Source organism: Pisolithus orientalis, assembly GCF_024613125.1.
Source record: "Pisolithus orientalis strain OTSU chromosome Unknown F5J12scaffold_38, whole genome shotgun sequence".
Lineage (NCBI taxonomy): Eukaryota > Fungi > Basidiomycota > Agaricomycetes > Boletales > Pisolithaceae > Pisolithus > Pisolithus orientalis.
Genome location: NW_026260819.1, coordinates 77461 through 148851, shown reverse-complemented (window position 1 = coordinate 148851; position 71391 = coordinate 77461). Strand labels below are relative to the sequence as shown.

General features: G+C 47.7%; 1 protein-coding gene and 5 non-coding genes across 6 annotated transcripts; 1 reads left to right on the top strand and 5 right to left on the bottom strand.

Annotated features, from left to right (window-relative positions):
• Positions 1 to 1898: 1898 nt before the first annotated feature.
• On the bottom strand, positions 1899 to 4571 carry F5J12DRAFT_907101 (uncharacterized protein; the record flags this gene model as incomplete). Its single annotated transcript, XM_051748876.1, has 13 exons — positions 1899 to 1996; positions 2062 to 2341; positions 2397 to 2483; positions 2508 to 2537; positions 2562 to 2726; positions 2776 to 2970; positions 3021 to 3200; positions 3252 to 3348; positions 3396 to 3516; positions 3703 to 3812; positions 3941 to 4068; positions 4132 to 4311; positions 4359 to 4571. 13 exons carry the CDS (start codon positions 4569 to 4571, stop codon positions 1899 to 1901), a joined length of 1884 nt encoding a protein of 627 aa, XP_051596470.1.
• A 25988-nt stretch (positions 4572 to 30559) lies between these two features.
• Positions 30560 to 30632, top strand: F5J12DRAFT_t174. Its single transcript has one exon. It is a non-coding gene; the product is annotated as a tRNA-Phe (tRNA).
• A 20432-nt stretch (positions 30633 to 51064) lies between these two features.
• Positions 51065 to 51137, bottom strand: F5J12DRAFT_t172. The gene has a single exon. It is a non-coding gene; the product is annotated as a tRNA-Phe (tRNA).
• Positions 51138 to 51530: 393 nt separating this feature from the next.
• Positions 51531 to 51603, bottom strand: F5J12DRAFT_t171. Its single transcript has one exon. It is a non-coding gene; the product is annotated as a tRNA-Phe (tRNA).
• Positions 51604 to 68798: 17195 nt separating this feature from the next.
• On the bottom strand, positions 68799 to 68871 carry F5J12DRAFT_t170. Its single transcript has one exon. It is a non-coding gene; the product is annotated as a tRNA-Phe (tRNA).
• A 393-nt stretch (positions 68872 to 69264) lies between these two features.
• Positions 69265 to 69337, bottom strand: F5J12DRAFT_t169. Its single transcript has one exon. It is a non-coding gene; the product is annotated as a tRNA-Phe (tRNA).
• Between the last annotated feature and the right edge of the window lie 2054 nt (positions 69338 to 71391).

Genomic DNA, 71391 nt, shown 5'->3' with positions numbered 1-71391 from the left:
ATCTAAGTCAGCAAGTGCAGACAGAGAGTGCCCACTGAGATTCATAATGGATGCACTCAGAACATGTAGACAGAGTGTAAGGGGGACTGGGCAGTGGGGTTGTCAATCAGTTTCTTGATGACCTTTTGAATGTGGGAGTGGTGCATACACTACTGACCCTGACCAAAAAAATAGTGCACCATGATGCAGCCATGATGCCTCTTACCAAAGGGCTGGTGCATAATATCAGGTCAGATGAACCTCATGGCAAGAGAAAGTCACCATAGATCCATGGCTATGCCATCCTTACTGGGGAAAGGTGTATTGAATTCGGCAGAGGATTGCAGGGGCTAGGAATGGACAGAACATAAAATAGTAGGCTGCTGCAGAATTGGGGCACAGGGAAGTGGCATGATGGAGGCCACTAGTGAGCACAGGATGGTGATGCAAATGATGGTGCATGTGGAGTCAATGAGGTACTGCTTAAACTGGTTAGAACCCAGGGTTAGCATGATGACCTAGATAACTTAGCTTGCCAGTCATGGATCAATTTGATTTCCTGGTTGAACACCTTCTTGGGATCGTACCCATGGAACAATTCAGGGAATCTACATTTTGAATTCAACAATAGATCACAGGGAAAGGAGAGATATGCACTGATTAGATGGACACCAGCATGACTGAGAATCTCCTTCTCATACTGGCTTCTAATGTCCTTGTCATCCACAGGCTCTCCTGTCTTGGCATCTACCCAACCAACATGTAGAGTACCATTTTTGAGATGGCTGTCAAAGTGCTTAATAGAGCCCATGATCTGTGCCATGTTGATGCAACCTTCAATAGTGAATTCTCCATGAGCTTCCATCTCCCACTGAGTCCATGAACTATGCCATGGGCCAACTTCAGCAAACCCAGTTATGACAATGACTTTTTCTGAGTTGATGATATCATGCAATTTGCTGAGTTCCTCAAAGGCAGAAGCAGGTTTGAGAGTAGGGAGATTGAACTTGAAGTTAGCATGAGGTACAACATTGACATTCTGGAGCACATGTTCTGCAAGCTGAAGATGTTGAATGCCATCTTTTTTGTGGAGAAGGTGTGCACACCGTAAGCTTTGACTTCCTGAGCGACTATATTGGTGGCATCCATCAAACCTGTACAGCAGGTCCATCTAAGATGGGAGTTAGTTGTAGGTGCCAAGCTGGGTTTAATGAGTTATGCACCCAATCACAGCACCAGCCAGGCATAGATATTCACCCCAGCTTTCGGAGTTCCAGCAGTTGAACAAGGTTTCAAGCAAGATCTTGGACTCTGAGTGCAGGTCATCATTGCCAAAGGGACCGTGGTTTGGTGACAATGGCAAAATAACCTGGGTAGGCCGAGTAACAAGCTGACCAGACACTTTTTTGGTCTTGATGGCACCCAAATCTGCAGCAAGTTGATGAGCATAATAATACAGTGAGCAAGCTCCAATTTGTTGTCCAAGCCATCAATCTCATGCCCATTCTCTGGAACAGCAGAAAATGGAAGGATGTAGTTGAGATCCATGCCAAGAGTAGCATAGATATTGTCGATGAGTGCCTTGACATCCTGCTTGGACCCCTGATTGAAGGGCATGACAGTGAGTGCTGAACAACATTCACATGAACAACCTTGGAGTAGTGCATACTCACAAATCTCTGTGGTTCAAAGATGAAAAGATATTATTAGCAGTAAGGTAATAAATGAACCAAAGCAAGGAGGTGACTATGGTCAAGGAAAAATAACCTTGTATGCCATATGGATCTATGAAGTAATGAAAATGTTGTTGTTTCGTGGGCTAGACAGCTTGTCAATCCTCAATACACTGATGATCAGAAGGGGGACTTGTCAGTTTCAAATGAAAGGGTTTCAGAAGGACAATGTATGAATAGACTGTTTCAGAGGTGCCCTGCCACTTTGTGCATCATTTGCACATGAAGGAACATGTCAGTGTTGATTGTGTCAACAACAAGATACTCCCCTGGTCTTGTATGATCTGGATATAAATGTGAATGATTGAGTGGAGTGAAATAATTTCAGATGATCTGCATGGTTGCGCACATACCCTCCAGAAGTTGAGGTGGTTGTCCTTCCGGAGCCATTGCCCAATCAGCTGGGCATCATATGGGTGTAGAAAGGCCAAAGGGAAGGTTTCTTCACTGATGACACAATTGAACAAAAGTATGAGTTGCCCAAATATGTCTTTCTCCTGAGTCTTGACAAGCACACAGTCATAACGAGGACATCCATGGAAGTTAGGATGGCAATGTAGATAATGCATGTACTGACACCAGTCAACGGTGGACTCGAAGTTCACTTTGACAAAGCGATATTCCATGATCTTTGGTGAATATTACAGATACTGGAAACTGAACAAAAATGACATTTCATCTTACCTTGTCATTCCTTTGGAATTGAATGGGCTTCCTGCTGGGAAGTGGCTTCCTTATAATGTTGAAGTGTTTATTGAGGAACTCACTGAGCTTTCCATGGAATCAATTGGACACATTGTCAGTAACACTCTTCTTCTCAATGTCCTCGAACACTCATGGTTCTTTCACTTTGCTACCAAACTTGACATGGAAAAACTCCTCTTCAGGTTCATCAGTAATGGCTTTGAGGTTATCCAGATTTGTTGGTTTTCCAGTCAACCTGTAAGTGTCATATTCTGTAATCCTGCCATGAATGTGTTCAAGAACCAGTCCAAGATGATTGACATTGAGAATCTACAGAAGTTTAGGCACACTGAATACTAACAAACAATTTAGGACTTACTTGCTGAGCAATGTCCTTGAAGTTTGTTTGTTTTTGATAAGCTTCCTTCAAGGGGCCATGCATTTTCTCATTTGGCTTTGTGTTGAAATTGTGGGTGACACCCTTGGCTTTGATATCATCAAACACATGCATATGGGTATGGTTCTTTGGAAAGTTCCAGTTTTTTGCTGTATGTTGCATCTTCTCTGCATATTTCTGGTCAGGAAAGAGTGAGGGAGAGCTACAACATTGAAAGCAGTGCTGACCTGAATCAATGAATTGAAAGTAGTGAGCACCTCCCACCCAGTGGCAAGTGTGTGTGTCATATGTAATTTGAGTGCATTATACATATCAAACTTGATGTAAGTGCGCAAACAGCATAACAGGAGGTAACCATCTTTTTCCATCTCATGGGGGAAGATGTCATGACAGGTGAATATGATTATCTGTTCAGGAAATGTCAGCAAAATCAGAGCTTGGTAAGACACTTACAATACCTTGGATAGGTCCTCAAACTTTTGACCATCTGTGTATGAAACTGAAAGTGCTTCCTCAAAATGATTGAGACCATGCCAATGAGGCATCGCATTGAGACTAGTAAATTATCAGCACAACTGCTTCATGCAACAAGATAGATGCACTTCTGTTCAACTTTTCCCATCATCTGATGACCCATTGTCTCGAGAATCCTCAAAAGTTCTCCCCACAAATGGTTGCCAAATTTTCCCACACAGTTGGCATGGAGTCTATCCCAACACAATGCTCAATAAATGTCCATGTTCCAGACCTCCCAGAAGGCACTCTAGAGGCAATTAGAGCTAGAGCAAAGGTAACAGCATGAGCCACTTACATCTACATCACATAGTCCCTGTTTCACCAGAATTTGTTCCTTGCCATCTGCTCAGGTCTGTGAGTGTGCTTCCTGTAATGTCTTGAAAATGTTCTCACTGGTATGATGTTCACAGTCCTTGGGGAATTTTGATATCTTGTTGCAATGGATAAGGCAAACAGGGCAAGGGTGATTTGACATCACACCACATATGAGTGCCATGACTGCTCTGAGTGACAAAGATTGTCAGCATGCATTCATGATATTTTGGGCAGCATATCCACTTACTGCTCTTCATAATCAGCTGAAAGAATTAGTATGGTAGGAAAAAGTCAGTGTGCGACACCATCCCAACACCTTACCCAATAGCCAGTTTTCGAGTACTCTGATATTGTATCTAGTATCTTCTTGAATGATTCATGCCAAACATGATTCTTGAAGTTGGCAAACAATTTCTTTCCAGAGTACTTCTTGTCTTCCTTCACCTATTAGAAGCACAATACAGAAAATCAGCCAGTGTACTCAACGCTATCAATGAAGGCACTTACAATCATTAACCACCTGACTACATGGCCACCACCTAAACCTTCACCATTACAGATCCAAGTAGGTAGATTCACAATCTGCACAACAACTGGATACCCTTTTTGTCGACCAAATGACAACAACTTGGCTTTATCAGCATATAAAACAAACACTAGAACTTTGCCATCTGAAGGTAGATTACTCTGAAAAAAATTGTTGAAGTTGCATGCAAAGACTACTAATGACATACTTGCACATCCCAAAATTTGTTAGCCATCCATGGCTCATCGATGAAATGAACAAATGAAGTGCCATCGAACTTGGATAGGCACTGAGCATCAAATACAAAATATGGGCCCACACCTGAATCCTTCAAGAGATCACAGGCCCAATCCCACAATGAACGATAATACATCTTAAATTCCATCATCTCACCTCCAAATGGTGCACTTATTATCATCATCTGAAACTGGGCTAGGATGTAATTAGGGTTGACAATGACAATGAATAGATGCCAATTACTGCTGTCATGCAGTGCAAAGCAGCCCACTGAGTGCTCTCAAGATCATTGTAATTATTCAGAGTCCAGTCCTCAGTGCAAGAACGTTTCAAAAGCTTGAGGATACAATTCACTTTCTCCTTGTTGAGAGCAGCATCATGGATAAATTCTGAGAGGTTGAAGTCGAGACAGGTTCAGAATGGGTACCATGGAGTGGTGCATGGGTCCAGTTTGTATGTCTTGGGTGCATGACCTCAGGTGAACTCAGTGAATGGCACTTTCACAGTTGGCTTCCAGCATTCAGGTGGTATTCAACTCGGATATCATCAACAATGTTGATATCAACCTTGGGTTCAGCAACTGCATAACATATTGGCATGGAAAATATGTGATTGCATATTGACATGCACCATTCAGCTCATCATTCACACCCATGTCAGCACCAGCAGGTGGCCTGAGATCCATAACCATGGGCCAGAATGTAGCAGGCTCTGCTAACAATTGTGAGAGTCCAATTTGGAGAGTAGCAGGAAACTTACCTGGTGCTGGCTCTGTGTGCATCTCAACAGTGGGCCCTGTCACTGATCCACCAGTAAGAACACCTGTTCAAATCGATCCAGTGGTAAATCAGAAATAAAATTGACTGGTAAAATTCCTATGTACCTTCTCAATGAAGCAAGTCAAAGTGAGCACGATCTTCATTCGTTTTGCGAGCCTGCCTGATGCAAGATTTGTGATGAAATCCTATTCCAGTCAGCTTGAATGTTTTCCCACATGATTTGCAGGTAGTAGTGTGCTTTTCCAGAGGCATACTTCTGGTTGACAAAGGGAATGCATCCTGTGAGAGTAAAGACAGTAAATACAATAAAGAAAAATGAGTGGACAGCAAAGCAAGATGCAGACAGTAGCAGTTGCTGTTGCAAAGGGCATTGCAACAGCATTGCCAGTGTATTGCAACTCCACACTCTCACATGCAATCTATTGTGAACTGATTATCACCATGTAAAAATCTGACATCATTGCAATGGACCAAATAATTTTCCAACATACTGTATGAAAAGAAAAACACCACCTTCAAGCCTTCAGTTTGCCCTATCCACTCGCCCCATTCATAGTAGCGCCACTGTTTCATGTCATGTAGCTTCACAAGGACAGTCCTTTGGCTCTCCCCATAGGTTGTTGTCATCCATGGTATCATGGCTGCTTAAACATCGCTCGCACATCGTTTCATATGTCTATTTTTCCTAGAATAGAATAGTTGCAAGTAAGACATTATGGAATCAAAACAAAACCTTGGGCCATTGCGCCAAGAACCCATGCTCGTTGTGCCCCATTTCCATTGAATGGCATCTCCTTTCTTGTATGGCTGTTGATCTGCTCCAAGTAATGTCATCATTGTCGTTGTTGCTGTAGTGGTTGCCATGGTTATCACAGTTGCTCTTGTCTTACTTCTGGGTGAGCTTTGTTCATAGCTTGTCTTAGAATCTTGAATTGTGATTGCTTTTCGTCATAGATGATCGGCTTCCCTAGAATAATGAAGATGTAACTAATATATCCTAGAACTAAAACAAAACTCAGAGCATTCGAGCCCAGTAGTCTCCATTGCGCATCATTTCCTTTGGATGGTCATTCTTGTCTCATGCAGTCTTTGACCTGCATTAAGTGCTGCTGTCGTTGCCAGCAACCACTGTAACTTCTGTACAATATTCTGTAGAAGCCTGTACCCCTTAAAATGCAGTAGATGTAAGTAAAACATTCTAGAATTGAAACAAAACCCTGGGCCATCAAGCCCAGTACCCGCACTCATCATGCCTTGTCTCCATAGAATGGCTGTTCTAGCCTTGCATGGCCACCACTCTGCATCCAGCACTGTCTTCATTGTTTCTTGTATCTCAATCATCTGGGTGTTGGTCGCACTTCATCGCATGTACTGGCTTTCCCTAGTGTAGAATAGATGTAAGTAAAACATTTCGAAATAAAAACAAAACAAACCTGTGAGCCATTGGGCTCTCCATCTGTGCTCTTCGTGACCTGTTTCTGTCGAGTGGCACATCTGATCTTGCTTGGCCATCGATCCATGCTAAGTCTAGTTGTCATTGTCATCGTTGCTATCATGCTACTTGCTGCTGTTGTCGCCCTTGTCCATGTTGCCATTGCTTGTAACCACAGTACCTTGCACACAGTATGTCAGTTGCCCCATTCTTCATATCCTGTGATCACAGTGATCTTGCATAGTCAGCCTGTAACACCAGAGTCATCCATCTATGCATTCAACTAGTTAGCTAGGGGAAGGAATGTACAGTGCTTGTGGGAGAGAATATAAGAGTATTTGGTGAAGTACTATATCACTAGGGGTGCTGCTTGAAAGGGACTGGGCGAAAACCATTAGGTTTTCTGGCCTGAAGCCAAGATCCAAATCATTGAGCTGAGCTGTGAAACCCAAAACATAAGGAGTCAGCAACATGTCCAGTGAAGCTTGAGGCCTGGGAAAAAGGAGCTGTGGACTCACTTCCTACCGTACTGGGGGGAGTATGTATCATTTGAGAACGTTGAGAAGCTCTGGTTTGGACTGTAGGAAAGGAGCGAGCACCAGAGTGTGGTGCCTAAGGTATAAGGTGAATGAATCCCCTGACCAGTGACCCATGGTCTTAACGACATTGAAACATCAGTAAACCACTTTGTGTGCTGGCAGTCCTAGGGAATCTGTCCAGTGCTGGACAGCTCTGGCCAGCAAAAGTGATTTACTGATGAAGGGACTTTGTTTAGTAGGTAAAAGAGTGTGCCTCTGATGTGGAGGCTGTGGCCCTTGATATTCAGCAGTCCTGGGTGAGATTTAGCTAGTTTTGCTATCATTCTCATTACTTCTGTCTTGGATAAGGGTCTAATGCCATGAATGGGGTGCTTCCAGGAAAAGAGGTGTGCATCATTGGTAGCTGGGTTTAGACAAATGTGGTTTTGTAGGGCTTGCATGGGGTCTGTGATGAGGTTGTCTTGGGGGGCACATTGAACCATTTCGCCCTTGATCAAGCACTTTGTGGCTGGGAGGTTGAAGACTATTACCAGGAGACCTTGCTGATTGCGTACAAGTCAGTAACTTGCTCTGGAGATGTGTTTTTTTGGGTTGAAACTTTGGATGGAGGGTATGGTGAATTCTCCTAGTCTGGCAATGTAGTAGAAAGTTACTACTATGCATGCATATATTGCTGCATCACATCGGTCATCTTTGTTTAACATGCTGTGGACAAGTTTGAGGGTGTCAGTGGTGAATGGAGCTCTGTGGGGACATTTAGAAGAAGCAGGGGCTAGTCTTGTGGCACCCTCCAGGATGGCTTTGTACTCTCTTTTGTTGATGTTCCAGCCACATCTGTGCACAATGTGCCACACTTGGATGCCTGCTGCATAGTTCATGAGAGTGGAACCCAAGTGGGCTCCAGCGCAGCTTGCTAGGAATGCTGAGAGTAAGTTGGATGAAATTGGGCACCTATCGCTGTCTGGGATGTTGTTCATGTTGCAGAAAATGTGGTAGACTAGTATGCTTGTCCCATAGAGTTCTTTGGTGGCCTCTGTCCAAGAGGCACCAATTACACTTGTTATTTGCTGGATGATCTCTGTTGAGAGTGGTGCAGAGGCTGTCACTTCTGGGGTTGAGGAGGCTGGGTGCCAGCAGAGAAGCCTATCTCTGGCATGACAATGTGGTCTGAGGGGTGAGGGGGCCAGGGTGAGGTGGGGGTGGTAGGGCTTTGGGGCTGATGTCTGTGTGGAGTCTGTGTTGTTCAGTGGTGTGTTGAACTTGTTGGCTTTGCTATTTGAGGTCAGCAATGGCTTTGTCGATGAGCTTGTCAACAAGCCATTGGTGGGAGGAGAGGTTCCTCTCTGCCTCGTGCTGTCTCACAATACAGTTGATGGCCTGGGCAGGTTGGAGTGCATAGTAGCCTTCTTGGCACACTTGTTGTTCTGCTGGTAGGATGGGGGTGTCAAAGTTAACAACAAACTGGAAAAGGTAGCTAGGGATGGGGAGAGGAGGGAGGACATTTCTGGGGTTACCATAGATGCCTCTCATTTGGATGCTAAGCAGGTTAGAGTTGGGATTGTGGATGAGATTGTGTATATGTTTGAAAGTTTCATTGACTTCTTGGTTCCAGTGTCTGCCTGTCCACCTGCCTTCCACAATGCCAGTGTTATCTCTGTGGACAGTGATGTGGGTAGGGGAGGATAGGATCATGTTGATTGTGTTGATGAGGAATTCAAAGCCAATGGCTTCTGCCCAGCTGATGTCATGTTTGGATCCCACTGACTTCCAGCCTGGGATGAGGCACCAGGCCCTCCATCCTTCGCTGACAATGATTCCAATGCCAAAGCCAGAGCTAGCATCTGAAAATGCTTGGAGGTCTACTTGAGTCAGAGGGGGGATCAGAGGGTGTCAGAGTTTCCCTTCCTGCAGTGCACTTGTCCGCCATTCAAAGTCTGTTTGGCAGTGTTTGTCCAGCCTGTGAGGTAAGAAAGGCTTTGGTGAGCATACTGTGATCATGTGCTCTAGGCTAGTTAGGTATGCACATCCTTGGGGGAACAAAGAGGAGGCATGCAAGAGCTTGCTGTACAATTCCTGTACATCTTGTAGCATGTGTACCTGTCATTTGCACCATTCATGAATGGCTTGTAGGTATTTGATGGTCTTGTTTTTGCTGAGGGTCACCACCTGGTGCTGGAGATCCCATAGGAAACTGATGTATATTGTGGAGTGGTTGAAACCCTGGTCTTTCTCTACCTCCCAGGGGATACCGAGCTCTCTAGAGATCATGTTGATGTTGTCGAAGTTGTAGGTGAAAGCTGCATCATGCTCCAATCTAGGGGTGTTGGCCAAGTGATCAAATAAGGGGTGGCAGCAATTTTTGTTGAACTCTTTGAAGGATCTGTCTTCATGTGTGATGCCTTTGAAGAGGACTCTGCTACCTGAATATTGGAGGCCAGCTGGGGCTATTTTCATGTTCCATTGTTGTCTGGAGGCATTGTATTCTCATAGGTACTGTTTTTGTATTCTGGCAAAGAAATGATCATCTACCCATTTGTTGAGTGGGCCAATGCCTCGGCTCCTAAAAATCTCCACTTCTGTGTCCACTAGCCTTCCATACATGCCTGCCAAGGGTGAGGCACCAAAGGCTAGGTACATGTCTATGCATGCCTGCATGTCAGAGATCCTTACTATGGCTGCTGGCCATTGGGATGGGTGTAGGGGGACAATATGCTTCCACTACATCATGTGTGGCTATTTCATATCCTGGTGGGAGTCTGGAGGCTAGTAGGAATACAATGGAGAATTTGTCCCATGTGCATGGGAAGTTTTCTGTGGATATGGAGGAGTTGATGGGGGAGGGGGGGGGGGTTAGGGTGGTGTGGCATCAGCGACAGGGGGAAAGAGAAATTCTGAATTAGTCAGAATTTGCCTGGTTTACCCAGCTTCAGGATCAGGGCTAGTGGTGATGATTGGAAAGGTCTGATCAAGGACTGTAGTTCATTAATTCTAAAAGGGCCAATGAATCTCCCTTTGGTTATTTCTTTATTAACAATTTCTTCGAACTTATCTTGGTATGTATTAATGGAAACTTTATTAGGGGGGGACTGGGTATGGGAGATTGGGGGGAAATCTATTAAAAAACTGTTTTGTAAGCCTTCTGGTATTGATGCGAAGCACTGTGGGCAATGCAAGCCTTGGAGGGCTCACTCCCAGGTGTCTGCTCTATATGGGGTGTGGGGATGGAGCCATCTGAGCTTGAGGGCATTTGCTAGTGCTGTGAGTCACAAGTCTGCAGCCAGAGCAGAGGTGCATGGAGTCATGTCACTCTGAGCAGCCTTCTTTGCATTACCATCTTGGGCAGAGGCAGAGGCCTTTCCTGGAGTAGAGGACCCTGTGTACCTGATCTGAGAAGGTATTGTGCTTGTTGTCCCACATTCAGGGGGCTTGGCATTTGACAACTGGGATGTTGTGGTGTTCTCTGCTGAGGCAGACTGCACAGACTGGTAGGGGGCCTGAATCTGGCTGGCTCATTGAGGTCCAAGAGGGTCTGCCTCTTGTTGAAGTCTCCTGGAGTGCTGGTGGGGGATTGCTTGTGCTTGGGCTGGGGGTATGCTCTGCATGCAGTTTGGTTGTTGAGACCAGCATTATACCTGCCAGTGATCTGTTTGTAAGAAAGAATGGGGGTGTGTAGCTGTGGGGGGGGTTGGGGGTTGGGGGTGAAGGCATGTAACCGTTGGAGTTCAATGTGTAATTGAAGGGCAGTGAAGGTGTGTAGCCCAAGAGAGATCTGATGTGTAATTGGGTTGGGTGGGGTGTGAGACATGCATTGGCTGTGTTCGGTGTCACAGCCTGGGGCCAATGCCATGTGGGGGGGGAAGGGATGCAGCCCATGAAGGAGGTAGTGTTAGAGGGGAGGAGAAACAGGGGGGGGGGGAGGGGGGTGAGGGGAAAGGAGCAGGTGATTGTCAGTGGTACTGCTCTTTGTGCTATGGTAGTGTGGGAGGGAGTCACACATATATCTATATGAAGTATACTCAGTCATGCTGTGAGTCAAAGTGTGGTTCAGCGGTGAAAACCAACCAAAACCAACACAAAAGACAATAAGAGTGAGTGGTGGTGTGCCTATGTGGTACCTAGATGGTAGAACCTTTGGTTTGGGAGGGTTTTTGTGAGCTACAACACTCAAAGGTGAGTGCTGAGGGTTGGGGGTGCTCCTGACAAAGAGAGAGCAAGAATGCAATAAAATGCAATGGGGTAGACTGCTGTCAGCCTACAGAAGGATGGATGACAACTTAATTTGATGCTCTGAGCTGCACTGAGCTCAGGGAGGACTTGGAGCAAAGTAGATTGATGATAGATGATGATAAGTGAAGTAGATGATAGTTAGACCCTTAATAAAGTCTCAACTATTGAAGCTGCTGAATGAATTACTGAGAGATGATAAATTGCAAGCAAGAGGGGCTCTCTGACATCTTTTTTTCCCAGCTATCTAAGTACAGTGATCTATATACAGTACAGGGGCATTGCCTATGGAAAACAAGGTGCAAACACTTGGTAAGTGATTGGTAAGTGATAAGTAAGGAATGTAAGCAGTGGGTAATCATCTTAGAAAGCATTGGTAAGGATAAATAAGCCAAAAAGCAAAGAATCAGTAAGCAAGGTCAAAAGATTGGTAATTATTGGCAATAGGTGAGTCAAAGACAGTCAAAATGTCAAGGTATGAGTCAAATAATGTCAGAAACTGGGAAAGTGCACTGGAATCACATTAGAGGGAGGTTGTGCATGTCACATCTTGAAGGGATCACTTCTGGGCCAAAGTGGGATGACAGGGAGGCAGCACTGATCTGATGCCAATATAGTACATCCAAAAGTGGACAGGGTGAGTCAGATGTCAACAGGGGTCAAGCTTTGCAGGTCTGTGGGGTGACAGGAGCATAGGGGATCCAACTTTCCCCCCCTAACCATCCTCTCAGTGAAGCAAATAAAAACTTCATGGAATGAGGCTCTGTTGGAAGAGAGGGTGAAGGGGGAGTGTCTTCTGCTGTATCTTGCAATAAGGAGGCAAGATGTGCATCATACTCATCATGGATGTGATCAGGGAGAGTGGAGAACAGTAGATTATACTGCAGCTGTCACAATTTTGGAAGAATGATGGATGAGAGTGGTATGAAGATGTTGCAGGGAGCAGGGAGGAAGGATCCATATGCTTCTTGGACTGGAGAGACTGAAATGACCACATAAGACCTCTCCAAGTGAATGACAGACCTGAGGTGACAAAAGAACATCCTCCTAGAGGTCATACTAACAAAAAGAACATGCTGTCCAAGCTGGATGGGCTGAGAGGGGGCAGACAAGGGTGGGATGTACCAGGACACTTTGGGACAGAAGCTAGTAGGAACTCCTGGTATATATACATAGCCATGGTCCCTAGCAAAGGGGACAAGTGAAATGATTGATGTGGAGCTGGCCATAACAGAAGAATTAGCAAGATGAGCATCTTTTAGAGGGAGTGCTGTAGAAATGTGTGGAGTGCACAAATCCTTTCCAATTTTGGAAGGTAGGATCATGTGGCTGAGCACTATAAGTGAGTGTGGGAATGGCATCAGTATCCACAGAATTGGTGGAGATGTGTCAAAAACCAGAATGCTGTACATGGGTGCTTAAGAACTTTTATCAGTGCTTAACTCACTTCCTTCCTTTTTCTTTGGCATTGATGACTTGTTCTTGTGCAAGGGATGACTGCCAACATTTCTGGCTGTCCTTCTTCACATGAGGGCTATGGTCTTCATCTCCATTCATCAGCTGTATCCATGTCCACCTCACCAAACACCTTTGGTGTGTGACAGCATGTGAGTAGTGACAATGTCTATCATATTCACCTATACAAAGTATACTAGATACAAGGATAAGTAAAGTAAGAAAAAAGGGCCAAGTATTCATGCTCACCTCAGTCATGCACAAGTAGCAACAATGTCTGAGGTGAACAAAGTATAGTCTGAAACTATATACCTCTAAGTGTAACAAGGCTGAAACACTTGGGTGTTGAACCTGGAGTTTACATGTCAAGGGTGATCTCATTATGAGATGCACTACATTGTTTGTAAGTAATAAGAAATGCACACAAAAGTGTGAGACACTATGAACACAATAAAAACAAGGGTGTGAAAGTTAATAGCATGGTCAATAGTGATGTAAAGTATGAAAGCCTTACAGCAGAAAGTAATTCTCATGTCTCAGAGCAGATGTATTTGGAAAGGACTATGTATAACTTGCCAAATCTAACAGGGAGGACTGACCTGTTTTAGGGACTCCAGTTCTGTGACTTGTGCTGAGTGTACTAGCTTGTCTCTAATCTGTGCTAGGAGCATTTCATTGATGTGTGCAACATTGAAGGATTGTTCGGTGTCTAGTGTTGTAACAACCAGTAGACTTTCCACTTCCATGTTTCCTACTTGCCTATATATATCTACCCTCTGGTTAGGGTTATGCTTTAGGGATGATTAGTCATCTTGGACTTTTCCTTTGCTTGCTTGTTCACACTTACACAATACTTAGTAAGGCCATGCCTTGCTGACACCATGTGTTTGCATTCATCCAATAGTGTAGTTCTCTCTTTTGTTTGCTTCCTTCTCAAACATTCTCTCATGGCAGTATGTACAAACAGTAAGGCAGTATATAAGTCCCATCATTTGTCATAGCCAGTTTCTCTAATCTAGTTCGTTTTGAGCTTGGTCCTCAATCAATGGGTTCCACTCCCACACTCTCTGGTTTGAAGTGATAGCTGAGAAGACTTTGTCTTTAATTGCTTCACTCAAACTAGATTACAACTTCTCCCCTATCCCTTCATACCTGGCACTGAGGGTCAATGGCAGTATGATACTTATAGTGGGCAGATCCACCCATAGTTTCTTCTTGCCTCCATCAGTGTGACCAAGAGCACCCGAGTGACATAGCCAGTTGGGCAAGCATCTTAGGGAGTTTTAGTTCTACATATATACACTGTCCCAAGGTTGAGCTTGGTGAATGAAGGGCAATGCTTGATCAAGAGGGCCCACAAGGTCCAGAGCAGCTGAGCCATATATAGTTGTAGTTCCTGCATGGCAGTGGAGGTAGACTGGTAGTTGACATTCCCACACCCACCATAGTTTGCATAGTGTGCCAGGCTGGTCCTTCCCTATTTCTGGGAAGTTGATCAGGTGTGCAACAGCAAACAAGACTATGTGTTTAGTGGTCTTGAACATCATTGGAAAGTAGTATGCCTGTGTACCCCTTACTTTTCCAACATTCCAGCTGTTAAGAAGGAAGAGGTTGAGCTTTGTCTCCCTCTTAGGTTTCTTCCCTACAAAAGAGAACTTTCTACCCCACACCTTTTGCACTCTCTTTCCCCACTCACCCTGCTTCCCCTTCCCCCTCTTGAGCTTTTCCATGAGATAACTCTGGGACTCATTTACCTGTCCCCATTGCCTTCTCCTGACCTGAATGAACTCCAGTTCATCTTCAATACTTTCAGAACTGTTGTTCCATCTGCTGCCCCCTTTGTTGACCACTCCTGCTAACAAGCAGAAATGGACCCCAACCAGCGACAATCCCCTCAAGTTGATTATGCAATGGTACAGGCAATGATGGCTGCTATAGCACAAGCTATGCAGCATGTGTACTGGCAGTGGTGGTGCCGCAACAAATGCATAACTTTGACCCCAACAAAAGGGGTGTCACCAAGCCCAGAACCTTTGATGGATCTGTGGCTAAATATGAAGAGTGGGTCATCAAGATGAGGGCCTCCTGCAAAGCAGCAGTCCACCACTATACAAGCCAGGACTGCATGACTTTCTGGACTTGCATGATGGGTCTGATCACCAGCAACTACACCCATGCCAAGTTGGACTTTCACCTCGCAAATGGAAACTGGCCAAGCATTGATGAGGTGGTGGCCAACCTCAACTCAAGATTTTGGCCCATGAACAATGGGGATTGAGCCTGGAAAAAGATGCAGAAAGTGAGGCAGGGACAGTCTTGAATGGATGCCTTTTTGGCAGAATTCAATAGTTGGAAGCTCATGGCAAGCACTTCTGACAACTTGGCTATCCTGTGCCTTGAACAGGCAATAAACCCTGAGGTGCTTCAGCTCATGCACCATTTGCAGAATAGAAAAGACATGTATAAAGATTACATGACTGAGCTCTGGTTGGTGGCTGATAATTTTGAAAACCACTGATATATGATGGCCTCCTCATTGAGGATATGTTAAGTATGGGTTTACCCTTGGGTGACTGGTGTAGGAATAGGTAATAGAAGATACCTAGAAATAGTAACTATCAGTAATGGGCAAGTATTTGTGCTTGACCCAAAAGGGAGGTCCTGTGTGGAGAAAGAAAGGTGTAGTAAGAAGGTAAAAATGCAAACTAAAATGAAGACTTAGCTCTGGGATGTCTTCCTACTGATCTACATGTCTTGCCAGTCCTCCTGGCCCTTTGTGTACTCCCCAAAGTAATAATTCTATCCTCAAAAACTCACCAAAATGTGAGATGAAATCACCCTAGTACTGAGGGCCTGTGACATGAACTTTTTTTTTTTGGTAAACTGAACTCATGCAAACACAGCACATGTGCTTAGTCAGCAATGTGGCTGCTCGCCACCAAGTCCAGTGGTACAAACACAAAAACAAAAGCAAGAAATAAAACACAAATCCCCCAACCCCTATTTTCTTCTGACCAGGATGACTTCTCCTAGGGAACTTGAACTCATTCCCTACACCAGGCTTCAAGGCCAGGTGATAGGGGCTAAGTCCAGGTGGCCAGAATCAAGGCTGGGAGACAGGGGCCAAGTCCAGTTGGACTGGAGTTAAGGCCAGAGGTCAGGGGCTAAGTCCAGAGGACCAGACTTAAGGCCAGGAGCATGGGAACAAGGCCAGTAGTGTGGGAAACTGACTGGTCTTGGAGTGCACACAGGGGGAAGCCAGTCTGGGGTTGGATCTACCTCCCTTGGTCTCAGCTTATGTACTGTACCCTTATGCAAGCTGGGGAGAGGTCCAGGACAGGGGCTGGGGATAGCTTAAGGCTTGGCCTTAGCTATAGAGTAGACTAGGAGTGTAGTGTGAAGTTGAGGGTGATACTAAATTGATATTCTGACTGAGGTGCTATGAAGTATGTACAAGGGTCAAATACACAATGCTAGTCTGGAGTAACAAACATGAAGCTGGACTTGTTGGTAAGCTATCAGGAAGATGATTAGCAAGGTGAGGATAGCCACAGTGGCTGTGCTGAGGCTAATAGCCAAAGTCTGGGTGACTGGCATAACTGGAGTTGGACACAGGATTTGTACAGTAAGCAGAGTCAGACAAAAGGACCAGACTAAATATAGTACAAACAAAGGAAAACAGACCGGAATTATGTCCAGGTGACCCAGACATGGACCTGGGAGGACTGGGGTGGAGCAGCACAAGGCTGGGAGGCTGGAATGGAGCAGAGATAGGGGTAAAACACTGGACTTGAGTTATTCAGGCCAGAGTTGGGTTATCTAGGGCTGGAGTTGGGTTTTCTAGGCTGGACTAGGACCAGACCCAACCAGAGTTAGGGGCTAGGGGTCTGGACTGGACTGGGATTGAGTCTGAGAGTCATGGATATGACAGGGTATGGCCTCAGAACCAACCCCATGGCTTCTCTGCCACAGGAACACAGCCTTGGGCTGGCACCCCCATGGACATAGGCACTGTCCTGCAGCAAGGAAAGGGGAGGGGACCCCCTAAGGACAAGTCCTATGTCACCTGTTTCAGATGTGGCCTGAAAGGCCATTATCACAGTGAGTGCCTGAAACAGGCACAACCACAAGGACACCCCATCAGGGCTGTATATGCTGACACTGAACCTGACCCCCACCTAAAAGCTATGGAGGGGATGAGCTTTGAGCAGACCATCACTCATATAAACCAGTTAAAAGAATCAGAGCTGCAGTGAAACAGGGTCCTGCAGACTCTAGCATATGGACATTTATTCCTGTTCCTTCTTCTTCTTCTTACAGATTTTGTTCTACTTATGGACTTAAAAGTACAAAAGAAAATATAAAAATTGAAAATAAAAACACCAAAAATAGTGTACCAGTAGTTTCCTTCAATCATTTCTCCTTTCTTGACATCAAAGAACCACAGGAGTTATTTAATGGTTCAGAATCTGTTACTTTTGCATCATCTGAAGTGGAGTCCTGAAAGGGCTTGGGGCCAGATGTAAAACCTTGCCTGCTTAATTCCACTTGCAACAAAAAAAAAAAAATGTTTCCTTTGATCTCCTGGATCTGGAGGGTAGTAGTGCAAAGACCACTGTACAGTCTGAAACTGTCAAGTTCAAGGTGTCTAGGTTTGAGGCTGGACTGGAGACTGAAGCTGATGCAAGGCTGAGGAGTCAGGGTCAGGGGAAGAGGCAGGGACACAGAAGGTGGACTGATTGGACTTAGTAACTGATGACACAGTGCTCTTCCCTTGCATGGGTCACAGTCTGAGTCTGAGGCCAAGGTGGGGTTATCAGAGTGAACTTAGTTGATTTCAGACTGGAGACTACAGGCCAAGTATCTAAGAGTTTATATAGTAGAAGTAGCTATAGTATGGAGACCAGTAATGCCAGTCTCACAAAGATTGCTAAGCTGATTGGTAAGGCTAGTATTAGTAAGGTATGACCAAGGTAATGGAGACCAGGACAGGGCAGACAAGGGACATGACTGGGCAGGGTTCAACTGAAGTGACACACTGCAAAGCAGTGTATAACATGCTAGACTATCTGGGGATAAGGGATTGGTGAGGCTGAGGCCAGACTGAACAAGTGTGAGACTGAGTCTGGCCAGGGTTGAGGTACAGTTATGACAGTATCCCCCTCTTAGGGGTCAAACCCATGAGACCCCTGTGAGAGTGGTAGGCTGAGTCTAAACTTTGGCTAAGTTTGAAAAATTGATACTTGTGGCCTGCTAAACCCTTTGCATCTTTCCTTTGTACTTCATCCATCATGTCTGACTCAAGACTGATTGCCATGACTGATAACAATGATGAAGGCTGGGTCATAGTGGACTGGACCCAAGTGTTGGACAATGCCATTTGGTATGACACTGACAATGAGGAGGAAGTGATGAAGGCTAAGTCAAAGGAAAGGAAAAGGCAAAAGGTGGTCAAACAAGCCCAGCAAGAAGAACAGGCTTGGCTTGAGGCTGAGAGAGTGGAGAGAGAGAGGGCTGAGAGGGAGAGGGCTGAGGCCAAGAAGGCAGCATGGGAGGCTGAGGAGAAAAGGGTGCATGAGGAGGAGGAGAGACAGGAGGCCAAGCATAAACACAAGGCTGAGGCTGGAAAGGGTAGCAAGGCTGGGGCCAGTGGTGGTGACACTGGGGGTGAAGTGAAATGGGTGGTGATGGACCCTGGGTGAGTATTTTCATGACCTGGCATGCATTTCTTTTAACCCCCCCTTTTTTTTTTTAGTTGTACTCACTGCTCCTGGGCTAAAGTCATCTGCAAGTTCCTTGTGGATGGCAACAAGAAATGGGTTGCTTGCATCTGCTGCAACCTGTCCAAGGGAAAATGCCAGTGGCCTGGGGACAGGAAGGATGCTGAGGCTGGTCCCAAGACCATTGGGAAGACTGACAAGGGGAAGAAAAGGAAGGCTGATGAGGAGGTGCCTGAGGCTGGGCCCAGCAAGAAGAAGCAAGCAAAATCAAAGTCAGTTGAGGTGCTGGACATCAATGATTCTGAGGCCAGTGGGAGCAGGGAGAGGGAGGCCATTTCAGGGGGATTCTTGGGCTTGGAAGACAAGCTCAAGCATCTTATTGACACAGTGGGGCTGATTGCCAACCATCTGGCCAACCTCTTTGAACTCCATGAGACTGTGGTTGAGAACTCAGGCTGAATTGCCAACATGCTTGAGGCCTTGCTCAACAAGTTGTATGGCTTTGGTATCGCAGTCTCACCCTTGGATTCAGGCTCATCTGAGCTCAACCTTGATGAATTGTGCAAGGAGGCTGAATGGCTGAAAACCCATGGTGAGGACAAAGAGGAGACTGAGGGGGAGGATGAGGCCATGGCTGAGGCTGGGTAGCCATAGTAATGTAGTGCCTTGTTAGCCTTTTCCTGTGAATGTCAAGTGTCCAGTGTCCAGTCTCAGTTTCATGTAGTACAGTAAGAAAACAAGAAGAAGAAAAAACAAGGTAAGTAAGAGATCAAGGAAACTAGGTACCAATAGAAAGCAGAAAAGAAGCTGAGGCTGGTCAAAGACAGACCTCACTAGAAAGGGCCAGGTTTAGCAGGGTAGTGGGCATGGAACTCTTGCACAAGTTCAGAAGCATTGTCCAGTTCTGTAGCTAGTACCCAAGTAGTTTCTTCATTGGTCCCCTCATAGCCAGTCCAATGGACTAAGTATTGAAGCCAACACCAGCAATGCTGGTCAACCTTGGAGTTGAGCATTTTGGCTACCTCAAACTCTAGTTCACCATTGACATCAACTGGTGGGGGTGGTGGCTGAGTCCAGTTTGGGATGGTATTAGGGACAGCTGGCTCAAGTTGGGAGACATGGAAGACTGGGTGTACTGCACATATTGAGTCCAGCAGGCACAGTGTGAACAAATGGGTACTAGCCTGAGCTGTGACTGGGTACAGTCCAAGGTTTTTCTCTGAGAGCTTCTTGGAAGGCTGGGTTGACCAGAAGTACTTGGCTTTGACATATACTTGGTCACTGACCTTGAAGTCTGGAGCTGGCATGTATTTAGCATTGGCTGGTCCTTGGTAGTGCCGTTGTGTGAGGGTCATCTCCTCATGTAGGTACTGATGCAGTGAGTCTAAGTCAACTGCATAATCATGGGCCCAAGCAGAGGTAAGGTCATGCTCTGGGTACACCAAGATATTAGGGTGGTATCCCTTATTCACAAAGAAGGGGGAGACACCAGTAGTGGCACTAGGGGCATTATTGTATGTGAACTCAGCCAAAGGCAAGAGGTCAGCCCAGTTGTCCTGCTGGTAATTACAGTAGACTCAGAGGTACTGCTCTATTGTCTGGTTAGTTCTTTCAGTCTGGCCATCACCTTCAGGGTGGTAGCCTGAGGTGAAATGTAGGTGCATATCCAAGGCCTTGCCAAGGGACCAGAAGAAGTGTGAGACAAACTCTGAGCCTCAGTCTGAGGTTACATGGGCCAGTACTCTGTGCTTCAAAAAGACATGGAGTAGGAACAGCTTGGTGAGTTCTGGGGTTGTGATGGTGTCATGGGTGGGGATGAAGATGGCCTGCTTGGAGAGCTGGTCAACTACAATGAGGATGGCTGTGAACCTGGATGAGGCCAGAAGCTGCTCGATGAAATCCATAGATATGGAATTCCATGGCTTCTCTGGCACCAGAAGTTGTTTGAGGAGGCCATAAGGCAGGTGGCAGGGAACCTTAGCCCAAGCACAGGCTGTGCAGGACCAGAAATAGTCTTTGATGAATGTCCTGAGGCCAGGCCAGGTATACTCACACTGGATGAGCTCTAGGGTGTGGTTCTGGCTGAAGTGGCCAGACAGAGGGTGGTCATGCTTGAAGTGCAAGACCCTAAGGTGAAGGTCATTTGAGTCTGGCATGTAGATCCTTCCATCAAGCTGAAGGAAACCAGTGTCATCTACTGACCACTGGGGATCAGACATGTTGGACAGGTGGGCTTGTGAGACTGGGTCAACCAGCAGTGTGGTCAGGATATCATTGTGTAGTTTCTCTATGTCCATTAGCATGACTGCTTGTAAGACTGGGTACTCAAGGTAAGTGGCATGGAGGGAGACCACTAGCTGCTCCTGGGTGAAGACTGGTCTCAGATTCTGCAGGTTCACTCAGGCATAGCCACTATCCCCCTCTTTGGGGTAGACATCCCATCATCTAGTTGGGGTGTCAGGCTTAGTCCTGAGCTTACCAGGCCTGAATCTAATGATCATATTGAACTGGGACAGGAATTCTGACCAGCAAGCTTGGCAGCAGGTGAGTACTTTAGAAGTAGAGAAGTACTTGAGGTTCTTGTGGTCAGTAACAATGTTGACTGGTGAGGCCAAGCCTTTGAGGTAGTGGTGCCGGGTCCAGAATGCTTTGAAAATTGCAAGCAATTCCTTATCATGAGTATCATAGTTCAACTCCAGGGCAGTTAGGGTCCAGGAGTAGAAGGAAACTGGATGTATCTGGCCATTGTTGCAGGTGATGGATAGAATGCCAGGAATGGCATAGTCCAATGCATTGGTCTCAATGGTGATGGGGACCCCAGGGATGAAGTGGGTTAAGACCAGTGTGGTAGTGAAGGTGGCCTTGAGGTTATTAAATGACCAGTGGCACTCCTCAGAGAAGTTCCAAGGGGCCCCCTTGTGAGTGAGCCAGGTCAATGGTATGACGATGTCTGAGTAATTGAAAATGAACCAGCAGTAAAAGTTTGTGAAGCCAAGGAAAGATTGTATGTCCTTGACCTTGCAAGGCTTGGGCCAATTGCAGATGGTCTGGACCATTTCCTTCAACATTGTGAGGCCAGAAGGGGAAAGGTGGAAGCCAAGGTACTCAACCAAGTCCAAGTGGAACTCACATTTCTCCAGCTTCACATAAAGGCCATGAAGCCAAAGCCAGCAGAGTACCTCTTGGATATGCTGCTCATGGGATTCCTTATCTCCAGAGTAGATTAAAATGTCATCAAGGTAGACAACCATGCATACATCTAGCATATCCATGAAGATAGTGTTGACAAAGTGCTGGAAAGTGGCTGGGGCATTGGTGAGGCCAAAGGGCATCACTAACCACTCATAGGACCCATACCAAGTCTGGAAGGCAGCCCTCCATTCATTGCCCAGGGCAATCCAGACAAGATGGTAAGTGTGCCAAAGATCAATCTTTGTATAGATTTTGGCTCAGCTTGGTGAGTCCAAGAGGTCAGAGATGAGCAGTAGCAGGTATTGGTCTTTCTTAGTAATTTTGTTCAGGCCACAGAAGTCTACACAGAGCTGGAGGGAGCTGTCCTTCTTTTTGACAAAGAGGACCAGTGCAGCATAGGGGGAAGAGGTCAGGCAAATAAAACCAGTAGTGAGATTCTCATTGATGAAAGTCCAGAGAGCTTGGAGCTCAACCAGTGATAGTGAGTAGATGGTGCCAAGAGGCAGGGTTGTTCCTTCTTCAAGCTCTATCTTCATGTCATACTCCCATTGAGGCAGGAATGCTGAGGCCTTGGCTTTACTGAAGACATCAACAAAATCATGGTACTACTCCAGGACATTAGGTAGGGAAAGAGGGGGGAAGCCAAGGCTGACTGGGCTTGAGCTGAAGTTGGAACTGGACAGACCCTTCAAGTTTGCTCATGCACAACAAGGCAGCTGCATTGATTAGGGAGACAAGAGGGGCCTTCAGGGGGATGCAAGCCAGGAAGTTGGAGACTGATACAGATGGCACAGGGCCAAGTTGGTCACTAGGACCAGGGTCAGGGGGACTGGTGGAAACTGGGCTTACAGGGGGTGTCAACAGGTTTGGCATTCCTTGTGCAGGAGTCTGGAATGTAATACTGCTCAATACCCAGTCAATCAATGGATTATATTGGGTGAGCCAGTTATGCCCAAGAACTACTTTACACTCAGAATCCAACAGGGCAAGATACAGGGTTACCAGGGTGACATCACTGGACACAAAGGAGATATTGACATCTACTGCTTGAGTTATGGTAAAGGTGGATGTTCCATCAAAAAGCTGGAATCAGATTGGTAAGACTGAGTATGGGGTAAAAGAGTGTTGATTAGCAAATTGATTATCTATAAAACAATGGGTGGAACTGGAGTCCACTAAAGTACAAAGCTGAGGTAATTCTGGATTTTCTATAGTGATATACAGGGTCAAAGAGTTTGGACTGGAAAGAGTGGATACATTGAGATGACCCTCCAAGTTTGCACAACTGGAGTCAATGCAGCTCCCAGTTTGTGTGGAGTCCCAGGAGCTGCTACCTATTTTTTTGTCTCAGGGGTAGAACCCAATCCTGAGGCTGGTGCAGCTTCAGTGGTGACTGCAGCATGAGGCTTGGCCTTACCAGCTTTCTTGGGGCATTTATCAGAAAAATGACCAGACCCTCCACAGAACATGCAGAGGTTTCCATCTATGCAACACTTGTGTTCTTCTGGGGTGAGCTTCCCATCCTTGCCAAGCTTGGTAGGCTTGGGCTTAGATGAGTTGTTGTTACTATTGTTGCCCAGCTTTGATGAAGCTGCCTTGGACTGGGTAGAGCCAGTGCTGTTGCTGCCAGTCTTGCATTTGTCTTGAGCAGTCTTAGACTGGCTATTATTACTGGGACCACTGGACTTGTTGTTGTTGTTGTTGGAGCTCTGACACTTATTTGCCCATTGGATTTCTTCTTTGTGCTCCCAATAGCATGCATCTATTTCCTGGGCAAGGTGGCAGAACTTGTGAAGAGTCCAGGGTTTGCCAACCTGACAGAATTCATCTTTGATCTGGTCTGGGAGCCCAGAGCAGAAGTGATGGCACAGTGCATCATCTCCACAGCCCTGGACTTGTGAAGCAAGCCAGTTGAAGTCCACTACATATTTATTGATGCACTGACTATCTTTCATGTGTAGATGGTCAAGTTGGCTCTTGGTGTCAGCAACTGGGTCATGAGGGTTGAAGGTGGTTTGTAGTTCTAGGATGAACTCCCTCCAGGAGTCCATCCAGAGAGGCCAGTCATCCTGGTCCTCAACCCCAAGCAAGTCTGGCTCAAACCATTCTAAGGCCATGCCTTTGAGGTAGGACTGGGCAAAGATGACCTTTGCATGGTTGGTCCTGAAAGCCCAGGCTTGGTCTTGAAAATTAAGCTTGCACTGGATAAAGAAGGCACAAAGCTTCTTGGAGTCAGTGCCATCAAAGGTATTGGGCTCATGCAACTTGGTCCTGCTTGAGGACTCAGGACCAGTGTGGGTGTTGCAGGCCAGTAGCTTGGTGGCCTTTGCAAGACTGTCAAAGACCACACCTGTGGGTTCAGTATCCAGGTCTGGGAAGTCCAGTTCATCCTCCAGATCATCCTCATCTGGATTATCATCACTGGGCCCATCATCACTGGGACCATCACTGGGGTCATCATCCTCAGGATTGTTGTTGTCATTGTTGCCTGGCCCATCATCCCCAGGATCATCATTGTGAATGGGGGAAATGGGATGACTTGGTGTGGGGGTATTGGAGGTTCAGGCTGAAAAGCCCCTGAAAGGACTAATGGGGTTGGGAGAGTGCCTAGTGGTACCCAAGGCAGCTAGTGCTGCCTTGCAGTGAGTCCCACTGGCTGAAGCTGATTTTGGGCTGAAGGTGGTTTGTAGTTCTAGGACAAACTCCCTCCAGGAGTCCATCCAGAGAGGCTGATCATTGAGGTCCTTGACCCCAAGCAAGTCCAGCTTGAACCACTCTAGGGCCATGCCCTTAAGGTAGGACTGTGTGAAGATGACTGTTGCACAGTTGGTCCTGAAAGCCTGAGGCTGGTCTTGGAAATTCAGCTTGCATTGAATGAAGAAGGCACAAAGCTTCTTGGGGTCAGTACCATCAAAGGTGTTGGGCTTGTGCAGTTTGGTCCTGTTCAAGGACTCAGGACCAGTGCAAGTGTTGCAGGCCAGCAGCTTGATGGCCTTCATGGGACTGTCAAAGACTATAACCATGTGTCAAGTACAGGTTTACCCTTGGGTGACTGGGCTTCATGACTGGGTGACAGGGGCTAAGTCCAGGTGACCAAAGTCAAGGCTGGGAGACAGGGGCCAAGTCTGGTTGGACTGGAGTTAAGGCTGGAGGTCTGGGGTTAAGTCTGGGGGACTGGACTTAAGACTGGGAGCACAGGAACAAGACTGGTAGCATGGGAAATTGATCAGTCTTGGAGTGCACACAGGGGGAAGCTGGTCCAGGGTTGGATCTACCTCCCTTGGTCTCAGCTTATGTGCTGTACCCTTATGCAAGCTGGGGAGAGGTCTGGGACAGGGGCTGGGGATAGCTTAAGGCTTGGCCTTAGCTACAGAGTAGACTTGGGGTGTAGTACAGAGTTGAGGGTAATACTAAATTGATATTCTGACTGAGGGTGCTACAAAGTATGTACAGGGGTTAAATACATGAGGCTGGTCTGGGGTAACAAGCATAGAGCTGGTGCTATGTATCCCTTTATCCATGCACAGTGTTTTCTGATTGAGGATGATTCATAAGTGTCTTCTGTCATCAGGTATTTCCCTCAATTCTGATTGATGATAGCCATGATCTCTTGGGACCTCACTTCCTCAGAAGTGTGGAGTTTTAGGTGGCTTGATGGGTTTCATGGTCAGGTTTCTCTAAGTTTTGGTAGGTTTGCAAAGTTATGTATCTCTACTTTGTATTATGTGGTTGAACAGCACTAGCATGTGTAGTGTGTTGGACATGGGCTACACTCCAGGGTGGGAAACAAGGGGCCTGCCAGCAGTGCTGGCCATGTTCTAGTGGCTCCTCAATCCTGATTCTTGCAATAACCCTCGACTCAGTGTGATTCATGTGCTGTGGTGTCCTGTGTGAGCCAACAACTTCTTCATCTCCCAACCTTTTTGCTTCAGGACTGCCTGAAAGCATTTTGAGCTCTTCAACTTGACTCTTGTGGGCTTTGCCTGTTCTTCAAGCCTTTCTGCTTCAAATTTGAGTGGAATCTTCGATACAAGTGACTCATCTGCCAATCACTGAACCTCTTTGCTGACCACAGGAACCTTGATGGTGTTTTCTTTGAGACTTTGGCATCTTAGACTGAAAGTATCAGTAGCTAGTTGAGAAACTCGGTGAGAATGAAATGAAAAACCCCCTTGAGCATGCTCACTCACCTCAAATCCAATTGGCACCTTTGTCATGAGTAGTTCTTCCACTGTAACAGGTTCAACTTGCTGGAGCTTTGGTGCTTCCTGTAACTTGGTAGTCAGTATTTCATTCATACTTGAAGAAAACTCCTTTGTCTCAAAATAGGCTGCTGCTGTTGCTTTGATGAGCCTGCTGGGGCTTTGGTCTTCACTCTTTGCCTTCTCAGATGGACTGTGTGGCTGCACACAACTTGTCAAAGCTATTTTTGGCACTTTCTTGCATTCTATGTATCTTGATAATTCTGTAGATCCCTGCATATTGGCTGTCAGTGAGTCATGTGTAGCTGTTAGATGTTGCTTGTCTGAACTCAATTCCTGGTTGCTTCATGACTAAATGTACTGTTCTGTGCTGCTCCAAGGTCACTCCAAGTGAGATCCTTTCTGTAGCAATTTTGTAGCCACAGCTGTTACTTGTTCCATGGGCCATGGGTCATCAGAATGTCACCACCAATCGTTGTGTTGCATTTTCCACAAGATTTCACACTGAAATTCTTTGTCAAAACCTTGTAAATAAAGGTCTTCGAGCTCACCAGCCTTGAGTTGCTTCAAAACCCATAGATACATTGCTAAATCTAGAAAATAAAGCCTGTAGATTGTCATCTCTTCCTCTGTACAAATTTCTCTCCTTGCTTGGCTGTCAATGAGGCTGTAAAGGTCATTCCTTGAATGCTGTGGATCCAATTTCCAGGACCCAGGATACAAACATGCAATAGCCACCACAAATTCAGGCCAAATCAACTGATCCTCAACAAATCATGCCATGAGTCAGAGACTTCACCACCTGCATACCAGCAAGCCCATTTCAACCATTCTCAGTCATTGAAGCAATTCTTGCACTTGCAAAGACTTCGAACCTCTTTGAAATACCTAAAAAGGTCAGGTGCATGCCCCAAGAACCATGGTGCTGTTGGAACATAAAGTGCCCCTGTGGTACTTGACCACTGTGCGATGTTTTGGCTGCTTACATAAGCTGAAATAGCGCACATACTTGTAGTATTTTCTACTAGTATTCCCTCAGTAGTTTGTTCACTACTGAGGGTAAGCCCATTCATATTACAAGTATTCTACTATACTGACATCCTGTAGTAGCCTACAGGTATATCTAATATTTCAGTAGTTTGTTCACCACTGAGGTAGCCTACAGATATTTCTACAGGTGCATCCCTTGAATGCCTTGGTGGCATTCCCTTGAGCTCACTTGGTGCATTCTCATGGCTTCTTCATGAAAATTCAACTATTAATCTCCCTTTGGACTTGCTTCTTGACTTGAGGGATCTTTGACTTCATCACTCACTCAACATTTGCTGCTTGAAAAATAGCCATGAAAATTTCCTAAATTCCTGAGTGTAGGCTGTAACTAGAAATTGACATTCTGAACACTTAGCTTGTCCAAGCCTAATCCAGAAAAATTTTCATGCACTGATAAAGTGGTGGCTTCTTTCCCCAAAATGAACAGAACCTCCCTCACAGTGGGCTCCAGATGTAGGAATAGGTAATAGATGGTACTTAGAAATGGTAATTAGTTGGTAATGGGCAAGATTTGTGCTCAACCCAAAAGGGAGGTCCTCTCTGGAGAAAAGAGGCATAGTAAAAGTGTAAAAAATGCGAACTAGAAATGAAAACTTACCTCTGTCTGTCCAATACCTCTTGCCAGTCCTCCTGGCCCTTTGGGTACTCCCCAAAGTAATACATATAACCTCAAAAACTTGCTGAAATGCAAGACAAAATCACCCTGCTACTGAGGGCCTCTGACATGGATTGGTTTTATGGTAGACTGAACTCACATGAACACAGCACATGCTTCGTCAGCAATGCAACTGCTCGCCACCCAGTCCAGTGGTACAAACACAAAAAACAAAAGAAGAAAACAAACAAAACAAAAAGAACCTCTCAACCCCTAAACTCCTGATCAAGACAGCTTCTCCTAGGGAACCTGAACTTGTGCCCTACACCAGTCAACCCAGCCTTCCAAGAAACTCTTGGAGAAAAACCTTGGACTGTACCCAGTCATAGCTCAGGCTGGTACCCATTTGTTCACACTGCACCTATCAGACTCAATGTGCACAGTTCATCCAGTCTTCCATGTGTCTCAACTTGAGCCAGCCATCCCTAATACCATCCCAAACTGGACTCAACCACCACCCCCACCAGTCAAAGTTGATGGTGAACTAGAGTTTGAAGTAGCCAAAATTCTCAACTCCAAGGTCAATCAGCACTAGTGATGTTGGTTACAATACTTAGTCCAATGGACCAGCTACAAAGGGACTGATGAAGAAACCACATGGGTACTTGCTACAGAACTAGACAACACTTCTGAACTCATTCAGGAGTTCCACTCCTGCTACCCCAGTAAACATGGCCCATACCAATGAGAACTGGTCTTGACCAGCCTCAGTCTCCTGTCTGCTTCTGCTATCAGTATCTAGTTCCCTTGATCTCATACTTACCTTGTTTTCCTTTTTTTCCCTCTCTTCCCTTGATTTTCTTACCTTACTACCTGAGACTGAAACTGGACACTGGACATGACATTCACAAGAAAGGCTAATGAGTCACTACACTACTATGGCTACTTGGCCTTGGCCATGGTTTCATCCTCCCCCTTGGTCTCCTCCTTGTTGACCTCACTGTGGGCCTTCAACCATTCAGCCTCTTCATGCAACTCATCAGAGTTGAACTTGGATGAGTGTTAAGTACAGGTTTACCCTTGGGTGACCAGGCTTCAAGACCAGGTGACAGGGGCTAAGTCCAGCTGACCAAAGCCAAGGCCAGGAGACAGGGGCCAAGTCCAGTTGGACTGGAGTTAAGGCTGGAGGTCAGGGGCTAAATCCAGAGGACCTGACTTAAGGCTGGGAGTGTGGGAGCAAGACCAGTAGCATGGGAAACTGACCATTCTTGGAGTGCACACAGGGGGAAGCTGGTCCAGGGTTGGATCTACCTCCCTTGGTCTCAGCTTATGTGCTGTACCCTTATGCAAGCCAGGGAGAGGTCTGGGACATGGGCTGGGGATAGCTTAAGGCTCAGCCTTAGCTATAGAGTAGATTCAGAGAGTAATACAGAGTTGAGGGTAATACCAAATTGATATTCTGACTGAGGGTGCTACAAAGTATGTACAGGGGTTAAATACATGAGGCCAGTCTGGGATAATGATCATAGAGCCAGACTTGTTAATAAGCTATTAGCAAGAAGATTAGCAAGAGTGTGGACAGCCATAGGGGCTGTGCCAAGGCTAATAGTCAAAGTCTGGGTGACTGGCATAACCAGGGTCAGACACAGGATTTGTACAGTAAGCAGAGTCAGACAAAAGGAGGCTAGCCTAAATATAGTACAAACAAAGGAAAACAGACTGGAGTTATGTCCAGGTGACCTGGACATGGACCTGGGAGGACTGGGGTGGAGCAAGGCCAGGAGGCTGGAGTGGACTGGAGATAGGGGTAAAACATTGGACTTGAGTTATTCAGGCCAGAGTTGGGTTATCTAGGGCTGGAGTTGGGTTTTCTAGGCTGGACTAGGACCAGACCCAACCAGAGTTAGGGGCTAGGGGTCTGGACTGGACTGGGATTGAGTCTGAGAGTCATGGATATGACAGATGAGTCCAAGTACAGGGGTGTGGCTGACATCCTGTACCCATAGGACTCATCAAGCAGCAACTTGAGAGCATCAGCAATCTGGCCTGAGTCCTTGACCACAGTTTCATGAAGCTCAAAGAGGCTGGCCAAATTGTTGGCAATCAGCCCTGCCATGTCAATAAGGCACTTGAGCTTGTCTTCCAAGCCTGAGCACCTATCTGCACCAGCCTCAGGCTCATCAAGGTCCAGAACCTTGGTCAGCCTTGCACTTGTCCTCACCCACTTCTGTTTGCTGGGCCCAGCTTCAGCATTTTCCTCATTGACCTTCCTCTTCTTGCCTGTGTTGACCCTCCCAATGGCCTTGGGACTGGCCTCAGCATCCTTCCCATCCCCCAGCCAGCAACACTTGCCTTTCAATTGGTTGCATCGCACACAGGCAATGTGCTTCTTGTTACCATCTATGATGAACTTGCAGACAGCTTTGGCCTGGGCACAGCAGGTACAACTAAAGGAGTCATCAAGAGGGGTATGCACAAGGCTGGAAAGGGACTCACCCAGGGTCCATGACCACCTTCTTCACCTCCCTGCTGGCCTCATTACTCCTGGACCTGGCCTCATCACCCTTGCCAGCCTTGTGTCTCTCCTCCTCCTCATGTGCCCTTTTCTCCTCAGCCTCTCACTCTGCCCTCTCACCCTCAGCCTTCTCCTTCACCACCCTCTCAGCCTCAAGCCATGCCTGCTCCTCATGCCAGGCTTGTTCAACCACCTTCTGCCTCTTTCTCTCCTTCACCTTCACCTTCATCACCTCCTCTTCATCATCAGTGTCATACCTAATGTCATCATCAGGGACTTGGGCCCAATCAATGATGACTCAGCCTTCATTGTTGTTGTCAGCAGCAGTGATCAGTCTTGAGTTGGACATGATGGCATGATGGTTGAAATACAAAGAAAAGACACAAAGGGCTTAGCAGGCCACAAGTATCACATTTTCAAACTCAGCCAAGTTTCAGACTCAGCCACACCAAGTAAGCCAAGATACCTTGACCAAATAGCTCAGTGGTTAGAGCACCTGGTCAAAACCTGGGAGGTCCAGGGTTCAATCCCCTGTCTGGTCACATTTATTGTAACACATCCAACCCTTGACCTGGTCCTGGCCTTAACCCTTCAACCCAGAAACATGTTAGCTCATGAGGCACTGCAAGGCAGTGCCCAATTGAGTTGTTCACTCAGTTGGTACCAGGTCCATGTAATACTCAGCCCAGCCACTAGTCCTGCCCTCTCCAGTGCTATGATACACTTAGGTTACTTCTAGTATTTAAGCCATAGGATAATCTGGTTAGCCTCAGTCTGAAATTAAATTAGTCTTGTATAACCTGGTCCCTCTGATCTCTGACTTCTGCCTCTTGACCAGACTATGGCCCATGCAAGGGAATAGCACTGCAACCTCAGTTGCTAAGTCCAACAGTCCAACCTCCTAGTTCCTAGTCTACCCCCTGGACCCCTGACCAGACTCCAGACTGGCCTTGGACTGGTGAAGACCCAGACTTAACAGTCCAAGAGGTTCTCAGCTGGCTCTGGTTGCATGACCTGTATGCCAAACCAGAGAAGTTCAAATTCCACTTGGACTCAGTAGAATATTTGGGCTACCACTTGTCCCCAGCTGGCCTTACCATGTCTTCAGAAAAAGTCAAAGCTATCTGCAACTGGCCAGAGCCCTGGAAGGTAAAGGACATTCAGTCCTTCCTGGGCTTTGCCAATTTCTATTGCTGGTTCATTTTCAACTACTTGGACATAGTGGTACCTCTAACCCAGTTGACACACAAAGGTGCTCCCTGGAATTTTTCCAAGGAGTACCACCAGTCTTTCAACAAACTCAAGCAGGCCTTCACTACTGCCCCAGTCCTAACTCATTTTGTGCTGGATGCTCCTATTACTGTTGAGACTGATGCATCTGATTATAACATAGCCAGCATTCGTCCATCACTGGTGGTGATGGTCAAATCTGGCCAGTCACATTCTACTCTCATACCCTGACAGCCCTGGAGCTAAATTATGACACCCATGATAAGGAACTACTCACAATCTTCAAGGCATTCCATGTTAAGATGACCACAATCTGAGGCCACTTGTGCCCAGTGTAAGAGACTGAAGAAAATTTCACTGGGCACACAGCAGTAAGTGTGCAAAAATGATAAACAAAGGTAAAAAATAAACAAATGCAAACCAAGGTCACTTAGCACAAAGCTAAGTGTCCACTACATGCCTGTAGGGTGAGATAGAAATAGGAGAAAGGAAAAACATGATCTGAGGTGCACAGGCACCTGATATGAACATTCCAGGCATGGTGGCATTACTTGGAAGTACCAGTTGATGTTGTCACTGATGACAAGAACCTGGAGTACTCCACCTTGAAGGTGTTAACCTGGCACCAGGCATGCTGGCCTGAGTTTTTGTCACAGTTCAATATGGTTATCTGGTTCAGACCTGGTAAACTTGGTGCTAAGTCTGACACCCTAACTAGATGATGGGATGTCTTGTTCATATTAGGTGCCTGTGCACCTCAGACTGCATTTTTCCTTTGTTTTATTTCTATCTAGCCCTACAGACATGTAGTGGACACTTAGCTTCAGTCTAAGTGTCCTTGGTTTGCATTTGTTTATTGTTTACATTTGTTTATCATTTTTGCACACTTACTGCTGTGTGCACAGTGAAATTTTCTTCAGTCTGTTACACTGGGCACAAGGTAAAGTCCTGTATTATTCTACTCAATATTAGTCTCATACACTGGGCACAAGTGGCCTCAGATTGTGGATATTTAACAGGTTATGAGCCCTGCATGTTAAAATATCCCACAATGTAGGCCTTGTGCCCAGTGTCAGAGACTGAAGAGAAAAATTCACTGGGCACACAGAACTGCTAAGTGCACAAAAATGGTAAACAAAGGAAAACAAACAGTCACAACATACCATAACACTGTATAGTGTAGGAATGTGAAGTTAGACCATATTAGTGTAGCATATAACAGTAGAACAAATGAAAATGTGAACAGAGGTGCAGAGGCACCACTGTAACACCATGCCCTAGGATTGTCAGCACTTGTTGGTTGCCACATAATCCACCACTGCAAAAAGGTTCAACATGTAAAAGTCACACACTTGCTCACTACAGCTCATTCTTTGAGCTCCCACTGTCAAGACTCACCCCATCCACCCCATCCTTCTCCTTTCAACTTGAAATTCACCACCATGGTGAGGACCATGCCAACTCATTGTCATCTGTTGCTAAACTCACTGCCTCCAACTACTCAACCTGGAAAGGTGAAATGAAGGCTTTCCTGCACACAAAAGGGCTCTGGACCATTGTTAGTGGTCTGGAAAAGTGCCCTGATGACTCCAAAGTTGAAGCTCAGGCCAAGTGGGGCCATAGGGTGGACAGGGCAGCTGGGGAACTTTACCTCACACATTCTAGTGAGCAGAGGACACATGTAGATGCTGCACAGGATGACCTGTGCAAATCTGGTCAACTCTAGCCTCCATCCACCTCCAGCAATGCCCTGGAGCACATTTTAATGCTTGGGATAGCTTCTTATCAATCAGGAAGGCCCCAGATGAGTCCCTGTCTTCCTGAATCACTAGAATCAAAGATTCCATGTCCAAAATTCAAGAATTGCACCCCAAGGACTCTACTACTCCATGTTCCATCAAGGATATGGACAATAAGCTTGACTGTATGGCTATGGTGCACTCTCTAGGCAAAGATTACTCTCATTTTGCCTCTTCTCTCCTTCTGTTCCAATCTCTGGATAAGGACAAACTCAAAGAAGTGTTTCTGTGGAAGAATTGCAGTGCAAGCATCACCCTGATGCAGGGACATCAGCGATGGTGCTAGTGAGCTCCACAATTTGCAAGTGCTCATCTTCATTGCCTTACAAGTTCTGTGATTATTCAGGCCACTGTGTCAACAAGTGTCCAAACCAGGAAAGATCAAAGACTTCTTATCACTTTAGGAAGAATCAAAAGGACAGGAAGGGTGCCAATACTGCAAATCAAGCCTCTACCTCATCTGCTTCCTCCCCAGCAACTGGGACAGCACCAACAACCTCCTCTTCAAACCAGAGTGCATCCCAAGCAGTAGATTTCACTGAAAATGCAAGTTCCTGTTCCCTTCACTCCTCCTCTCCTCTCTGTTCCCTCCAGCTCAATGCTGACATGCATTGGAATGCAGATACAGGCACCACTTCTCATATGACACCTCATCAACACTGGCTGAAAAATTACAGCCAAAGATGTGTCCCTGTGCATCTAGCAGACAACAAAATTGTCTACTCAGCTGGGGTGGGGACAGTAGTGTTTGAGCCTGTGGTGGGGGGTCAGTGGTGTTGTTAGTGCCTGTGCACCTCATACCTATTTCCCAGGTTCCTCACCTTCCCTATTAGTGATGTGTGTTCATATCAGGTGCCTGTGCACCTCAGATCATGTTTTTCCTTTCTTCTATTTCTATCTCACCCTACAGGCATGTAGTGGCCACTTAGCTTCACTCTAAGTGTCCTTGGTTTGCATTTTGTTTATTGTTTACATTTGTTTATCATTTTTGCACACTTACTGCTGTGTGCCAAGTGAAATTTTTTTCAGTCTCTTACACTGGGCACAAGGTATGTCTGTTAATATAAACACTAACTGAGGCCACTGGTGCCCAGTGTGAGAGACTAATATTGAGTAAAATAATACAGGACTGTACCTGGTGCCTAGTGTGAGACTGAAGAAAACTCCACTGGGCACACAGCAGTAAGTGCACAAAAATGATAAACACATGTAAACAATAAACAAAAGCAAACCAAGGACACTTAGAGTGAAGCTAAGTGGCCACTACATGTCTGTAGGGTTAGATAGAAATAAAACAAAGGAAAAATGTGGTCTGAGGTGCACAGGCACCTAATATGTGTTCACATTAGGTGCCTGTGCACCTCAGAGTTTGCATTTCTTACTTTGTTATGTTTCCTATTAACCCTACAACTAGCATTGGACACTTGGCTTTGCTCTAAGTGTCCTTGGTTTGTTTCTGTTTATTGTTTATCTTTGTTTATCATTTTTGCGTACTTACTGCTGTGTGCCCAGTGAAGTTTTCCTTACACTGGGCACCAGCTGTGGTTATATGAACAGGTTATGAGCCCCATGCTCTAGGACTTTCCCGATGCACCATTTGCCACATCATCCACCTCTGTGCAAAATCTCGACTGCCTCAGACCACATTCTCGCTGTTTATCAACTTTTCTTCACCCTCTCACCCACCAGACTCACCCCATCCACCTCCCAATCACTCCCTTCGCCCTATATTCGCTACCATGACTGAAGAACACTCCCACTTGTTGTTCTCAGTCACAAAACTCACCTCTTTGAACTACAACACCTGGAAAGGTGAAATGAAAGCCTTCCTGCACACTAAAGGCCTCTGGTGTTCAGATACCCACAGCTTCAGGCCACTGGTGCCCAGTGTAAGAGACTGAAGGAAAACTTCACTGGGCACACAGTAGTAAGTATGCAAAAATGATAAACAAAGATAAACAATAAACAGAAACAAACCAAGGACACTTAGAGCAAAGCCAAGTGTCCAATGCTAGTTGTAGGGCTAATAGGAAACATAACAAAGTAAGAAATGCAAACTCTGAGGTGCACAGGCACCTAATGTGAACATCTGGACCATTGTTAATGGCACAGAAAAGTGCCCAGATGAGTCCAAAACTGAAGCTCGCTCTAAATGGGACCTCAGAGCAGACAGAGCAGCTGGAGAGCTCTACCTGGTGCTTTCTAGCAAACCAAGGACCCATGTGGAGGCTGTCCAAGATGACCCTGTCCAAATCTGGTCGACCCTAGCCTCCATTCACCTCCAACAGTGCAACAAAAAGCCTCCCAACACTGCAAATCAGGCTTCCAGCTTGTCCCAGTCAACCCAAGCTACAAGCAGCATGCCCTCTGCCTCCTTGCCAAAGGAAAGTGCCTCACAAGCAGTGGAATTTGCAGGAAATGCAAGTCTTCATTCCTCTGACCCCTCCTCACTTCTCTGCCCTCTCCAGCCCAATGCTGACACTTCTTGGATCGCAGACACAGGTGCCACTGCCATTGGCTGTGAAATTACAGCCAAAAATGCATTCCTGTGAAGTTAGCAGACAATAAAATTGTCTATTCAGCTGGAGTTGGGTCAGTAGTCTTCCATCCTGTACTGGGGGGTCAGAAGTATCGTCCTGTTGAGTTTACAAATGTCCTGCATGTGCCTGACCTGCGCAATAATCTACTATCTGTTTTATATCTCTGTTGCAATAAGCACTTCACTGTGAGCATCAATTCTTCACAGATCGCATTTAGACAGCGGCCTCACCATACCCTCTTCGTTGCATGGATTTCGGAGAAAAACTTGGCCTTCCTGGAGGGGGAGACCATCCCCATCACTCAATATGCCTCTGCAGCGACCACTCTGCCACTGGATCTTGACCTCTGGCACAGAAGGCTCGCTCACCATCATCTGGCAGGCATTAAATTGCTGTTAAACCAAAATCTGGCCACTGGGATGGTCATTGAGTCAAAATCTACCCCTGATCCCATCTGTGAACCATGCCTGGCTGGCAAGATGCATGCCAATCCTTTCCCCAGCTCCTCCAATCATGCCTCCAGACCCCTAGAACTCATCCACACTGATGTACACTCTGTAGGGCATCCCTCCTTCTCTGGATTCAAATACTGGGTCACTTTCATCAATGATTATTCACACTATCACTTTGTTTTGCCTATCAAAGCTAAATCAGAGGCCTTCAAAGCCTTTAAGACCTTTAAGGCCTTTGCAGAGAACCAGAGCAAATGAAAAATCAAGATTTTGCGCGATGTGAGTCAAAGTGAGGTTCAGTGGTGAAAACCAACCCAAACCAACACAAAAGACAATGAAAGCGAGTGGTGGTGTGCCTATGCAGTACCTAGATGGTAGAACCTGTTCTTTGGAAGGGTTTTTGCAAGCTACAACACTCAAAGATGAGTGCTGAGGGTTGGAGGTGCTCCTGATGAAGAGGGAGCAAGAATGTGATAGAAAGCGATAGGGTAGACTGCTGTCAGCCTACAGAAGGATGGATGGTGACTTAATTCGATGTCCTAAGCTGTACTGAGCTCAGGGAGGGCTTGGAGCGAAGTATATGGATGATAGATGATGATAAGCGAAGTAGATGATAGCTAGACCCTTAATAAAGTCTCAACTATCGAAGCTGATGAATGATTTACTTGAGAGATGATAAATTGCGAGCAAGAGGGGCTCTCTGATGTCTTCTTTTTTTTTGCTACCTAAGTACAGTGACTTATATACAGTACAGGGGTGTTGCCTATGGAAAACAAGGTGCAAACACTTGGTAAGTGATTGGTAACTGATGAGTAAGGAATGTAAGCGATGGGTAATCGTCTTGGAAAGCATCAGTAAGCATTGGTAAGGATAAGTAAGCCAAAAAGCAAAGAATCAGTAAGCAAAGTCAAAAGATTGGTAAGTATTGGCAATAGGTGAGTCAAAGAGAGTCAGAATGTCAAAGTATGAGTCAAGTAATGTCAGGAACTGGGAAAGTGCACTGGAATCGCATTAGGGGGAGGCTGTGCATGTCACATCTTGAAGAGATTGCTTCTAGGCCAAGGTGGGATGACAGAGAGGCAGCGCTGATCTGATGCCAATATAGTACATCCAAAAGTGGACAGGGTGAGTCAGATGTCAACAGGGGTCAAGCTTTGGGGGTCTGTGGGGTGACAGGAGCATAGGGGATCGCAACTTTCCCCCCCAAACCATCCTCTCAGTGAAGCAAATAAAAACTTCATGAACAAGGCTCTGTTGGAAGAGAGGATGAAGGGGAGCGTCTTCTGCTGTATCTTGCAACAAGGAGGCAAGATGTGCATCATACTCGTCATGGATGTGATCAGGGAGAGTGGAGAACAGTAGATTATACTGTAGCTGTCGCAATTTTGGAAGAATGACAGACGAGACTGGTATGAAGATGTTGCAGGGGGCAGGGAGGAAGGATCCATATGCTTCTTGGACCAGAGAGACTGAAATGACCACATAAGACCTTTCCAAGCGAATGACAGACCTGAGGCGACCAAAGAACATCCTCCTGGAGGTCATACTGACAAAAAGAACACACTGTCCAAGCTGGATGGGCTGAGAGGGGGCAGACGAGGGTGGGATGTACCAGGATGCTTCAGGACAGAAGCTGGTAGGAACTCCTGGTAGATATATGTAGCCATGGTCCCTAGCAAAGGGGACAAGCGAAACGACTGATGTGGAGGCAGCCATATCAGAAGAATTAGTGAAATGAGTGTCTTTTGGAGGGAGTGCTGTAGAAACATGTGGAGTGCACAAATCCTTTCCAATCTTGGAAGGTAGGATCATGTGGCTGAGCACTACAAGCGAGTGTGGGAATGGTTTCGGTGTCTGCAGAATTGGCGGAGATACGTCGAAAACTGGAATGCCATACATGGGCACTTAAGAATTTTATTGGTGCTTAACTTGCCTCCTCCTTTTTCTTTGGCATTGACAACTTGTTCTTGTGCAAGGGATGACTGCCGACATTGCTGGCTGTCCTTCTTTGCATGAGGGCTATGGTCTTCACCTCCATTCATCAGCTACATCCATGTCCACCTCACCAAACACCTTTGGTGTGTGACAGCGATGATAAAGGAGGGGAGTATATGAGCAAGTCCTTCATCAACTTCACCACCCAGTGCAGTATCTTGCACCAGCACACTGTCAGGAATCGCCCTCAGCAGAATGGAGTTGCTGAATGAGCTAATAGGGTGCTTTCAGAGCAAATTACTGCAATGCTTGATGAGTCTGGACTCCCCAAAGCCTTCTGGGGTGAGTGCCTCACATCCCTGGTCCATGTATGGAACAGGTGCCCCACTGAGGCTGTCCCAAATGTGACCCCATATGAGCTATGGCATGGACACAAGCCAGACCTCTCCCACCTTTAAGTTTGGGGCTGCACTGCCTATGTGCATGTCCAGAAAGATAAACAGTGCCCCCTGGAGTCTCATGTGGAGAAATGTGTGTTTATTGGATATCCTGAAGGCTACAAAGGGTGGAAATTCTATAATCCCACCTCCAAGCACACCATCATCTCAGAAAGGGCTGATTTCAATGAGAGGTATTTTCCCCTAGCTGCTCACCCTTCCAAACCTTCCCTTCCTGCACCAGTTGCTCCCAACTCGCCCACACTCTCACCCATACCTCTGACCAGAAATAGGTTGCCATCTGCTCCTGATTACTACCATTCCCAACCAGATTTGGACTCAGAAAGCAAGTCTGATGATGTCCTGGATCAGGGGGAAGACGAAAACCTTTCAGCAGCTGATCCAGACCCCATTCAGCCTCCAAGAGCTCATCCCACCACCTCCTTGCACTCCATCACCTGTACCACCTCCCAGACCTCCCAGTCCCATTGGAATTGGTGCTAGATTGCCTCCAAGGCAAAGACAGAAACCTAGGGAGTGGTGGAAGCTCTCCCCTGTGCAGTTGGATGATGTAGTTGATGAGGATGACAGTGATGATGAGCTGGCCATGTCTGCAGCTCTCCCTGATGAGCCATTGACCTATGCTGAAGCCATGAAGTGCCCTGATGTGGAAAAATGGCAAGAAGCAGCCCTGGAGGAAGTAAGATAACCACAATCTTGTGCCCAGTGTAAGAGACCAATATTCAAGGGAATACTACATAAGACATACCTTGTGCCCAGTGTAAGAGACTGAAGAAAATTTCACTGGGCACACAGCAGTAAGTGCGCAAAAATGATAAACAAAGGTAAACAATAAACAAATGCAAACCAAGGGCACTTAGAGCAAAGCTAAGTGTCCACTACATGCCTGTAGGGTGAGATAGAAATAGGAGAAAGGAAAAACATGATCTGAGGTGCACAGGCACCAGATATGAACATTCCAGACATGGTGGCATTACTTGGAAGGCTCTGCAGTGCCAGTTGATGTTGTCACTGATGACAAGAACCTGGAGTACTCCACCTTGAAGGTGTTAACCTGGCACCAGGCATGCTGGCCTGAGTTTTTGTCACAGTTCAATATGGTTATCTGGTTCAGACCTGGTAAACTTGGTGCTAAGCCTGACACCCTAACTAGATGATGGGATGATCTGAGGTGCACAGGCACCTGATATGAACAGGAGTTGGCTGCACACCAGAGCAATGGGGCCTCCTGGGAGCAAGATTATTGGCTCAAAGTGGGTATTCAAAGTCAAGTGCAATGCTGATGGGTCCATTGATTGCTACAAGGCTCGATTAGCTGCCAAGGGCTATAACCAGTGCCCAGGCTTTGATTATCTTGAGGTTTTTGCCCCTACAGCTCGTCTTTCATCCATCAGAGTCATCCTGGCTCTTGCTGTTCATATTAGGTGCCTGTGCACCTCAGACCGCATTTTTCCTTTGTTTTATTTCTATCTAACCCTACAGACATGTAGTGGCCACTTAGCTTCACTCTAAGTGTCCTTGGTTTGCATTTGTTTATTGTTTACATTTGTTTATCATTTTTGCGCACTTACTGCTGTGTGCCCAGTGGAGTTTTCTTCAGTCTCTTACACTGGGCACCAGGTACAGTCCTGTATTATTTTACTCAATATTAGTCTCTTACACTGGGCACCAGTGGCCTAAGTTAGTGGTTATATTAACAGGTTATGAGCCCCATGCTCTAGGATTCTCAGCACTCGTTTGCTGCCATGTAATCCACCTCTGCACAAATTCTCAACCTGTAAAAACCACACACTCACTTGCTACAGCTCATTCTTTGAGCTCCCAGCTTCCAGACTCGCCCCATCTACCCCATCCTTCTCCTTTCAACTCAAAATGTTACAGTGGTGCCGCTGCACCTCTGTTCACATTTTCATTTATTCTACTGTTATATGCTTTGCTAATATGCCCTAAGTTTGCATTCCTACACTATACAGTGTTATGGTATGTTGTGACTGTTTGTTTTCCTTTGTTTACCATTTTTGCACACATAGCAGCTGTGTGTGCCCAGTGTATTTTCTCTTCAGTCTCTGACACTGGGCACAAGGTAATGTCACTACTTAGCTGTTGAATTCAGTCTCTGACACTGGGCACACAGCCTACTTTGTGGGATATTTTAACAGGTTATGAGCCCCGCACTCTAGAAATTGCCAGACCCATCATATGACACGTCATCCACCTCTGCGCAAATTTTCAACCTGCCACACCCACTCCCTCACCCTCTGTTGCGATTTCCTCACCTCCCAGCTTCGAGACTCACCCCAACCATTCCCTCCTCATCTTCAACTTCCAAAAGTCACATCTATGGCTGAAGACCAATCCCACTCATTGCTCTCTGTGACCAAACTCACCTCCTCCAACTACAACACCTGGAAAGGTGAAATGAAGGCTTTCCTGTGCACCAAAGGCCTCTGGACTATTGTCAGTGGCACTGAAAAGTGCCCTGATGAATCCAAAACTGAAGCTAGAGCCAAATGGGACCTCAGAGCAGACAAAGTGGCAGGAAAACTCTACCTGGCACTCTCTAGCAAGCAGAGGATACATGTGGATGCTGTACAGGATGACCCAGTGCAAATCTGGTCAACTCTGGCCTCCATTCACCTCCAGCAGTGCCCTGGAGCTCATTTTAATGCCTGGGACAATTTGTTTTCAATCAGGAAGCAACCAGATGTACTCCATACTCCATCAAGGATATGGACAATGAGCTTGTCTGTATAGCTATGGTGTGCTCTCTAGGTGAAGATTACTCTCACTTTGCCTCCTCTCTCCTCCTGTTCCAATCCCTGGACAAAGAAAAACTCAAAGAAGTGTTCCTGGCTGAGGAATCGCAGCAAAAGCATCGCCCTGAGGCAGGGACATCAGATACTGCATTATACACCTCCTCTGTGAATTGCATGCACCCACCTTCATCACCTTGTGCATTCTGTGATTATCCTGTTGAGATAACCACAAACTGAGGCCACTGGTGCCCAGTGTAAGAGACTAATATTGAGTAAAATAATACAGGACTGTACCTGGTGCCCAGTGTAAGAGACTGAAGAAATTTTCACTGGGCACACAGCAGTAAGTGTGCAAAAATGATAAACAAAGGTAAACAATAAACAAATGCAAACCAAGGACACTTAGAGCGAAGCTAAGTGTCCACTACATGCCTGTAGGGTGAGATAGAAATAGGAGGAAGGAAAAACATGATCTGAGGTGCACAGGCACCTGATATGAACACTCCCCCCTGAATGTGCACCTCTGCACTCAAGTGCTCCCCCCTGATGTGCCAAGTCCTAGCATCTTGCAGAAGGCCATTGAATGACCTTGGGGCAATGTAGCAGTTTGGTGAGGAGATCTGCAGCCTGGTTGACTGTAGGGATGAAAATAGGCGAAATCAGGCTCTGCTGAACTGCATCACTCAGCCAGTAGTAGCAGAGGTCCAGTCGCTTCATCCACCCATGGTGTTCTGGGTGCTTGGCCACAGAAATTGCAGATTGGTTGTCAATGGGAAGGGTAGAAGCTTCTGTGAGAGGTAGGCCCATTTCCTGCAACAGATTTCACATCCACTTGACCTCCTTGCCTGCCTGGACTGCAGAAATATACTCTGCTTCAGTGGTGGACAAAGCGACCACTCCCTGCAGGTTGGAAGACCAGGAAACTGCACCAGTGCCCATCTTGACCACATATCCACCAGTGGAGTGACCAGAGTCCTTGCAGCCACCATGAGCAGCATCAGAGAAGGTTGTGAATGGCTCAGAAGTTGAAGGATCAGGAGCATAGGTGATAGAATAGTCCAGAGTGCCCTTTGGATAGTTCATCAGGTGTTTTACAGCTTGCCAGTGAGCCCAGCCAGGGTTAGAGTTGAATCTGGCCAGTACTCCAACACTATAAGTGATACCTGGTCGAGTTGTGGTGGCCAAGTACATCAGGGCACCCACAGCAGATAGATAGGGCACCTGGCACATTTGTTCGACTTCCTGAGGGTTCTGAGGCAATTGCTGGCAAGATAGGCGAAGATTGGGATCCATAGGTGTGGAAATGGGCTTACAGTCTGCCATTCCAAATCTGGTCAAGACATCCAGGCAGTATTGTTGCTGGGAGATGGATATGGAGCGATTGGGGTGGTCTCTGTGGATTTTGATCCCCAGGAGTTGAGTTGTAGTGCCCAGATCACAGATTTTGAAGTGCTGGCTCAGTTGTGAGACAAAGGAGTTGATGGCAGTCTCAGATTTTGAAGCTAGAGTCATATCATCCACAAACACAGGCAGGATGATGGTAACTCCATTCTTGGAGTAGATATGGATGCTAGCATCAGAATAAGTCTGTCTGAAGCCAAGGGACTCGAGTACAGAGTGCATCTTCTTGTTCCAGTGATTTCCACCCTGTTTGCTGCCATAGATTGCTTTCTGCAGCAGACACACCTGAGATTTTGGGTCTCCTTCCACAAATCCTTCTGGTTGGGTCATGTAGACCTCACAGTCCCATTGAGATAGGCATGGGAGACATCCACAGAGCAAAGGTGAAGGTCTGGAGAGCTGCAAGAGCCAGGATGACTCTAATTGATGAAAGGCAAGCTGTTGAAGTGAAGACTTCAAGATAATCAAATCCTGGGCACTGGTTATACCCTTTGGTGACCAATCGTGCTTTGTAGCGATCTATGGAGCCATCTGCATTCCTTTTGACCTTGAATACCCATTTGGAGCCTATCACCTTGCTCCCAGCAGGTCTAGGGATGAGTTTCCAAGTCCCATTGCTCTGGTGAGCAGCCACCTCCTCCAGGGCTGCCTCTCTCCACTTATCTGCATCAGGGTGACACATTGCCTCTGCAAATGTGAGTGGCTCATCAGGGATGGATGCAGACATGGCCAGTTCATCATCACTATCATCAGGGTCATCCACATCCTCTAATTGTGCAGGAGAGAGCTTCCACCAGTCTCTGGGCTTCTGTCTGCACCTAGCAGGCAGTCTGGCACCAATTCCAATGGGACTGGCAGGTCTAGGAGGTGGTGGAGGCAAGGGAGTGCAAGATGCAGGAGGTATGACTTCAGGGATGGCAACAGGAGGCTGTATAGGGTCCGGATCAGCTGCCACAGGCTCAATCTCTCCCCCCTGATCCAGATCATCATCAGTTTCACTGTCAGTATCCAGATCTGCACTTGGATGGTAGTATTGTGCTGTAGGGGGTGGAATGGAGGGTATAGGAGTTGCTGGTGCAGTTTGGGTAGGTTTGGTTGGGAGAGGCGAAGGTAGGGAAGGTGAGGAAGGGCAAGTGGACAGAGGGAAGTACCTTTCATTGAAATCAGCCCTTTCTGAGATTATTGTGCACTTTGTGGTGGGATTGTAGCATTTCCAGCCTTTGTAGCCTTCAGGGCACCCTATAAAGACACATTCCTCCATGTGGGACTCCAGAGGTTGCCTCTTGTCCTTCTGGATGTGCACATAGGCAGTACACACCCCCAAACTCGAAGGTGGGAGACATCTGGCTTTCTCCCATGCCACAGTTCAAAGGGAGTCACATTTTGGACTGCTTTAGTAGGGCATCTGTTCCAAACAGGGACAAAGGAGGCTAGGCACTCACCCCAGAAGGCCTTAGGAAGGCCAGACTCATCCAGCATCGCAGTAAGTCACTCAGAGAGTAGTCTATTGGCTTGCTCTGCCACTCCATTTTGCTGGGGTCGATTTCTGACTGTGTGCTGGTGCTGGATTCCGCATTAGGTGGTAAAATCGATGAAGGCATTGCTCATATACTCCCCTCCCTTGTCATCCCACAAAATCTTGATTTTTCTTTCACTCTGGTTCTCAGCAAAGGCCTTGAAGGTCTTGAGAGCCTCAAAGACCTCAGATTTCGCTTTCAGAGGCAAAACAAAGTGATAATGAGTGAAATCATTGATGAATGTGACCCAATATTTGTAGCCAGAGAAGGTGGCATGGCCTACATGGTGTACATCACTGTGGACAAGTTCCAGAGGCCTAGAAGTGCACCAGGAAGAGATGGGGGCATGTTTCCAGCCAGGCAAGGTTCACAGATAGGATCAGGCAATGTCTTTGAGTCTAGGGTCATCTCAGTGACTAGATTTCGCTCCAACAGGGATTTCACATGAGTGAGGTGGTGATGGGTGAGTCTCCTGTGCCAGAGGTTGAAATCCAGGGGTAGAGTCACAGCTGAACAGGCATATTCAGTGAGTGCAACAGTCTCACCCTCCAGTAAGGCCGAGTTGTGGTCTGAAATTCATGCAACGAAGAGAGCGTGTCGAGCATGACGTCTAAAGGCCATATGTGAAGAGTTGATGCTCACAGTAAAGCCCTTGGTGCAACAGAGATATAAGACAGATAATAGATTATTTTGAAGGTCTGTCACATGCAGCACATTGCTAAACTCCACTGGGCAACACTTTCTACTTCCCACCACAGGCACAAACACTACAGACCCAACCCCAGCTGAGTACATCAACGTATTGTCTGCCAGCTTGATAGGAATGCATTTTTGGCTGTAATTTCACAGCCAATGGCAATGGGGTGTCTTATGAGCAGTGGCCCCCGAGTCTGCAATCCAAAGGATGTCACCATTGAGCTGCAGAGGGCAGAGGAGGGAAGAGGGTCAGGGAAGTGAAGACTTGCATTTCCTGCAAATTCCACAGCTTGGGATGTGCTCTGGTTTTGCAAGGAGGTAGAGGGCAATGAGCCAGAGGCCTGTGGCTAAGGGGACAAAGCAGAGGCTTGATTTGTGGTTTTTGGAGTGTTCTTTGCCTTCCTGTTCTTCTGAGAGTGATAGTAGGCTTTAGATTTCGTAATGTTGGGGCATTTGTGGATGCAGTGGCCTGAATATTCGCAGAATGAGCAAACTGATGAAGCTAGGCACTTGCAATCACCAGAGGAGGTTAAAATCGCAGTCTCCAATGTACTGGCATCAGGGCAACGCCTGCACTGTGATTCTTCAGCCAGGAATGCTTCTATTAGTTTCTCTTTGTCAAGGGAGTGGAGTAGGAGTAGGGAGGATGCAAAGCGAGCATATTCATCACCTAGGAAGTGAATCATAGCCATGCAGACCAGCTCATTGTCCAAGTCCTTGATGGAGTATGGGGTAGAGGGATCCCTAGGGCGCAGTTCTTGGATTTTGGACATAGAATGTTTGATTCTAGCAATTGGGAGGACAGGGACTCATCTGGGGTCTTCCTGATCAAAAAGAAGTTGTCCCAAGCATTAAAACAAGCTGCAGGGCACTGCTGGAGGTGGATGGAGGCTAGGGTGTTCCAAATCTGTACAGGATCATCCTGTACAGCATCTACATGGGTCCTCTGCTCACTAGAAAGTGCCAGGTAGAGCTCTCCAGTTGCCCTGTCCGCTCTAAGGTCCCATTTGGCCTGAGCTTCGACTTTGGAATCATCAGGGCGCTTTTCCAGACCACTCACAATGGTCCAGAGCCCTTTTGTGTGCAGGAAAGCCTTCATTTCACCTTTCCAGGTCAAGTAGTTGGAGGCAGTGAGTTTAGCAATGGAGGGCGATGGGTTGGTATGGTCCTCAGCCATGGTGGCGAATTTTGAGTCAAAAGGAGAAGGATGGGGTGGATGGGGTGAGTCTGGAAGCTGTGAGCTCAAAGATTGAGCTGTAGTGAGCGAGTGTGTGGTTCCTTTGGGTCGAGGTTTTGTGCAGAGGTGGATTACATGGCAACCAATGGGTGCTGAGAATCCTAGAGTGTGGGGCTCATAACCTGTTGATATAACCACAAACTGAGGCCACTTGTGCCCAGTGTAAGAGACTAAGAAATTTTCACTGGGCACACAGCAGTAAGTGTTATTGTTAGTGCCTGTGCACCTCAGACTAATTTCCCAGGTTCCTCACCTTCCATATTAATAATGTGTTCACTTATTTTCCTCAGTTGTTCTTTGTTTGTTCAGTGTTCACATTTTTACTGTGCACAGAGTCTCTTGTTCTTTAGTTACTGACTCTGTGCACATAGGTGTGTAAAGCTACATAGACAACAATTTAGTTACTGATTCTGTTCACATAGAGTGCTGAGTATTGGGATATCTTAACAGGTTATGAGCCCCATTGCCTTAGGACTCTCTGGACACATCATCTGCCATGTCATCCACCTCTGCACAACTTTCCATACTCCCTGGACCTATCCCTCATTCTCTAGCCCTATATTTGTTGCCAGTAGCACCAGAACTCACCCAGTGTGTCTGTCCCTTGCCAACATGAGTGAAGACATCAGCACTGCTGTCCTCTCCATTACCCAGCTCACTGCCTCCAACTATGCTACCTCCATCACTGAATATGCCTCTGCTGCAACCACCTGCCCCATAGACCTGGACCTCTGGCACAGAAGGCTTGCCCACCACCATGTGGCTGGTGTTAAATTGCTTCTAGAGTGAATCTTGGTCACTGGCATGACCCTAGACTCAAAGTCCTCCCCTAATCCCATCTGTGAAACATGTCTGGCTGGCAAGATGCATGCAAATCCCTTTCCTAGCTCCACTTGGCTTGCAACCAGGCCTCTGGAACTCATCCACAGCAATGTGCATGATGTAGGCCATCTCTCCTTCTCATGATATTGATATTGGGTCAATTTCATCAATGACTACTCACATTTTCACTTTGTCTTGCCTCTCAAGGCCAAATCTGAATTCTTTGATGCCTTCCAGAGGTTCAAGGCATTTGCAGAGAACCAATCTGAGTGAAAAATCAAGATTTTGTGCAATGACAAAGGAGGGGATTATATGAGCAAGGCCTTTGCAGATTTCACATTGAAATGTGGCATTTTGTGCCAGCACACAGTCAGGAATTGCCCCCAGCAGAATGAAGTTGCAGAGAGAGCAAATAGGGTGCTATCTGAGCACATCACTGCAATGCTGGACAAGTCTGGGCTCTCCAAGGCCTTCTGGGGTGAGTGCCTAGCTGCCCTGGTCCATGTCTGGCACAGGTGCCCCACTGAATCTCTCCAAAATGCGACCCCATATGAGCTATGGCATGGAAGGAAGCCAGACATCTCCCATCTTTGAGTGTGGGGCTGTACTGCCTATCTACATGTCCAGAAAGACAAGAGGTGCCCTCTGGAATCCCACACAGAGAAATGTGTCTTTATTGGCTATCCAGAAGGTTGCAGGGGCTGGAAATTCTACAATCCAACCTCCAAGTGCACCATAATCTCAGAGAGGGCTGACTTTGATGAAAGGTACTTCCCCCTGTCCAAGTGCCCTTCCTTACCTTCTCTGGATGCTTCAAACCCACCCAATCAACCTGCACCTGCACCTCCAGCTTCCAAACCATCTTACTACCACCCTCACCCAGATTCTGACTCAGAAAGCAACTCTGGAGATTCCCTGGATCATGGGGGGGAGATAGAGCCTCTGGAGCCTCCAGCAGCTGATCCAGTGCCTATCCAGCCTCTCCCTGCTCAACCAGCTTAAGATGCACCACCTCCTCACACTCCATCACCTGCACCACCCTCAAGACCTCCTAGTCCTGTTGGCATAGGTGCCAGACTGCCCAGAAGGTGAAGACAGAAGCCCAGAGAGTGGTGGAAGCTCTCCCCTGCTCAATTGGAGGACTCTGGTGATGAAGAAGACTCTGATGATGAGTTGGCCATGTCTGCAGCCCTTCCAAATAAACCTCTTACATTTGCTTTGGCAGGGTATACATCACCTATGCATAGTCTGTTACAGTGGTGCCTCTGCACCTCTGTTGGCATTTTCATTTATTCTACTGTTAAATGCTACACTAATATGGTCTAACTTCGCATTCCTACACTATACAGTGTTGTGATATGTTGTGACTGTTTGTTTTCCCTTGTTTACCATTTTTGCGCACTTACCAGTTGTATGTGCCCAGTGTATTTTCTCTTCAGTCTCTGACACTGGGCACAAGGTAATGTCTCTACTTAGCTGTTGAATTTAGTCTCTGACACTGGGCACAAGGCCTTAAGGCTGGGTGAATTTATCAGGTTATGAGCCCCGCACTCTAGGACTTTCTGGACACGTCATACGACAGGCCATGAGACTAAATTCAACAGCTAAGTAGAGACATTACCTTGTGCCCAGTGTCAGAGACTGAAGAGAAAATACACTGGGCACATACACCTGCTAAGTGCGCAAAAATGGTAAACAAGGGAAAACAAACAGTGACAACATATCACAACACTGTATAGTGTAGGAATGCAAAGTTAGACCATATTAGTGTAGCACTTAACAGTAGAATAAATGAAAATGCCAACAGAGGTGCAGAGGCACCACTGTAACACTCCCCCCTGAATGTGCACCTCTGGAGAGTCAAGTACTCCCCCTTGATGCGCCAAGTCCCAGCATCTTGCAGAACTCCATGACTTTGGTGCGGTGTAGTGGTTTGGTGAGGAGATCAGCAGCCTGGTTAGTTGTAGGGATGAAAACAGGTGAAATGAGGTTGCCTTGACTGCATCTCTGAGCCAGAAGTAGCAGAGGTCCAGCTGCTTCATCCTCCCATGATGATTCTGGGTTTTTCGCCACAGAAATTGCCGATTGGTTGTCCATGTGCAAGGTAGAAGGGTTAGGGAGTGAAAAACTGATTTCTTGAAGGAGATTTCACATCCACTTGATCTCCTTGCCAGCCTGGACAGCTGCCATGTACTCTGCCTCAGTAGTGGACAAAGCAACAACTCCCTGCAGCTTGGAGGACCAGGAAACAGCGCCAGTACCCATCTTGATCACATAACCCCCTGTGGAGCGACCAGTGTCCTTGCATCCACCATGATCTGCATCAGAGAAGGTGGTGAAAGCCTCAGAACTCAGGTGATCAGGTGGATAGGTGATGGAGTAGTCCAGAGTACCCTTTAGATAGTGCATGAGGTGCTTCACAGCAAGCCAGTGAGCCCAGCCTGGGTTGGAGTTAAATCTGGCCAGAACTCCAACAGTGTAGGCAATATCTGGGCGAGTTGTGGTGGCTAGGTACATTAGAGCACCCACAGCAGAGAGATAGGGAATGGTGCGCATAGTTTCAATTTCCTCAGGTGTTTGTGGGCATTGCTGGCGAGATAGGCATAGATTGGGCTCCATAGGAGTAGAAATGGGCTTACAGTCAGCCATTCCAAATCACTCCAGGATATCAAGACAGTAGTGGCGCTGGGATAGCGCAATCGAGCAATTGGAGCGGTTCCTGTCAATTTTGATGCCTAGAAGTTGAGTGGTAGGTCCCAGGTCATGGATTTTGAAGTGCTGGCTCAATTGTGAGACAAAGGAGTTGATGGCTTCAGCAGAGTGCGAGGCAAGAGTCATATCATCAACAAAGACAGGTAGAATGATGGTGACATTGTCATGGGAGTAGATGTAGATGCTGGCATCAGAATAGGTCTGTTTGAAGTTCAGGGACTCAAGCACAGAGCGCATCTTCTTATTCCACCCGTTTCCACCCTGTTTGCTGCCATAAATTGCCTTTTGGAGCAGGCACACCTGGGATCTGGAGTCTCCCTCAATGAACCCTTCTGGTTGCCCCATATACACCTTGCAGTCCATCTCTCCATTCAGATATGCATGGGAAACATCAATGGAGCGAAGGTGAAGGTCCTGGAGAGCTGCCAGGGCCAGAATGACTCTGATTGAAGAAAGGCGAGCTGTAGGAGCGAATACTTCGAGGTAATCAAAGCCAGAGTGCTGGTTATATCCCTTGGCAACCAATCGAGCCTTGTAGTGGTCTATGGAGCCATCAGCATTGCGCTTCACCTTGAATACCCATTTGGATCCAATGACTTTGCTTCCAGGAGGCCTAGGGACAAGTTTCCATGTCCCATTGCTCTGGTGAGCAGCCAACTCCTCAAGGGCTGCTGCCCTCCACTTGTCAGCATCAGGGCGACGCATAGCCTCTGCAAATGTGAGTGGCTCATCAGGGAGTGATGCAGACATGGCCAATTCATCATCGCTCTCTTCCATGTCCTCCACATCATCCAGTTGTGCAGGAGAGAGTTTCCACCAGTCTCTAGGCTTTTGTCTGCACCTCCTAGGCAGTCTAGCACCAATTCCAATAGGACTGGGAGCTCTTGGCGGTGGTACAGGTGATGGGGTGTGAGGGGGAGGTGCAGGGGGTTCTGGGAGAGGCACTGGAGGCTGAATGGGGTCTGGATCAGCACCTACAGGTTCAACATCTCCCCCTTGATCCAGTACACTGTCAGATTTGCTGTCAGAGTCCAGATCTGGAGTAGGATGGTAGTACTCATGATTAGGAGTCGATGAGGGTGATGAAAGGGGTGTTGGCAAAGGTTTGGGTGGATTGTGAACTCCAGGAATGTTTGGAGGGGGACTAGTAGGGCGAGAGGACATGGGGAAGTACCTTTCATCGAAATCAGCCCTTTCTGGTATGACTGTGCGCTTTGTAGTGGGATTGTAGAACTTCCAGCCTTTGTAGCCCTCAGGGTAGCCAATAAATACACATTTCTCCATGTGGGGGTCTAGGGGTCGCCTCTTGTCCTTCTGGATGTGTACATAGGCAGTACAGCCCCAAACGCGAAGGTGAGACACATCTGGTTTCCTCCCATGCCAGAGCTCATAAGGGGTCGCATTCTGTTGCAATAAATGCGACCAGACAGGGGATTGAACCCTGGACCTCCCAGGTTTCGACCGGGTGCTCTAACCACTGAGCTATTTGGTCAAGGTATCTAGGCTTACTTGGTGTGGTTTAACCACCAAGTGCTAGTAGGGACTAGCGTTGCTGAGTGCTGGAGTACTACACTTGCAACAGCCTCCCCTAATCCAGTGCACAGCAACAAGGTGCAAGCATGGGAAATCACTGCCTAAAGTGGCAACTGCCTTAAGTGGTAGGTCTTACAGCATGCTGCCTCCTGCAAAGGTCTTAGATGGCTCAGGGGCCATTTTGCCTTAATTGGTAGGGCTTACACATGTTGCCTCCAGTAAAGGTCTTATTGAGGCACAAGTAGGTCTCAATGGGGAAATCCCAGCTGTGGGAATCCATTGCCTTAAGCAGAAAGGACTTATCAGGATATTCCCACAAGCGCCCGGGGCTCATAACCTGTTGCAATAAATGTGACCAGACAGGGGATTGAACCCTGGACCTCCCAGGTTTCGACCGGGTGCTCTAACCACTGAGCTATTTGGTCAAGGTATTTAGGCTTACTTGGTGTGGTTTAACCACCAAGTGCTAGTAGGGACTAGTGTTGCTGAGTGCTGGAGTACTACACTGGCAACACATTCTGGACCGCTTCAGTAGGGCATCTGTTCCAAACATGGACCAGGTAGGCAAGGCACTTGCCCCAGAAGGCCTTGGGAAGGCCAGACTTGTCTAACATGGCTGTGATTTGCTCTGAAAGTAGTCTGTTGGCTTGCTCTGCAACTCCATTCTGCTGGGATCGATTTCTGACTGTGTGTTGGCGCAGAATACTGCACTGGGTGGTAAAATCATCGAATGACTTGCTCATGTACTCCCCTCCTTTATCATCATGCAAAATCTTGATTTTTCGCTCTGTCTGGTTCTCAGCAAAGGCTTTGAAGGTTTTGAAGGCCTCAAATGTTCATATTAGGTGCCTGTGCACCTCAGACCGCATTTTGTTGAGATAACCACAAACTGAGGCCACTGGTGCACAGTGTAAGAGACTGAAGAAAATTTCACTGGGCACAGAGCAGTAAGTGCGCAAAAATGATAAACAAATGTAAATAGTAAATAAAAGCAAACCAAGGACACTTAGAGCGAAGCTAAGTGTCCACTACATGTCTGTAGGGTTAGACAGAAATAAAACAAAGGGAAAATGCAGTCTGAGGTGCACAGGCACCTAATATGAACAGGATGGTGTCTCCTTCATCTTGCCTGTTTTTGTTGATGATATGACTCTTGCTTCGTCTTCTGAAGCTGCCATAGACTCCTTCATCTCCCAACTCAGCCAGCACTTCAAACTGCGAGATCTAGGACCTACCACCCAACTCTTGGGCATCAAAATTGACAGAGATCGCCCCAATCGCTCAATTTCGCTCCCCCAGCGCCAATACTGCCTGGATTTACTGGAAAGGTTTGGCATGGCTGACTGCAAGCCACTATCTACACCCATGGAGCCAAATCTTCGCCTCTCTCACTCCCAGTCTCCCGAGGATGCCTCAGAAATCGAGAAAATGCGCCAAGTACCCTATCTCTCTGCAGTAGGTGCTCTGATGTACCTTGCCACCACTACCTGCCCAGACATTGCCTATACTGTTGGAGTTCTGGCCAGATTCAACTCCAATCCTGGCTGGGCTCATTGGCAGGCTGTAAAGCACCTGATGCACTATATCAAGGGTACTCTGGACTATTCCCTCACCTATTCTCCTGATCCTTCAACCTCGGAGCCCTTCACCACCTTCTCTGATGCAGATCATGGTGGCTGCAAGGATACTGGTCGCTCTACAGGTGGATATGTTGTCAAGATGGGTACTGGAGCAATCTCCTGGTGTTCCAAGCTTCAAAATGTCGTTGCTCTGTCTACCACTGTGGCAGAATACATAGCAGCTGTCCAGGCAGGCAAGGAGATCAAGTGGCTTCGAAATTTACTCTCTGAAATCGCTTCTGCACTCTCTTCTCCCTCTGTGCTGCACATGGACAACCAATCTGCGATCTCTGTGGCCAAGAATCCTGAACACCATGGCAGAATGAAGCAACTTGATCTCTGCTTCTACTGGCTTAGAGATGCAGTCCAGGACAACCTCATTGCGCCCACTTTTGTCCCCACTGATGCCCAGGCTGCTGATCTGATGACCAAACCACTGTCCAAGGCCAAGGTGATCAACTTCTGTCAGATGCTAGGACTAGGTGCATCAAGTGGGAGTTCTTAATGTGCAGAGGTGCACAATCAGGGGGGAGTGTTGCTATTAGTGCCTGTGCACCTCAGACTAATTGCCAGGTTCCCCACCTTCCATATTAATGATGTGTGCACTTATTTTCTTCAGTTGTTCTTTGTTTGTTCAGTGTTCGCATTTTTACTGTGCACAGAGTATCTTGTTCTTTAGTTACTGACTCTGTGCACATAGGTGTGTAAAACTACATAGACAACAATTTAGTTACTGACTCTGTGCACATAGAGTGCTGAGTATTGGGATATCTTAACATGAAGTGCTGGCTCAGTTGTGAGACAAAGGAGTCGATGGCAGTCTCAGATTTCGAAGCTAGAGTCATATCATCCACAAAGACAGGCAGAATTATGGTTACTCCATCCTTGGAGTAGATATAGATGCTAGCATCAGAGTAGGTCTGTCTGAAGCCAAGGGACTTGAGCACAGAGCGCATCTTCTTGTTCCAGTGATTTCCGCCCTGTTTGCTGCCATAGATCGCTTTCTGGAGCAGACACACCTGGGATTTTGGGTCTCCCTCCACAAATCCTTCTGGTTGGGTCATGTAGACCTCACAGTCCATCTCCCCATTGAGATAGGCATGAGAGACATCCACAGAGCGAAGGTGAAGGTCCTGCAGAGCTGCAAGAGCCAGGATGACTCTAATCGATGAAAGGCGAGCTGTTGGAGCGAAAACCTCGAGATAATCGAATCCAGGGCGCTGGTTATACCCTTTGGCGACCAATCTCGCTTTGTAGCGAATTATAGAGCCATCTGCATTCCTCTTCACCTTGAATACCCATTTGGAGCCTATCACCTTGCTCCCAGCAGGTCTAGGGACGAGTTTCCAAGTCCCATTGCTCTGGTGAGCAGCCACCTCCTCCAGGGCTGCCTCTCTCCACTTATCTGCATCAGGGCATCGCATTGCCTCTGCAAATGTGAGTGGCTCATCAGGAATGGATGCAGACATGGCCAGTTCATCATCACTGTCATCAGGGTCATCCACATCCTCTAATTGTGCAGGAGATAGCTTCCACCAGTCTCTGGGCTTCTGTCTGCACCTAGCAGGCAGTCTGGCACCAATTCCAATGGGACTGGTAGGTCTAGGAGGTGCTGGAGGCGAGGGAGTGCGAGGAGGAGGAGGTATGATCTCTGGAATTGCGACAGGATGCTGTATGGGGTCTGGATCAGCTGCCACAGGCTCAATCACTCCCCCCTGATCCAAATCATCATCAGTTTCGCTATCAGTGTCCAGATCTGTGCTTGGATGGTAGTATTGCGCTGTAGGGGGTGGAATGGAGGGTATAGGAGCTACTGGCGCATTTTGGGTAGGTTTTGGAGGGAGAGGCGCAGGTAGGGAAGGTGAGGAAGGGTGAGTGGACAGAGGGAAGTACCTCTCATCAAAATCAGCCCTTTCTGAGATGATTGTGTGCTTGGTGGTGGGATTGTAGAATTTCCAGCCTTTGTAGCCATCTGGGTACCCTATAAACACACATTTCTCCATGTGGGACTCCAGGGGTCGCCTCTTGTCCTTCTGGATGTGCACATAGGCAGTACACCCCCAAACTCGAAGGTGGGAGACATCTGGCTTTCTCCCATGCCATAGTTCATAGGGGGTCGCATTTTGGACTGCATCAGTGGGGCATCTGTTCCAAACATGGACCAAGGAGGCTAGACACTCACCCCAGAAGGCCTTAGGAAGGCCAGACTCTGTTCATATTAGGTGACTGTGCACCTCAGACCGCATTTTCCCTTTATTTTATCTCTGTCTAACCCTACAGACATGTAGTGGACACTTAGCTTCGCTCTAAGTGTCCTTGGTTTGCTTTTATTTATTATTTACATTTGTTTATCATTTTTGCGCACTTACTGCTCTGTGCCCAGTGAAATTTTCTTCAGTCTCTTGCACTGGCCACCAGGTACAGTGCTGTATTAATTTACTCAATATTAGTCTCTTACACTGGGCACCAGTGGCCTCAGTTTGTGGTTATCTTAACAGGTTATGAGCCATACACTCTAGGATTCTCAGCACTCGTTGGTTGCCACGTAATCCACCTCTGTGCAAAACCTCAACCCAGAGGAACCACACACTCACTCGCTACAGCTCAATCTTCAAGCTCCCAGCTTCCAGACTCACCCCATTCACCCTATCCTTCTCCTCTCAACTCGAAATTCGCCACCATGGCTGACGACCATGCCAACTCTTCGCCCTCTGTCGCTAAACTCACTGCTGCCAACTACTCGACCTGGAAAGGCGAAATGAAGGCTTTCCTGCGCACAAAAGGGCTCTGGACCATTGTTAGTGGTCTGGAAAAGCGCCCTGATGACTCCAAAGTCGAAGCTCATGCCAAATGGGACCTTAGAGTGGATGGGGCAGCTGGAGAACTCTACCTGGCGCTTTCTAGTGAGCAGAGGACCCATGTAGATGCTGTGCAGGATGATCCTGTACAGATCTGGAACACCCTGGCCTCCATCCACCTCCAGCAGCGCCCTGGAGCTCGTTTTAATGCCTGGGATGACTTCTTTTCAATCAGGAAGGCCCCAGATGAGTCCCTGTCCTCCCTAATCGCTAGAATCGAAGATTCCATGTCCAAAATCCAGGAATTGCGCCCTAGAGATCCCTCTACCCCCTACTCCATCAAGGACTTGGACAATGAGCGGGTCTGGATGGCTATGGTTTGCTCTCTAGGCGAAGAATATGCGCATTTTGCATCCTCCTTACTCCTATTCCACTCTCTGGACAAAGAGAAACTAAAAGAGGCATTCTTGGCTGAAGAATCGCAGCGCAGGCGTCGCCCTGATGCCAGTACATCAGAGACCATGCTTTTAACCTCCTCTGGCGATTGCAAGTGCCTAGCTTCATCGGTTTGCTCGTTCTGCGAATATTCAGGCCACTGCATCCACAAATGCCCTAACATAGCGAAATCTAAAGCCTACTATCGCTCTCAGAAGAACAGGAAGGAAAAGAAGACTCCAAAAACCGCAAATCAAGCATCTGCTTCGTCACCTTTGCCCCAGACCTCTGGCTCATCGCCCTCTACCTCCATGCAAAACCAGAGCGCATCCCAAGCTGTAGAATTCGCAGGAAATGCAAGTCTTCGCTTCCCTGACCCCTCTTCCCTCCTCTGTCCTCTGCAGCTCGATGCTGACGTCCTTTGCATCGCAGACTCGGGGGCCACTGCTCATATGACGCCCCATCGCCATTGGCTGCGAAATTACAGCCAAAAACGTGTCCCTATCAAGCTGGCAGACAATAAATTGATCTACTCAGCTGGGGTTGGGTCTGTAGTGTTTGAGCCTGTGGTGGGAGGTAGAAAGCGTCGCCCTGTGGAGTTTAGCAATGTCCTGCATGTGCCAGACCTGCGAAATAATCTATTATCTGTCTTATATCTCTGTCGCAACAAGGGCTTTACTGTGACCATCAATTCTTCGCAGATGGCCTTTAGACTGCGCTCCCAACATTCCCTCTTCATTGCACGAATCTCAGACAACAACTCGGCCTTCCTTGAGGGGGAGACTGTTCCCCTCACTGAGTATGCCTCTGCAGCAAGCACTCTGCCTCTGGATTTCGACCTATGGCACAGGAGACTTGCTCACCACAACCTGATTGGTGTCAAATCGCTGCTGGAGCGAAATCTGGTCACTGGGATGACCCTAGACTCCAAATCCTCCCCTGACCCCATCTGTGAACCATGCCTGGCTGGAAAGATGCATGCAAACCCCTTCCCCACCGCTTCCTGGCGTGCATCTAGGCCTCTGGAACTCGTCCACAGTGATCTACACCATGTAGGCCATGCCACCTTCTTAGGATACAAGTATTGGGTCACATTCATCAATGATTTCACTCGCTATCGCTTTCTTTTGCCTCTGAAAGCGAAATCTGAGGTTTTTGAGGCCTTCAAGACCTTCAAGGCCTTTGCTGAGAACCAGAGCGAACGAAAAATCAAGATTTTGTGGGATGACAAGGGAGGGGAGTATATGAACAACTCCTTCATCGATTTTACCACCAAATGCGGAATCCTGCGCCAGCACACAGTCAGAAATCGACCCCAGCAAAATGGAGTGGCAGAGCGAGCCAATAGACTGCTCTCTGAGCGGCTTACTGCGATGCTGGATGAGTCTGGCCTTCCCAAGGCCTTCTGGGGCGAGTGGCTGATTTTGATGAGAGGTACTTCCCCCTGTCCACTCGCCCTTCCTCACCTTCCCTACCTGCGCCTCCTGCTTCCAAACCTACCCAACATGCGCCAGTAGCTCCTATACCCTCCATTCCACCCCCTACAGCGCAATACTACCATCCAAGCACAGATCTGGACACAGATAGTGACAGTGATGATGATCTGGATCAAGGGGGAGAGATTGAGCCTGTGGCAGCTGATCCAGACCCCATACAGCATCCTGTCGCAATTCCAGAAATCATACCTCCTCCTCCTCGCACTCCCTCGCCTCCAGCACCTCCTAGACCTACCAGTCCCATTATCCCTGTCAATTGTGATGCCCAAGAGTTGGGTGGTAGGTCCTAGATCTCGCAGTTTGAAGTGCTGGCTGAGTTGGGAGATGAAGGAGTCTATGGCAGCTTCAGAAGACGAAGCAAGAGTCATATCATCCACAAAAACAGGCAAGATGATGTCTTCCTAGAGCGGTAGAAAGCCTTAGATCTTTCCATCCTTTCGCACTTATGGATGCAGTGCCCTTGATAATCACAGAACGAGCAAGGGGATGAATTTGGGCACTTGCAATTAGCGGAGTAGGTGAATAACGCGTGGTCTGATCCCCCTGCATCAGGGCGCCGCTTCCTCTGCGATTCTTCAGCCAGAAACGCTTCCTTTAGCTTATCCTTGTGTTCATATTAGGTGCCTGTGCACCTCAGACCACATTTTCCCTTCATTTTATCTCTGTCTAACCCTACAGACATGTAGTGGACACTTAGCTTCCCTCTAAGTGTCCTTGGTTTGCTTTTATTTGTTATTTACATTTGTTTATCATTTTTGCACACTTACTGCTCTGTGCCCAGTGAAATTTTCTTCAGTCTCTTACACTGGGCACCAGGTACAGTCCTGTATTAATTTACTCAATATTAGTCTCGTACACTGGGCATCAGTGGCCTCAGTTTGTGGTTATCTCAACACCTTGTCCAGGGAGTGGAAGAGCAGTAGTGATGACGCAAAATGGGCATATTCCTCACCCAGAGAGCGCACCATAGCCATACACACAAGCTCATTATCCAGATCCTTGATGGAATAGGGATTAGAGCTGTCCCTAGGGCGAAGTTCTTGGATCCTGGACATAGAATCTTCGATTCTAGCGATAAGGGAGCTCAGGGACTCATCTGGCTGCTTCCTGATCGAAAAGAAGTCGTCCCAAGCATTAAAACGAGCTCCAGGATGTTGTTGAAGGTGGGTGGAAGCTAGGGTGGACCAGATTTGTACAGGATCATCCTGTACAGTGTCTACATGGGTCCTTTGTTCATTAGAAAGCGCCAGATAGAGTTCTCCAGCTGCCTTGTCTGCTCTGAGGTCCCATTTGGTCTGAGCTTCGAGTTTAGAGTCATCAGGGCGCTTCTCAGTGCCACTGACAATGGTCCAGAGGCCCTTGGTGCGAAGGAAAGCTTTCATCTCGCCCTTCCAGGTGTTATAGTTGGTGGAGGTGAGTTTTGACACATTGGTCGATGGGTGGGGGTGTTCTTCGGCCATTAGGGCGAGTTTCGAGCAGACAGGGAGAGCAGGGAATGGATGGGGTGAGTCTCGAAGTTTGGGTGCGAGGAAAATGCGGTAGAGGCCGAGGGAGTGGGTGTAGCGGGCCGAAATTTCGCGCAGAGACTGATGACGTGTCATATGACGGGTCCAGAAAGTCCTGGAGCATGGGGCTCATAACCTGATAAATTTACCCAGCCTTAAGGCCTTGTGCCCGGTGTCAGAGACTGAAGAGAAACTAGCTAAGTAGTGACATTACCTTGTGCCCAGTGTCAGAGACTGAAGAGAAAATACACTGTGCACATACAACTGCTAAGTGCGCAAAAATGGTAAACAAGGGAAAACAACCAGTCACAACATATCACAACACTGTATAGTTTAGGAATGTGAAGTTAGACCACATTAGTGTAGCATATAACAGTAGAATAAATGAAAATGCGAACAGAGGTGCAGAGGCACCACTGTAACAGTGCGAGGAGGAGGAGGTATGTGTTCATATTAGGTGCCTGTGCACCTCAGGACTGCATTTCTCCTCTGTGTTATTTCTACCTAACCCTACAGACATGTAGTGGACACTTAGCTTCGCTCTAAGTGTCCTTGGTTTGCTTTTGTTTATTATTTACCTTTGTTTATCATTTTTGCGCACTTACTGTTGTGTGCCCAGTGAAATTTTCTTCAGTCTCTTACACTGGGCACAAGGTATGTCTTATGTAGTATTCCCTTGAATAATAGTCTCTTACACTGGGCACAAGTGGCCTCAGTCTGTGGTTATCTCAACAGTATGATCAGCTGCCACAGGCTCAATCTCTCCCCCCTGATCCAGATCATTATCAGTTTCGCTATCAGTGTCCAGATCTGTGCTTGGATGGTAGTATTGCGCTGTAGGGGGTAGAATGGAGGGTATAGGAGGTACTGGCGCATTTTGGGTAGGTTTTGGAGGGAGAGGCACAGGTAGGGAAGGTGTGGAAGGGCGAGTGGACAAAGGGAAGTACCTCTCATCAAAATCAGCCCTTTCTGAGATGATTGTGCACTTTGTGGTGGGATTGTAGAATTTCCAGCCTTTGTAGCCTTCAGGGTACCCTATAAACACACATTTCTCCATGTGGGACTCCAGAGGTCGCCTTTTGTCCTTCTGGATGTGCACATAGGCAGTACACCGCCAAACTCGAAGGTGGGAGACATCTGGCTTTCTCCCATTCCATACTTCATAGGGGGTCGCATTTTGGACCGCTTCAGTGGGGCATCTGTTCGAAACATGGACCAAGGAGGCTAGGCACTCGCCCCAGAAGGCCTTAGAAAGGCCAGACTTGTCCAGCATCGCAGTAAGCCGCTCAGAGAGTAGTCTATTGGCTCGCTCTGCCACTCCATTTTGCTGTGGTCGATTTCTGACTGTGTGCTGGCGCAGAATTCCGCATTGGGTGGTAAAATTGATGAAGGCATTGCTCATATACTCCCCTCCCTTGTCATCCAGCAAAATCTTGATTTTTCGTTCGCTCTGGTTCTCAGCAAAGGCCTTGAAGGTCTTGAAAGCCTCAAAGACCTCAGATTTCGCTTTCAGAGGCAAAACAAAGCGATAGCGACTGAAATCATCGATGAATGTGACCCAATACTTGTAGCCTGAGAAGGAGGCATGCCCTACATGGTGTACATCGCTGTGGACGAGTTCCAGAGGCCTAGAAGCACGCCAGGAAGCGGTGGGGAAGGGGTTTGCATGCATCTTTCCAGCCAGGCATGGTTCACATATGGGGTCAGGGGAGGATTTGGAGTCTAGGGTCATCCCAGTGACCAGATTTCGCTCCAGCAGCGATTTGACACCAATCAGGTTGTGGTGAGCAAGTCTCCTGTGCCATAGGTGGAAATCCAGAGGCAGAGTGCTTGCTGCAGAGGCATACTCAGTGAGGGGAACAGTCTCCCCCTCAAGGAAGGCCGAGTTGTTGTCTGAAATTTGTGCAATGAAGAGGGAATGTTGGGAGTGCAGCCTAAATGCCATCTGCGAAGAATTGATGGTCACAGTAAAGCCCTTGTTGCGACAGAGATATAAGACAGATAATAGATTATTTCGAAGGTCTGGCACATGCAGGACATTGCTAAACTCCACAGGGTGACGCTTTCTACCTCCCACCACGGGCTCAACCACTACAGACCCAACCCCAGCTGAGTAGATCAACTTATTGTCTGCCAGCTTGATAGGGACACGTTTTTGGCTGTAATTTCGCAGCCAATGGCGATGGGGCATCATATGAGCAGTGGCCCCCGAGTCTGCGATCCAAAGGACATCAGCATCGAGCTGCAGAGGACAGAGGAGGGAAGAGGGTTCAGGGAAGCGAAGACTTGCATTTCCTGCGAATTCCACAGCTTGGGAAGTGCGCTGATTTTGCAAGGGGATAGAGGGCGATGAGCCAGAGACCTGGGGCGAAGGGGACGAAGCAGATGCTTGATTTGCGGATTTTGGAGTCTTCTTTTCCTTCCTGTTCTGCTGAGAGCGATAGTAGGCTTTAGATTTCGCAATGTTAGGGCATTTGTGGTCATATTAGGTGCCTGTGCACCTCAGACCGCATTTTCCCTTTATTTTATCCCTGTCTAACCCTACAGACATTTTATTATTTACATTTGTTTGCTTTTATTTATTATTTACATTTGTTTATCATTTTTGCGCACTTACTGCTCTGTGCCCAGTGAAATTTTCTTCAGTCTCTTACACTGGGCACCAGGTACAGTCCTGTAGAATTGCGCCCCAGGGACCCCTCTACCCCCTACTCCATCAAGGACTTGGACAATGAGCTGGTCTGCATGGCTATGGTTTGCTCTCTAGGCGAAGAATATGCGCATTTTGCGTCCTCCTTGCTCCTATTCCACTCTCTGGACAAAGAGAAACTAAAAGAGGCATTCTTGGCTGAAGAATGGCAGCGCAGGCGTCGCCCTGATCCCAGTACATCAGAGACCGCGCTTTTCACCTCCTCTGGCGATTGCAAGTGCCTAGCTTCGTCGGTTTGCTCGTTCTGCGAATATTCAGGACACTGCATCCACAAATGCCCTAACATTGCGAGATCTAAAGCCTACTATCGCTCTCAGAAGAACAGGAAGGAAAAGAAGACTTCAAAAACCGCAAATCAAGCATCTGCTTCATCACCATCGCCCCAAGCCTTTGGCTCATCGCCCTCTACCTCCTTGCAAAATCAGAGCGCTTCCCAAGCTGTGGAATTCGCAGGAAATGCAAGTCTTCGCTTCCCTGACCCCTCTTCCCTCCTCTGCCCTCTGCAGCTCGATGGTGACATCCTTTGGATCGCAGACTCGGGGGCCACTGCTCATATGACGCCCCATCGCCATTGGCTGCGAAATTAGAGCCAAAAACGCGTTCCTATCAAGCTGGCAGACAATAAATTAATCTACTCAGCTGGGGTTGGGTCTGTAGTGTTGGAGCCTGTGGTGGGAGGTAGAAAGCGTCGCCCTGTGGAGTTTAGCAATGTCCTGCATGTGCCAGACCTGCGAAATAATCTATTATCTGTGTTATATCTCTGTCGCAAAAAGGGCTTTACTGTGACCATCAATTCTTCGCAAATGGCCTTTAGACTGCGCTCCCAACATCCCCTCATCATTGCACGAATTTCAGATAACAATTCGGCCTTCCTGGAGGGGCAGACTGTTCCCCTCACTGAGTATGCCTCTGCAGCAAGCACTCTGCCTCTGGATCTCGACCTATGGCACAGGAGACTTGCTCACCACAACCTGATTGGTGTCAAATCGCTGCTGGAGCGAAATCTGGTCACTGGGATGACCCTAGAGTCCAAATCCTCCCCTGACCCCATCTGTAAACCATACCTGGCTGGAAAGATGCATGCAAACCCCTTCCCCACCACTTCCTGGCATGCTTCTAGGCCTCTGGAACTCATCCACAGCGATGTACACCATGTAGGGCATGCCTCCTTCTCAGGCTACAAGTATTGGGTCACATTCATCGATGATTTCACTCGCTATCGCTTCATTTTACCTCTGAAAGCGAAATGTGAGGTCTTTGAGGCCTTCAAGACCTTCAAGGCCTTTGCTGAGAACCAGAGCGAACGAAAAATCAAGATTTTGCGGGATGACAAGGGAGGGGAGTATGTTAAGATATCCACAAACTGAGGCCACTTGTGCCCAGTGTAAGAGACTTTATTCAAGGGAATACTACATAAGACATACCTTGTGCCCAGTGTAAGAGACTGAAGAAAATTTCACTGGGCACACAACAGTAAGTGCGCAAAAATGATAAACAAAGGTAAACAATAAACAAAAGCAAACCAAGGACACTTAGAGCGAAGCTAAGTGTCCACTACATGTCTGTAGGGTTAGGTAGAAATAACACAGAGGAGAAATGCAGTCCTGAGGTGCACAGGCACCTAATATGAACACTCCCCCCTGAATGTGCACCTCTGCACTCAACTGCTCCCCCCTGATGCGCCAAGTCCTAGCATCCTGCAGAAACCGATGACCTTGGTGTGATGTAGTGGTTTGGTGAGAAGATCGGCAGCCTGGTCCACTGTAGGGACAAAAATAGGCGAAATCAGGTTCTGCTGAACTGCATCTCTTAGCCAGTAGTAGCAGAGGTCAAGTTGCTTCATCCTCCCATGATGTTCTGGGTTCTTGGCCACAGAGATCGCAGATTGGTTGTCAATGCGAAGGGTAGAAGCATCTGGGAGAGGGAGGCCAATTTCCTGCAACAGATTTCGCATCCACTTGATCTCCTTGCCTGCTTGGACTGCAGCAATATACTCTGCTTCAGTGGTGGACAAAGCGACCACTCCCTGTAGCTTGGAGGACCAGGAAACTGCACCAGTACCCATCTTGACCACATATCCACCAGTGGAGCGACCAGAATCCTTGCAACCACCATGATCAGCATCAGAAAAGGTTGTAAATAGCTCAGAGGTCGAAGGATCAGGAGCATAGGTGATGGAATAGTCCAGAGTGCCTTTCAGGTAGCGCATCAGGTGTTTTACAGCTTGCCAGTGAGCCCAGCCTGGGTTAGAGTTGAATCTGGCCAGTACTCCGACAGTATAGGCTATATCTGGTCGAGTTGTGGTGGCCAAGTACATCAGGGCACCCACAGCAGATAGATAGGGAACCTGGCGCATTTGTTCGACTTCCTGAGGGTTCTGAGGCGATTGCTGGCGAGATAGGCGAAGATTGGGTTCCATAGGTGTGGAAATGGGCTTACAGTCTGCCATTCCAAATCTGGTCAAGACATCCAGGCAGTATTGTCGCTGGGAGATGGATATGGAGCGATTGGGGCGGTCTCTGTCGATTTTGATGCCCAGGAGTTGAGTTGTAGGGCCCAGATCGCGAATTTTGAAGTGCTGGCTCAGTTGTGAGACAAAGGAGTTGATGGCAGTCTCAGATTTCGAAGCTAGAGTCATATCATCCACAAACACAGGCAGAATGATGGTTACTCCATCCTTGGAGTAGATATAGATGCTAGCATCAGAGTAGGTCTGTCTGAAGCCAAGGGACTCGAGCACAGAGCGCATCTTCTTGTTCCAGCGATTTCCGCCCTGTTTGCTGCCATAGATCGCTTTCTGGAGCAGGCACACCTGAGATTTTGGGTCTCCCTCCACAAATCCTTCTGGTTGGGTCATGTAGACCTCACAGTCCATCTCCCCATTGAGATAGGCATGAGAGACATCCACAGAGCGAAGATGAAGGTCCTGGAGAGCTGCAAGAGCCAGGATGACTCTAATTGATGAAAGGCGAGCTGTTGGAGCGAAGACTTCGAGATAATCGAATCCAGGGCGCTGGTTATACCCTTTGGCGACCAATCTCGCTTTGTAGCGATCTATAGAGCCATCTGCATTCCTCTTCACCTTGAATACCCATTTGGAGCCTATCACCTTGCTCCCAGCAGGTCTAGGGACGAGTTTCCAAGTCCCATTGCTCTGGTGAGCAGCCAACTCCTCCAGGGCTGCCTCTCTCCACTTATCTGCATCAGGGCGACGCATAGCCTCTGCAAATGTGAGTGGCTCATCAGGGATGGATGCAGACATGGCCAGTTCATCATCACTGTCATCAGGGTCATCCACATCCTCTAATTGCGCAGGAGACAGCTTCCACCAGTCTCTGGGCTTCTGTCTGCGCCTAGCAGGCAGTCTGGCACCAATTCCAATGGGACTGGCAGGTCTAGGAGGTGGTGGAGGCGAGGGAGTGCGAGGGGGAGGAGGTATGACCTCTGGAATTGCGACAGGAGGCTGTATGGGGTCTGGATCAGCTGCCACAGGCTCAATCTCTCCCCCCTGATCCAGATCATCATCAGTTTCGCTATCAGTGTCCAGATCTGTGCTTGGATGGTAGTATTGCGCTGTAGGGGTTGGAATGGAGGGCATAGGAGCTACTGGCGCATTTTGGGTAGGTTTGGAAGCCAAAGGCACAGGTAGGGAAGGTGAGGAAGGGCGAGTGGACAGAGGGAAGTACCTCTCATCAAAATCAGCCCTTTCTGAGATGATTGTGCGCTTTGTGGTGGGATTGTAGAATTTCCAGCCTTTGTAGCCTTCAGGGTAACCTATAAACACACATTTCTCCATGTGGGACTCCAGGGGTCGCCTCTTGTCCTTCTGGATGTGCACATAGGCGGTACACCCCCAAACTCGAAGGTGGGAGACATCTGGCTTTCTCCCATGCCATAGTTCATAGGGGGTCGCATTTTGGACTGCTTCAGTGGGGCATCTGTTCCAAACATGGACCAAGGAGGCTAGGCACTCTCCCCAGAAGGCCTTAGGAAGGCCAGACTCATCTAGCATTGCAGTGAGTCGCTCAGAGAGCAGTCTATTGGCTCGCTCTGCCACTCCATTTTGCTGTGGTCGATTTCTGACTGTGTGCTGGCGCAGAATTCCGCATTTGGTGGTGAAATCGATGAAGGAGTTGCTCATATACTCCCCTCCCTTGTCATCCCGCAAAATCTTGATTTTTCTTTCGCTCTGGTTCTCAGCAAAGGCCTTGAAGGTCTTGAAGGCCTCAAAGACCTCAGATTTCGCTTTCAGAGGCAAAACAAAGCGATAGCGAGTGAAATCATCAATGAATGTGACCCAATACTTGTAGCCTGAGAAGGAGGCATGCCCTACATGGTGTACATCGCTGTGGACGAGTTCCAGAGGCCTAGAAGCGCGCCAGGAAGCAGTGGGGAAGGGGTTTGCATGCATCTTTCCAGCCAGGCATGGTTCACAGATGGGGTCAGGGGAGGATTTGGAGTCTAGGGTCATCCCAGTGACCAGATTTCGCTCCAGCAGTGATTTGACACCAATCAGGTTGTGGTGAGCAAGTCTCCTGTGCCATAGGTCGAAATCCAGAGGCAGAGTGCTTGCTGCAGAGGCATACTCAGTGAGGGGAACAGTCTCCCCCTCCAGGAAGGCTGAGTTGTTGTCTGAAATTCGTGCAATGAAGAGGGAATGTTGGGAGCGCAGCCTAAATGCCATCTGCGAAGAATTGATGGTCACAGTAAAGCCCTTGTTGCGACAGAGATATAAGACAGATAATAGATTATTTCGAAGGTCTGGCACATGCAGGACATTGCTAAATTCCACAGGGCGACGCTTTCTACCTCCCACCACAGGCTCAAACACTACAGACCCAACCCCAGCTGAGTAGATCAACTTATTGTCTGCCAGCTTGATAGGAACGCGTTTTTGGCTGTAATTTCGCAGCCAATGGCGATGGGGTGTCATATGAGCAGTGGCCCCCGAGTCTGCGATCCAAAGGACGTCAGCATCGAGCTGCAGAGGGCAGAGGAGGGAAGAGGGGTCAGGGAAGCGAAGACTTGCATTTCCTGCGAATTCCACAGCTTGGGAAGCGCTCTGATTTTGCCAGGAGGTAGAGGGCGATGAGCCAGAGGCCTGGGGCGAAGGGGACGAAGCAGATGCTTGATTTGCGGTTTTTGGAGTCTTCTTTTCCTTCCTGTTCTTCTGAGAGCGATAGTAGGCTTTAGATCTCGCAATGTTAGGGCATTTGTGGATGCAGTGCCCTGAATATTCGCAGAACGAGCAAACCGAGGAAGCTAGGCACCTGCAATCGCCAGAGGAGGTTAAAAGCGCGGTCTCTGATGTACTGGCATCAGGGCGACGCCTGCGCTGCGATTCTTCAGCCAAGAATGCCTCTTTTAGTTTCTCTTTGTCCAGAGAGTGGAATAGGAGTAAGGAGGACGCAAAATGCGCATATTCTTCGCCTAGAAAGCGAACCATAGCCATGCAGACAAGTTCATTGTCCAAGTCCTTGATGGAGTAGGGGGTAGAGGGATCCCTAGGGCGCAATTCCTGGATTTTGGACATGGAATCTTCGATTCTAGCGATTAGGGAGGTCAGGGACTCATCTGGGGCCTTCCTGATCGAGAAGAAGTCATCCCAGGCATTAAAACGAGCTCCAGGGCGCTGCTGGAGGTGGATGGAGGCTAGGGTGTTCCAGATCTGTACAGGATCATCCTGCACAGCATCTACATGGGTCCTCTGCTCACTAGAAAGCGCCAGGTAGAGTTCTCCAGCTGCCCTGTCCGCTCTAAGGTCCCATTTGGCCTGAGCTTCGACTTTGGAGTCATCAGGGCGCTTTTCCAGACCACTAACAATGGTCCAGAGCCCTTTTGTGCGCAGGACAGCCTTCATTTCGCCTTTCCAGGTCGAGTAGTTGGAGGCAGTGAGTTTTGCGACAGAGGGCGACGAGTTGGCATGGTCCTCAGCCATGGTGGCGAATTTCGAGTCGAAAGGAGAAGGATGGGGTGGATGGGGTGAGTCTGGAAGCTGGGAGCTCAAAGAGTGAGCTGTAGCGCACGAGTGTGTGGTTCTTTTGGGTCGAGGTTTTGCGCAGAGGTGGATTACGTGGCGACCAACGAGTGCTGAGAATCCTAGAGCACGGGGCTCATAACCTGTTAAGATATCCACAAACTGAGGCCACTTGTGCCCAGTGTAAGAGACTTTATTCAAGGGAATACTACATAAGACATACCTTGTGCCCAGTGTAAGAGACTGAAGAAAATTTCACTGGGCACACAACAGTAAGTGCGCAAAAATGATAAACAAAGGTAAACAATAAACAAAAGCAAACCAAGGACACTTAGAGCGAAGCTAAGTGTACACTACATGTCTGTAGGGTTAGGTAGAAATAACACAGAGGAGAAATGCAGTCCTGAGGTGCACAGGCACCTAATATGAACAGTGCCATATAGACTTCACAGTCCATTTCCCCATTCAGGTAGGCATGGGAGATGTCCACAGAGCGCAGATGGAGGTCCTTAAGAGCTGCAAGAGCTAGAACCACTCTGACAGAGGCAAGGCGCACTGTAGGAGCAAAGACCTCGAGATAATCAAAGCCAGGGCGCTGATTGTAGCCTTTTGCGACCAGTCTGGCCTTGTAGCGATTTATGGAGCCATCAGCATTCCTCTTGACCTTGAATACCCACTCGGAGCCAATGACTTTGCATCCAGGGGGTCTAGGGACGACTCATGGCTTCTGCAAATGTAAGAGGTTCATCTGGAAACGCTGCAGACATGGCCAACTCATCATCAGAGTCTTCTTCATCACCAGAGTCCTCCAATTGAGCTGGGGAGAGCTTCCACCACTCTCTGGGCTTTTCCAGCCAGACATGGTTCACAGATGGGATCAGGGGAGGACTTTGAGTCTAGTGTCATGCCAGTGACCAAATTTCGCTCTAGAAGTGACTTAACACCAGCCACATGGTGGTGGGCAAGCCTTCTGTGCCAGAGGTCTAGGTCTAAAGGGCAGGTGGTTGCAGCAGAGGCATATTCAGTGATGGGGAGTGTCTCCGCCTCCAGGAAAGCGCTATTGTTGTGTTGCAATAAATGCGACCAGACAGGGGATTGAACCCTGGACCTCCCAGGTTTCGACCGGGTGCTCTAACCACTGAGCTATTTGGTCAAGGTATCTAGGCTTACTTGGTGTGGTTTAACCACCAAGTGCTAGTAGGGACTAGTGTTGCTGAGTGCTGGAGTACTACACTTGCAACAGCCTCCCCTAATCCAGTGCACAGCAACAAGGCGCAAGCGTGGGAAATCACTGCCTAAATTGGCAACTGCCTTAAGTGGTAGGTCTTACACATGCTGCCTCCTGCAAAGGTCTTAGATGGCTCAGGGGCCATTTTGCCTTAATTGGTAGGGCTTACACATTGTTGCCTCCGGTAAAGGTCTTACTGAGGCACAAGTAGGTCTTAATGGGGAAATCCCAGCTGTGGGAATCCATTGCCTTAAGCAGAAAGGACTTATCAGGACATTACCACAAGCGCCCGGGGCTCATAACCTGTTGCAATAAATGCGACCAGACAGGGGATTGAACCCTGGACCTCCCAGGTTTCAACCAGGTGCTCTAACCACTGAGCTATTTGGTCAAGGTATCTAGGCTTACTTGGTGTGGTTTAACCACCAAGTGCTAGTAGGGACTAGTGTTGCTGAGTGCTGGAGTACTACACTTGCAACAGCCTCCCCTAATCCAGTGCACAGCAACAAGGCGCAAGCGTGGGAAATCACTGCCTAAAGTGGCAACTGCCTTAAGCGGTAGGTCTTACACATGTTGCCTCCTGCAAAGGTCTTAGATGGCTCAGGGGCCATTCTGCCTTAATTGGTAGGGCTTACACATTGTTGCCTCCGCCAAAGGTCTTACTGAGGCACAGCTTTGTGGTGGGATTGTAGAATTTCCAGCCTTTGTAGCCTTCAGGGTACCCTATAAACACACATTTCTCCATGTGGGACTCCAGAGGGCGCCTCTTGTCCTTCTGGATATGCACATAGGCAGTACACCCGCAAACTCGAAGGTGGGAGACATCTGGCTTTCTCCCATGCCACAGTTCAAAGGGAGTCGCATTTTGGACTGCTTCAGTGGGGCATCTGTTCCAAACATGGACCAAGGAGGCTAGGCACTCACCCCAGAAGGCCTTAGAAAGGCCAGACTCGTCCAGCATCGCAGTAAGCTGCTCAGAGAGTAGTCTATTGGCTCGCTCTGCCACTCCATTTTGCTGTGGTCGATTTCTGACTGTGTGCTGGCGCAGAATTCCGCATTGGGTGGTAAAATTGATGAAGGCATTGCTCATATACTCCCCTCCCTTGTCATCCCGCAAAATCTTGATTTTTCGTTCGCTCTGGTTCTCAGCAAAGGCCTTGAAGGTCTTGAAAGCCTCAAAGACCTCAGATTTCACTTTCAGAGGCAAAACAAAGCGATAGTGAGTGAAATCATTGATGAATGTGACCCAATACTTGTAGCCTTAGAAGGTGCCATGCCCTACATGGTGTACATCGCTGTGGACGAGTTCCAGAGGCCTAGAAGCACGCCAGGAAGCGGTGGGGAAGGGGTTTGCATGCATCTTTCCAGCCAGGCATGGTTCACAGATGGGGTCAGGGGAGGATTTGGAGTCTAGGGTCATCCCAGTGACCAGATTTCGCTCCAGCAGCGATTTGACACCAATCAGGTTGTGGTGAGCAAGTCTCCTGTGCCATAGGTCGAAATCCAGAGGCAGAGTGCTTGCTGCAGAGGCATACTCAGTGAGGGGAACAGTCTCCCCCTCAAGGAAGGCGGAGTTGTTGTCTGAAATTTGTGCAATGAAGAGGGAATGTTGGGAGCGCAGCCTAAATGCCATCTGCGAAGAATTGATGGTCACAGTAAAGCCCTTGTTGCGACAGAGATATAAGACAGATAATAGATTATTTCGAAGGTCTGGCACATGCAGGACATTGCTAAACTCCACAGGGCGACGCTTTCTGCCTCCCACCACAGGCTCAAACACTACAGACCCAACCCCAGCTGAGTAGATCAACTTATTGTCTGCCAGCTTGATAGGGACACGTTTTTGGCTGTAATTTCGCAGCCAATGGCGATGGGGCATCATATGAGCAGTGGCCCCCGAGTCTGCGATCCAAAGGACATCAGCATCGAGCTGCAGAGGACAGAGGAGGGAAGAGGGGTCAGGGAAGTGAAGACTTGCATTTCCTGCGAATTCCACAGCTTGGGAAGCGCTCTGATTTTGCAAGGAGGTAGAGGGCGATGAGCCAGAGGTCCTGCGCCAGCACACAGTCAGAAATCGACCCCAGCAAAATGGAGTGGCAGAGCGAGCCAATAGACTGCTCTCTGAGCGGCTTACTGCGATGCTGGACGAGTCTGGCCTCCCTAAGGCCTTCTGGGGCAAGTGTCTAGCCTCCTTGGTCCATGTTTGGAACAGATGCCCCACTGAAGCAGTCCAAAATGCGACCCCCTATGAACTATGGCATGGGAGAAAGCCAGATGTCTCCCACCTTCGAGTTTGGCGGTGTACTGCCTATGTGCATATCCAGAAGGACAAAAGGCGACCCCTGGAGTCCCACATGGAGAAATGTGTGTTTATAGGTTACCCAGATGGCTACAAAGGCTGGAAATTATACAATCCCACCACAAAGCGCACAATAATCTCAGAAA